At 46.7% G+C, this 71,747-nt stretch overlaps 2 long non-coding RNA genes across 2 annotated transcripts; one reads left to right on the top strand and one right to left on the bottom strand.

Moving 5' to 3' along the window:
- The first annotated feature begins 19,357 nt into the window (after positions 1-19,357).
- Positions 19,358-55,893, top strand: LOC123942705. Its single transcript, XR_006818461.1, has 4 exons — positions 19,358-19,464; positions 25,108-25,322; positions 54,705-54,769; positions 54,988-55,893. It is a non-coding gene; the product is annotated as an uncharacterized LOC123942705 (long non-coding RNA).
- On the bottom strand, positions 53,788-70,797 carry LOC123942704. The gene is made up of 3 exons (XR_006818460.1): positions 70,553-70,797; positions 61,754-61,870; positions 53,788-54,229 (listed from the first exon to the last, which is right to left on the bottom strand). It is a non-coding gene; the product is annotated as an uncharacterized LOC123942704 (long non-coding RNA).
- Between the last annotated feature and the right edge of the window lie 950 nt (positions 70,798-71,747).

Raw genomic sequence — 71,747 nt, 5'->3', positions numbered from 1 at the left:
GGCCTCCCTTGACCTTTTTGGGCCCCTCTTTGATCTATTGTTTCATGGATCCTGGAAGTCCCTTGAAGAATCCTCCCTTGTTTACCCAACAGCAATGAACCCTTCACAACCAACCACTTCTTACCAGAGTTCTCCAGCATAGCGGAGAGGTGGTGGAGTGGTGTTCTGACTTAGAGTGGGGTGTCACCCCTTTGAGGAGATGGAGGTTGCAGGCAGAGACCTCTTGTTTGTGGGATTGACTAATACAGAGAGTGGGGTGGAGTGGTAGTTAGAAGGAGGACGAGATCAAGGGGAGACTTTGCCAGATAGAGGGCTTTGTCCTTGTGTCAGGGTTAAAAATCCATGTCAGTAAATATTTTAAACTCTGGTCAAGTGAATGCCACAGGGCACAGTGATAGGAGCCAACACAAAAAGCAAGCTTGGGGCTGGGCATGGCACGGGGAGCTCCGTGGATGAGGTGGGGCATGGGGAGAGGTAGAGAGGCAGGGAGGTACAATTCTGAAGAGAAGCAATTAGGTGAATAGTGTGGCGACAGAGTTCCCCAAGAGCCCAAGAGATGATAGAGTGGAGGATACGGAACAGTAGTTGTGGAGAGGGGGTGGTATTTCCGGTGGAGATAGAGAGGAAGCGAGGGCTGATGGAGAAATTGAAGATAGTAATACATGCATAATATCATGCATTTTCCTGGTTCTTTTCTTCACAATCCTCAGAGTCTAAAGTGCAGATGGATCCCCTGGGGATCTGAGTAAAATACGAATTCGATTCAGGAGGACTGGCTGGGGCTTGAGAGTTTGCCTTTCTAACATGCTCCCGGAGGATGCAACTGCTGCTCGACCACACTTTGGTTGGCGAGGCATAAAGTTTACAAAGTGTGGACCTTCTTATTCTGCATACAAATTATGATATGGGGCTCATATCTGGTACGTCTTAGCATCCTCATTATGCAGACAAGGACACAGACATCAAGAGAAGGGAAGAGGGGCAGAGAGAGGCCCTGAACAGTGATTTTGGTGATCATTTTGGGCCCAGGGCTACATACTTCCACCTGCCCCTTCCTTGACCAATTTCCTCAGACCACACACCTGTAAGTGGTGAGCCCAGGTCTTCTGACTCCAAGCACAGAGCCCGATCTTTTGCATTCCAGCAGCCTTCTCCAGGACACGAAAGGACATTGTTATTATTGGAAGAGAAAGTGAGTAGGAATAGGAGCTTAGGGACAAAAAAGGGCATCTGGAGACACTGTTATAGGAAATCAGCCAAGGGATGGGGAAAGAGGCTGAGCAGGCATTAGGGCCAACTTACTGTTGGCCCTTCGTTAAGTCGGCAGTGGTTAAGTGGTTAAGTCGGCAGTTCCATTAAGGGGTTCTCTCCAACTGTGCCCTAAATGCAAGCCGAGAAGGTACATGGGAGGATTTCATGCAGTCAGGGAGACGAGAAAGTTTATAATCTAGGACAGGCGTTCTCAAACTTCAGTGAACATCAGAATCACTTCAAGGACTTGTTAGACACAGAGTCTTCTCACCTCCCAAATTTTAGGGGCCTGAGAATATGCATCTCCAGCAAGTTCCCAGATGATGCAGCTGCTGCTGGTCCCAGGACCCCGCTTTGAGAAACACTGGAGCAGTACCTGGCTGTAAGTTCCCCTGAAGGTCAACGAGGTCAGTTAGAGCCAGAGTGAGCTGTTGATCCCAGTGCCTTTTGTGATGCAGTCCAGGGAGTGAAAGTTTAAAAGAGGGGAAAGGTGGCATTTGACGGGTTCAGTGTGGTGTAAATTGGCAAAGTCTGAGTCCTTGTCCTCTTGTTCACTTTTGAATCCATTGGGAGTAGGAGAAGTTGCTAGCTCTTGGAGTGATGGTGATGATCCCAGGCAAGTTAGACTTTTCTGGGGGAAAGGTCAGCTTCTATGAAAGGGATGCAGTGAGAAACAAGGTTTGGGATCTTGCCCTGGTGAAGTGGAGCAGGGGTTACTGTCCAAAAAGACAGCTGTAGAAGGGCCTGCACACATCAGGGCAGGGTGGGCTGGCCTTGTGGAGCCCCAGAGAAGGCAGTGGAAAGGACAAGGTGGGAATGAGATACACAGAGTGCAATGCCAGCCTGGGTAGACCAGTACTCCCTACTGGCAGGTGGCTAGGAAGTGATTACAAATGTAACACTTCCTTCCACTTGGCCTGCAGTTGCTGGTCTTTGAAATAACTCCTCCTCCTGTTACCTCATTTGGCCCTTCCAATATCCCTGTGAGTATGCGGGGAAGGTACTCTCACTTTAGGCTTATAGATAAGCAAATAACCACAGAGAAAATTACATAATTTGCTTAAGAAGGCTGGGGCAGCTGTAGAACTATGGTCTTCCTATTCTGGGGTTCCTGCTGTTTCTGGAAGCTGGTGAGGACCTCAGGTTGTTTTGCTTTGAGGACAGGCTTGGGCATGACTCAGTGGACACAGTGGGATGGGGAGGCACCATCGTGCCTCCCGGATGGACCCGGCTCCCTGGAAGGGCTCATTGCTGAGTTAGTTCTGAGAAGAGAGGAGACCAAGGTGCATTGCCTCAGGTGATGGGGGTTTGGTGGAAGGAGGACCCAGAGAAGGAAGAGAGGTGGGAAACATTTCCATAAGGCCTCAAGGAGAACAGGGAAGCTCTGCAAGGTCTTATTCTACCGTTGAAAATACTTCCCACCATTTTGGCCCTCTACCTCTCTCTGCCTCTGGTCTTTTGCTGCTCAAGACTGGCCCCTCTTTCAGTTGCCCTGTGACTCATGCTTCCTGCCATGACTTGTACTGCTCCACTCCTCGTGACTCTCCTCATGAGTATTGTACTGAGGCATTCTTAAGAATAAAGATTTAATTTGAGGCTGGACACAAGGATTGGGGTCACAGTCTACCTCTCAGGCTAGTCTAGCCCAGGTGACCAGGTGATCTGGTGCAGAGCCGTTGACAGAGCTGCCTGTGGGCGTGGCCAGCACTCAGAATAGCAGGCCCCATCCCTTGCAAAAGCAAAGCAGACCCCCCTGTCCAAGAGGTATTGGAGAAGAACTGGCATATTAAGCAGATTTCCAGAAATTTCCAGGATTTCCAGACAAAGGGAGTGAGATGAGATTTCATTTTCCAGAACTGAAAGGCAGGGGCAGGGTGTGGTATCTGCAGTGGCCCACAAGACCATAACTGGGTCACAGGTTAAGCGGAGTCAGATAAGGTCGAGGGGCATGGCGGAGCGTGTCGGAAGGCTGGCCTAACTCTCCCTATCCCCCTCCGGCTTGGGTTTGGTCCTGCTCCTGGATACCAAGGCGGCTGGGCTGGGCTTGCAGGCTTCAGTTGTGACAAGAGGCAGACCAGGGACAGTGATGGACAGACCAAGACCATAGGGCATAAGTTCAGACAGACCCACAAGCAGCAAACTGCAAAAACCACCGCGTCTGCCTGGAGAAGGGGCCTTCACACAGAACACGTGCTGTCAGGACCTGGTTTCAAGTGAAGAGAATTCCATTCTCACTGGTAAACTCCCAAGAGCTGGCAAAAGCACCTGATCTACGAGCGTGTTCCTAAAGCCACTTCAAAGGAGACTCTTGCCCGAGAGGTTTAACTGGGGCTCCTCGTCAGAAGCCACAGGATAGCGATACAAGGAGGGGGTGCCTGTGGGTGGTGAATCCCCTGCACATATTCCAGCAGAGCCTGCAGGGCCTCCTCCGAGCAGCCATCCTGCTCAGGGGTGGGAAGCACTGGCTGCAGGCAGGAGGAGGGGGCGGACCCTGGGGTCTGGGAGGCCCCTCCTCAGTCTGACACCCTATGGCCTCTGCCTTTCCCAGACTACCATTCCCAGGTCGTCCAGGAGCAGGAGGGGCCGTCACAAGACGGTCCTGGTGAGTTCCCTGCTGTCTTGCAGGTAAATGGCCGCTCATTCGGGATGGACAGTTGTCTGAATGCAACATGATTATGTGTATGTGTTCTAGCTATTTTCCATATAGCCTCTTGTACCGAAGCGAACAGAGGCAGAGCAAATGTCTTCTTTTAAAGTCCCTTTGTCTTGCAGTGGTACCGTTCTCGTGGAGGATCACTGCCTACCCTGCGTTGTAATGGGTTGTGTACTCCTCCGTCCTCCCTGTGGGACGGAGCATCTCCAAGCAGGATCCATGCTTTTTCATGAGGACTTTGACTTGTCCTTGGCCCTCTTCTTAGACAGACGTCACACTGGGGGGCGGACCCTCACGCTTTGGGCGGGAGACGGAGAGGCCATTGCTCTTATGCACTGGTTTAGTAGGTGTGGATTAAACTCCTTGCCCGGTGTCATGCTGTAGCCGCTTCGGGTCTCGGCACTGCTCACTACTCCCTCTGCGTCCTTTTGGCTCGCCACGCCTGCCGTTTTCATCTGTGAAAACATGCAGTTACCGTGACGCTTGAGAGAATATGTATGATTGATATATATGTAAAACCTTTTGCTCAGTACCTTTCATCTAGCAAACGCTCAATAAATGGTAGGTATTACCACTGTGAGCAGAAGGCATGAGCCTTACTCCCGAGTGATATTACTCATTATTATACATTGAGCAATTACTACGTGATAAGCCTGGCGTTACCGGCTTTGCCTCAGTTAATCTTCACAAACCTCTGCAAGCTTTTTTTTTTTTCCTCTTAGAGACAAAGAAATGGAGACCGAGAGAAGTTAGCTTCCTGATGGAGGTCGCCCCACGGGTAAGTGACACAGCCCATATTTACATCCACATCTTGCTAAGGTTTATGTTTGTACTTGTCATTGTGAGGCCGAGCTACACCCCGGGTTCTTTGTGCTTCTACTCTCTAAAGGGCTCGGCTCAGCGCTGGCCCGAAAGCCAGGCAGGAATGACTTCTCAGACTCTGCTGGAGTTACTTTGGGTAACTTTCCAACAGTTTGGCTTACTTTCAAGGCACGCAAGAATTGAAAGGAAATATGCATTATGGCTACAAAAAAGGTCAGTGGGCAAGCTCCCAGGGCCTTCTTCCCCCAGATCTGGGGTCATGTCAGCCCTCAGCAAGGAAGCAGTCTTCCATCTGCTTGGCTGGGGGCTGGGACACAACTGTACTCAGGTCCACCTGCCCATCCTGGGAAGGAAGTCCTTTTGCTCCCGGTCTAGTTTCCACAGTCTCAGAAGCCAAAAGCAGGCTTCCAGGCCCAGTTCCCTTGCACACAGAAGATGCTCAAGAATCAAGAAGTAGCACCTGAGAGTGAATACATACAAGATAAAGGCAAAGCTCTGTCTTCTACGTGTATTATATGTAGGAGTTTTGAAGGGGAAGATTTCAAGGGATGCAAAAAAATTATGGACCCTGATCTGAAGGGACTTAATTCAAAAGCTCTTTGTTTAGAGACCTGAGGGAAGCTAATATTAATAATATTGACCACATCCTAGTTACCCTGCCAGATGTGTTCAACATTTTTCCTTATTAAATTCTCCCAAAGCTACAGTAATAATGACCTTCTGTTAGAAGCAGAGTGTATTCTAATTACTAGATGCAATGAAAAAGAACACTTGTGTCAAGTGTGACCTGTCCCCCACCCCCAGAAGGACTCTGCAGAGGGCAGGGAGCGTAGAAGGTAGCCTCCCTCCCCTAGGCTCCTCCACCGAGAACTCTGCCCTATGAAGTTACAATGATTTCCCCCACTTGAAGTCCAAGAGTTCGATTCACTCTGCCTCAAGATCACATATTTAACTCTGTAGCAGAGTCAGGATTAAACCTCACCTCTGTCTGGCTTGTCCCACTACCCCATACCACCAGACACCGTTTCATGCACTAAAAGTTCAAGAGAACTGGGTTGATTTTTAACTTCACTGTTGACTAGGGCATCACCCTCCGTAGAGTCTTACCTTCTATCTCTTGCTGGTTTTTTTCCTCTCTCCTGGGGGCAGCCTGTCCTCACCTGTGCATACCCTGGGGCGGAACAGTAGGAGGGTTCAAAGAAGCTACAGCTTGGTGTCTTCTGAAGGTGCTGGGGGTCAAGGTTCTATTTAACAGAGTATGAGCTTGCTATCCCAAAAACCTTTGAAGTGATTATTTACAAACTTGTTTTTAGCCACAGGCAAATGTGATGAGAGTGGGGACATTGAGTTAGTGCAGAAGCAAGTCAGATTTTTGGAATATATAATCTGTCTTCGGGACTCTGGACCGTGAAAGTGAAGATATTTAAATCATCGAGTGTAGTTACTCTCTTCTGTTTTCACTGGGGTGTTTGGCAGCAGGGAGGAAAACCTGAATTGGATCATTAAGCCTGTTTTCTCAATGTAGAGCTTTATTCACACACATGTGCTTAGCATGGAATAGATAGATGCTCAAGCTGGGCTTGTTGAACTCAAGAAGAATGTAGCTTTGTCTGTTTTTTTTTTATGGTGCTAAAATTTACATAAATCTATCATTTTAGCTGGTTTTAAGTGTACAGTTCAGTGTCATGAAGTACATTCATGTTGTTGTGTGACCATCACCGTCATCCATCTCCAGAACTTTCTCGTCACCCCAGACTGGGTACCAATGAAACACAAATTCCCTATTTCTCTTCCTTTCCCAGACCCTCCTTACTACCATACTACTTTCTGGTCTATGCTACTTTCTGCCTCTATGCATTGGACTACCATGGGGACCTCATAGAAATGGAACCATCCAGTATTTGTCCTTTATTTCACTGAACATGATGCCCTCAAGATTCATTGGTGTTGGAGTTTGTGCCAGAAGTCCCTTCCTCTTCTGGGCTGAATTGTATTCTGTTGTGTGTACCCATCACGTTCTGTTCATCCACTCATCGGTTGATGGACGCCCAGGTGGGTCCCACCTTTCGGCTGTTGTGAACAACGCTGCCACAGACAGGGCTGCCCAGACATCTGCTCAAGCCCCTGCTTTCCATCTTGGCTGCTTATCTTCATATCCTGTGTCATTGTTTGCCCTGTATTTCTACTCTTTCCAGTCTCCTAGAATAGCATTTAGGGGTCTTTGTTCAATGCTCTCTTGTAAAGCCCAACAACAACAACAAAAAAAACAAACAAGATTGGAGAAACATTTCTGACAATAAACTCGTGGGAAAGGCTACTTCGTGTCCTGCTTTGAATCTTACTTACGATTTAATTGCCCACTTTTAAGTCCACTTCAGGGCATACTGAGCCATTGATCTTCTGGCTTACTTGCCACCACGTGGTTGGTAGAGGGTGGAGTGGCCCATTCCTGCGTGGTGTGGGGCTCCTGGCTCTTCTGCTTCTTTAATAACATTCTGAACATGTTCACTGGAGCCAGCTGTCCTGCTCTAGCACACTCTGTCACTTCCTTCCCTGTATTTCAGATGGAGCTTCCACAGCCCTGAGCAGCCGCCTGGTTGAGAAGTCATTAAACCAAAAAGAAAGAGAGAGAGAGAAAGAGAGAGAGATCAGTACTTAAAGAATAGCTCAGTTTTCTATTGAACTTGCTGTAAAAAGTTCGGCTTTATTCAGGTCTTGACCACGGGGTCTCATGAACCCTTCCATCTGGGTATCTTTCCGCGTTGCTGTTTGTTGGGATGGAGGAGGAGGGGCCGTTCTGCCTTGTGCTTCATCACAGTAAAGTTATTCTGGGTCTCAAAAGGCCTCATAAATCTGCTCCCCAGATGGAAGTCTCCATAAAAGGCTCCTCTCTTTGTGTGAGTCTCGGATTTCCCTTCCGTCAAAATTCAACAAATGAATAATCAAATGGATGAGATAAATTGTAATATATACATGTGTGTATGTATGTATGTATATGTGTGTGTGTGTGTATTTTTTTTTAACTGAGTGCTGTTGTGAATTCCGACCTCCTTCCTCAGTTTAAGAGTAGCCATATCTTGAGTAGGTTAACAGGCGAGTCCTCAAACACGTTAAGGATAAGCCAAAGGTCATTAACTGACACAGAGTTTTGAGTAAATGAAATGTCTCCAAGTCTCAACTTATTAATTACATATTTCTCCAAAGGAATTTTATAGCATGGGTTTGAGTTTCTTAGGGTAGTTTATAAGAGCCTAAAGTTTAATTTTTCTTTCTTTTAAAAATTTTTTTAAATTAATTAATTAATTAATTAATTTTTTGATTTAAATGGAATTAGCCAAGGTATAGCACATCATTAATTTTCGATATAATGTTCAATGATTCATTAGTTGAGTTTAACACACAGCCCTCATCATATCACGTGCCTTCTTTAATGCCCATCACCCAGTTACCCCATCCCCTCACCCACCTGCCTTTCTGTAACCCTCAGTTTTCTGGAGTCAAGAGTCTCATATGGTTTGTCTCCCTCTCTTATTTCTTCCCCTTCAGTTTTCCCTCCCTTCCCCTATTCTTTAGGGGAATTCTACTCCTTATGTTCCACATATGAGTGAAACCATATGATAATTATGTTTCTCTGCTTAATTTATTTCACTTAGCATAATCCCCTCCAGTTCCATCCGTGTCGATGTAAATGGTAGATATTCATCATTTCTGATGGCTGAGTAATATTCCATTGTATATGAACCACCTCTTCTTTATCCATTCAACCATTGAAGGACATCTCAGCTCCTTCCACAGTTTAGTTATTGTGGACATTGCTGCTATGAACATTGGGGTGCAGGTGACCCTTCTTTTAACACCATCTGTATCTTTGGGGTTAATACCCAGTAGTGCAATTGCTAGGTCATAGGGTAGTTCTATTTTGAACTTTTTGAGGAGCTTCCATACTGTTTTCCAGAGTGGCTGCACCAACTTGCATTCCCACCAACAATGCACAAGGGTTCCCTTTCTCTGCATCCTCACAACATTTTTTCCTTGTTTTGTTGCTTTTAGCCTTTCTGGTATAACCCAATGCGGGGCTTGAACCCATTACCCCAAGATCAAGAGTTGCATGCTCTGGGGCACCTGGGTGGCTCAGTGGGTTAAGCCTCTGACTTCGGCTCAGGTCATGATCCCAGGGTCCTGGAATTGAGCCCCACATCCGGCTCCCTGCTCAGTGGAGAGCCTGCTTCTCCTTCTCCCTCTGCCTGCCAGCTCTACTTGTGCTCTCTGTCAAAAAAAAAAAAAAAAAAAAAAAAAGAGTTGCATGTGCTACCAACTGAGCCAACTGGGTGCCCCAGGTTAACCTTTCTTAACCTTTCTTTAAAGAAATTATGGGAAAGGTAGACTAGGAGGCCAAAGGCATAGTCCTCCCAATGTGACCTTGGGACTGGAGAAGTGACCTTGGAGTAAAGAACAGGGTCTCAAGTGCTGGTCTGGGATTTCCCTCCCTGTCCCGCCGACCTGGGAGCTATTAGTGCATTTGGGACTGGTGGCTTAGAGGCTGGGGTCTTGGTGCTGCGTGTCACCATAGGGGACTGACTCATGACACCATGCAGGGACTCACACTTTGGATCTCTAAGTCAGAAACCTCACAGTAACCCCGTGGCTTTTAGTCCCTTCCTGTCCGCACACCAAGAGCTGAACTAGCCTCTGTTCCGTGGGGCTGCTTTGTGCCATTGGTACAAAACTGTGTTGTCCTCTTTTATCTGCCACACAATCTATGCCTTTTAGAATTTGTTTTTATTATCATGAAAGTACCACATGTTGATTGAGACAATTTTAAACCATACAGAGCAGCCTAAAAAATGGAATCCTCTCCCTTTCTTCCGGTTTCTCTCCCATCATCACAGAATTGGATGTGAATCCTTCTGATTCCTGATTATATAGAAATGCAAATCATCTGTCGATTGTTGTATCTTAAAGAAGTGGAGTTGTATTTTACCTATTATTTTTGCCATTTGTTTTTCACTTAGCAATATATCATGGATATCTTCCCAGAGTTACATAATATTATATGCAAAAATTTGAGTTACATAATATTATATGCAAAAATTTGCCATGATTTATCTATTCCCGTGGATAGACTTTCCAATTATTTCTCTTTTTTTACTGTTATCGACAATACTGTAACCAAAATCCTGTGTATATAAACAGTGAAGCTTTCATTTCTGCAGAATAAATATCTTGAAGTGGGATTGCTAGGTATGCCCAATTCTAACTTTAACATGTGCTGAAACAGTTAAATTTTCCAAAAGTAGGGAAATTCATGCCACCACTAGCGATGTACAAGAGTGCCCGTTTCTTCATATTCTAGTGAAGACCGATGCTATTCCAGCTTGTCAGAAGTTATCTTATTATCGTCTCCGTTTCGAATTCTCTGATTACTAGTGAGATTGAGTATTTTCTTTTTTCTGTCAACTCTGAGTTGTTTGCATTTCCTCTCATGTGAATTGTGTGTCTATATATTGTTTTTTGTATTTTTTTGATTGCTTCTATTTTTATTGTTCATTTATATTAGTGAAATTAACCCTGAGGCTGTGATAATGATACAGATATTTTCTTCCAGTCTTTGTTCGTCTTTTGACTTTGTGATGTCTTCTGTCATGCAGACGCCACCGCAACATTTTCTCTTAGTCAGATCTCCCATCTTTCTTTTTTGGCTTCTGAGATTTTTGGTTTGCTTAACACCTTCTCTCTTTCATGCAAATTTTCTCTGTAGGTATTTGATTCTTAAAGTTTTATGGCTTATTTTCTTTTTTTTTTAAATATTTTATTTATTTGACAGAGAGAAATCACAACTAGGCAGAGAGGCAGGCAGAGAGAGGAGGAAGCAGGCTCCCTGCGGAGCAGAGAACCGGATGCGGGGCTCGATCCCAGGACCCTGAGATCATGACCTGAGCTGAAGGCAGAGGCTTTAACCCACTGAGCCACCCAGGCGCCCCTATGGCTTATTTTCGATAAGCAATTAAAATTCTTATTCTCTCTCGGAATTTATTTTTCAAGATGGTGTGCAGAAAGAGACATCTAATTAAATTGTTTTCTAGATGCATTACAGTTAGGCCAACATCATTTATGAAATAATCCATCCCCCCCCCCCCCCCGTTTGAACTGATGTAATTTCTTTATCATATAGTAAATTCCCATACACCCCTTGACTCTGCTTCTGGGCTTTCTGTTCTCTTTCATTTAAAAAAAAAATTTATTTATTAGATTTTTATTTATTTATTTGACAGAGATCACAAGTAGGCAGAGAGAAAGGCAGAGAGAGAGGAAGGGAAGCAGGCTCCCCGCTGAGCAGAGAGCCTGACATAGGGCTCTATTCCAGGACCCTGCGATCATGACCTGAGCCAAAGGCAGAGGCTTTAACCTACTGAGCCACCCAGGCGCCCCTATTTATTTATTTTTGCATGCATGCAAGAGAGAGAGAGTGCATGAATGCACTAGTGGGGGGTGGGAGGAGGGGCAGAGGGTGAGAGAGAAGTAGACTTCCCATTGAGCGGGGTCCTATGAAGAACTCTATCCCAGGACCCTGGGATCATGACCTGAGCTGAAGGCAGATGCTTAACTGACTGAGCCACCCAGGCGCCCTCTGTTCTCTTTCATTGATCTATTTGTCTGTTCCTGTGCAAATTCTACAGTGTCTGTAATGGCTTTAATCATCAGTTTTAATGGAAGGATAAGCTCCCTTTACCATTTATTTCAAACCAGTTTTGGCAATTTTTGTACATGTATTCTCCCACGGAAATGTTAACATGATCTTATCTAGCATGTAAACATTTACTTGGTGTTCTGATGGGTATTCTTAATAAATCATTATACTAATTGTGGAAGATACATATTATTTCATTGTTTTCCCATCTAGGATCATTTTGTTTTATGTCTTTCAATAAAATTCTGTAGCTAACTTAGTTTGAGTTGCATGTGTTTCTTGTTACTTTTATTCAAAGATGTCTTATGTTTTCTTCTCTGTTATGAATAAGGTGGTTTTGCATTTCCTTAAGACTTTATATATTTATTTATTTTAGAGCCATTTTAGGTTCATAACAAGATTGAAAGGAAGGCACGGAGATTACCCATATACTCTGCCCCCACACCTGCCCAGCCTCCTCCGTGATCAATATCCCCCATCAGAGTGGGACTTCTGTTACAAATGATGGACCTGCATTGACCCATCATTGCCACCCCAAATCCATAGCTAACATTAGGGTTCAATCCTGGTGTTGTATATTCTGTGGGTTTGGGCAAAAGTACAATGACGTGGATTCATCATTATAGTGCCATACAGAGTATTTTCACTGCCCTAAAAATCTTCTGTGCTCTGCCTATTCATCCCTCCCCTACCTGGCAACTACTGATCTTTTTACCATTTCTAGTACTACTGTTTCCAGTGATGGAAATATACTATTCCAGAATATACTGGAATATACTATTCCAGAATACCATAGAGTTGGCATCCTAGAAGATGTAGCCTTTTCAGATAAGCTTCTTTCATTTAGTAACATGCATCCAAGGTTTCTCCATCTTTTCATGGCTTGATATCTCTTTTTACTTTAGTGCTGAACAATATTGCATTGTCGGGAAGGACCAGAGTTAATTTACCCACTCACCTACCAAAGGACATTTTGTTGCTTCCAAGTTTTGACAATTATGAATAAACATAAATGTTTATTTATATATGTTATTTATATACATTTATTTTTATATATATTTATATATTATATTTATTTATATAAATGTTATGCTGTAAACATCCATGGGCAGGTTTTTGTGTAGACATATGTTCTCAACTCATTTGAATAAATATCAAGGAGTGTAATTGCTGGATCATATGGTGAGAGTATGTTTACTTCTGTAAGAAACTGCTGAGATGTCTTCCAAAGTGGCTGTATTATTTTGCATTCCTACCAGCAATGAATGAGAATTCTTGCTCCACATCCTCACCAGCACTGGGTATTGTCAATGTTCTGAATTTCGACCAGTCTAGTAGGTCATTGTTTTGATTTGCATTTCCCTACTGACATATGATGTGAAGCACGTCTTCATATGCTTATTAGCCATCGAGCTATCTTTCTTGGTAAAGTGTCTTTTAAGGTCTTTGACCCATTTTTAAACCAGGTTGTTTGTTTTCTTATTGTTGAGTTTTAAGAGCTCTTTGTATATTTTGGATAACAGTCCTTTTTTAGATACGTCTTTAGAAAGTATTTGTTCCCAGTCTGTGTCTTCTTTTCTCATTCTCCTGAAACTCTTTTGAAGAGCCAGAAAAATTTGAATTTAATAAAGTCTAGTGTATCAATTCTTTCTTTCATGGATCATACCTTTGGTGTTGTATCTAAAAAGTCATCCAACCATGTTCAAGGGCATCTAGTTTTACGTGATCTTTTAGGAGTTTTATGGTTTTGCGTTTTATATTTGTCTGGGATCTATTTTTTTTAATCTTTTTTTTTTCTTTAAAGATTTTATTTATTTGACAGACAGAGATCACAAGTAGGCAGAGAGGCAGGCAGAGAGAGAGAGGAGGAAGCAGGCTCCCTGCTGAGCAGAGAGCCCGATGCGGGGCTCGATCCCAGGACCCTGAGATCATGACCTGAGCCGAAGGCAGAGGCTTTAACCCACTGAGCCACCCAGGCGCCCCTGTCTGGGATCTATTTTGAGTTTGTTTTTGTGAGGGGTTTAAGGTCTGTGTTTAGACTCTATTTCTTTCTTTTTTTTTCTTTGCCTGTGGATGTCTAATTGGTCCAGGACCATTTGTTGAAAAGACTATCATTGTTCCATTGTATTGGCTTTGCTCCTTTGTCAAAAGTCAGCTGACAGTATTTATGTGGATCTATTTCTGGGCTCTCTATTTTGTTGATCTACTTGTCTATTCTTTTGCCAGTCCTACACTGTCTTGATTCCTAGAGTTTTATAGGAAATCTTGAGGTTGGGAAGTGTCAGTCCTCCATTTTTGTTCTCTTCCGTTAATATTCTGGATCTTTTGCTTCTTCATACATATTTTAGAACCTGTTTGGTTATGCACAAAATAAATTTACTAGGATTTTAATTGGAATTGTATTGAATCTATAGAGAAAATTGGGAAGAACTAAACTTTTAATAATACTGAGTCTTCCTATTTATGAGCATGGGATATGGTTCCATTTACTCAGTTCTTCTTTGATTTTGTTCATCAGAGTTTTGCAGTTTTCCTCATATAGATCTTACATATATTTTGTTAGATTCACACCTAAATATTTCATTTTTGGGGTACTAATATAAATGGTGCTGTGCTTTTAATTATAAATTCCACTTACTCATTGCTGATATATAGGCAAGTGATTGATTTTTGTATATTAATCTTACATCCTGCAACTCCGTTTCCATTTTAAACTGGTTATTGCTAGCAAAATTAAGAACTTTTGTATTTTGTGTATGTATTATATGTAGTTACATTGTCAAATTCTAGTACTTGTAGTAGGTTTTAAAAATCGACTCTTTGTCTTCTAGGTGTACAGTCATTATATATATTCTTATTTCTTCTAAAAGTTATACTCTTTTTTTTTTAAGATTTTATTTATTTATTTGACAGAGAGAGATCAGAAGTAGGCAGAGAGGCAGGCAGAGAGAGAGGAGGAAGCAGGCTCCCTGCAGAGCAGAGAGCCCGATGTGGGGCTTGATCCCAGGACCCCGAGATTGTGACCTGAGCCGAAGGCAGCGGCGTAATCCACTGAGCCACCCAGGCGCCCCTAAAAGTTATACTCTTAAGTTAATTTTCTTGTTTTGTTATATTAGTGAGAACTTGTAAAAGTAAATTGAATAATTTTGAGGAGGGAAGAATGTGTATGTCTTAGTCCAGATTTGAATGGAATAGCTTGGATATTTCATTGTTTTCAGTGTTTGTTGTTGGATCTTGTTAAGTAGGTTTTTATCCTACTTTAAAAAATCAGGATTAGCTCCTGAATTTTAGCAACTGTCTGTTTTTCTCCAATATTAATAATATTTGCCCCTCTCTAGATAAATCTCTCTTTAAGAGCCCCACTCTATTTTATTTGCCTTAATTTTTTTAATTTAAAAAATTTTTATTTTGATTCCAGTTAGTTAACACACAGTGTTAGATTAGTTTCAGGTGTACAGTAGAGTGATTCAGCACCTCCATACATCACCCTGTGGTCATTATGACAAGTGCACTCCTTAATCCCCATCACCTATTTCACCCACCCCCCCCCCCACCCATCAGGTTGTTCTTTTAAGAGCCCCACTTTAAAAATTGCTGCTATCAGCTGGCAATGAAAATACCACAGTTCACAATGGATGTCAAACTTGGGTAACCTGTTATACCCTCTGGAGGCCCTGGAGGGTGTCAGCTTGAAGATGTCATTTATACACCATGGGGCAGGGCACCGCATGACAGAAACCGGGGCCTTACAATGAGGGGTGGAGGTGAGCATGTCATTTCTGAAGGAGATGCGGGAGCACTCAGGTAGAGTGCAGGAAGTAAAAGCAGGGTGAGGAGAGCACATTACTAGCTGTCATCAATCCAAATGTCAATGTGAGCCTGAAAGACAAGGGTGGGGTTGAGAGTGGAAGCCCATGATATCCCTCACCAGGCTTTGGGTAGAAACCTGTGGAGCAGACAGCAGCATCCGGATGTAAACGCAGCTGAAGTCACAGGCCAGCCCAGGTGAATGAGGTAGTAGGAAATGGAGCTTGAGAAGCAGATGTGGGTGGTCCCGTGTAATCCCCTTGGCTTACCACTCCTTGTTAAAGACCCAAGAACTTGTTTCCTTAAAGACAGAATTTGATAGGCACCTGTGAATTATAAGCTGGGTGAAAACTACTGAATAAGACACACAACGTATTTCCCAATTGTTATTAGTTGCTTTCATCTTTTACAAAGAAAGAATCATCTTAAGACAAAATTTTAAAAATAATTCATTTTAAAATTTTATTTTTTTAAATCATTATTTTAAAAATAATTTTTATCTTAGAAAGAAAAACATAATGTTGATAAAAAAAAATCTGACCTGGAGGAAATAAAGCTGACCTGGAAGAAAAAGAAAAATATAAAGAAAAAAATAAGAACAACTAGTAATTCCATCCCTTCAAGATAACTCCAATCGACACTTTCCTGTATTTTCTCCTGTTTTTATAGCATCTATATAGATAAACAATTATTTTGCCTTCTTTGTTGTCGGCATTTTCTTGTGTGATTAAGGTATGTGATCAGGAACTCTAGTACCTAACACAGTGCCTGGCAGATACACAAGGAGCTTATTTGTTGAATGAATGTGAACTAGGTCATTAAAAAGTCTTTGAGCATAACTTTGAGGAGCTACATGAAGCTCTTACAGATGTAGCCTAATTTACAGAAGCTTCTGAGATCACCTTCCTCCCCCACTGCCTGTCTTCCCATGCCTTAACCATCCTGAATCTCTAGGAGGGTCTGGAGGGTCGGGGTCACCTTACTCTCTCTGTTTTGTACGTTCTATGTCCTCCACCCCCTCCTCCTCGCCCCCCTGCCTCAGTAACTTGTCCTTGCCTTTTAGGTTCCAGCTTAGCAGACATTTCTGGCAAGCCTGCCTTACCCCCACTTCCCATTGGTTCGAGTCCCTTGTCAGTGGTCCTGCAGCACTCTGGAAATACTGCTTAGGCTCCTGGCAGCAAACAGAAGGTGCAACCTAAATACAACATTGAGGAGAACGCAGTGACAGACCATTTACAAAGGGGTAGGCAGGGTGACAGCAAGCCAATAGGGAAAGGCACAGCCCTCAGGGCTAGCATAAGGGAAACCACAGCTGGCTCTCAGCCTGAAGGGAAAAGGAAAAGAAGGGGTTCCTGGGGTATAAAGAAGGCTCCTGACAGAAGCTTTTGTAGGGAGCAAAAAAGCTGACACCCCATGGCCTGGCGGTGAGGGTGTCCTTCCTCTCCTCATTCTCCTGTCTCCTGCTGGAGCCTCCCACTCATCAGCACCATGGAAGCCAGGACGCCAGGGCAGGGTCCCAAAAGGCCAGCAGCCTGAAGCTCAGGGCAGGGAGGAGAGGAGAGGTTCGTGCACCTTGAGGGCAGAGTGTCCAGCATTTTGCCCTCCCCTGTCCAGCCCCTGCCCAACTGTATGACCCGGCACGTGTGGGTCCCACGCTCTCATGAAAGATCCTTGAAATCAGGAACCATGCCTTATCCATTTGGGAATGTATCCCCAGGGAAATCACATGAAAGGGGGAAAGTCAGTAATGTGCATGGCAATTCACAGCACCATTTGTAATAGTGGGGGGTTAGAAATGCCCCCAAGTCGGGCAGGAGTCCAGCGTGCTGGCCAGGATGTGCCATTACACAGCCACGATAGGATTCTCAGGTGGGCTCTGTTTGCACATGTAAATGGGGTCACAGGATAACAAGTGACAAAAGCCAATCCTGCTGATTATAAATTTGTCACAGAGTGTAGATGGGTCCTATATAGGGAGAGATAAAGACGTGTACCTTCACAACTGCTAAGAAACCCTGGCCAAGTGTCACATTCCAGAATTTAAAAGAAAATAGCAAAGTTCTGATTGAATTTGTCACACATGGTAATGCAAAATACCTAAAATAGTTAGGATAGTATACAATATTAAAAAAAAAGGAGGATGGCAGCTTATGTTAGGAGGCTCTGCTGGGAAAAGCCCCTTGGCATTTGTTAGCTGCCCCTCCTCCTCCCCAACCCTCCCATATCCTCGTTGGTAATGAAACTCCTTTTCCAGTACCCTGTAGTGGGCTTCGGGAGGAATTTGTTGGCTGACACACAGTAAAGGGTCTTCAAAGTTTCTCAAATTTCTACGTGTATATGAATCACCTGGGGGTTCTGGATAAAACGCAGCTTCTGCTGCTCTGGGTCTGGGAGGGACCTGAGATTTCCCATCAGAAGATGGGAACTCTGCTGGGCTTGACCGCCCTCCGAATAGTCAGTTAATCAGTGGGATTATTTGTTTGCCTTTTTTTTTTTAACACCTTTTAAAATATACCTGCTGTTAATAAAGCAAAAAACAAAAACAAAAAAACCATACCTGCTGTTGACAAATGTGCCAGTTATGTGTTTTTTAAAAATTTTACTTACATATTTGACAGAGAGAGAGATCACAAGCAGGCAGAGAGGCAGGCAGAGAGAAAGGAGGAAAAAGGCTCCTTGCTGAGCAGAGAGCCCGATAGATCCCAGGACCCTGAGATCATGATCTGAGCCAAAGACAGGGGCTTAACCCACTGAGCCACCCAGGTGCCCCATGCCAATTACATGTTCTTTGTCACCCATCCTGTCTGCAAATTCTGTCACACCTCTGACAGAGTCCTGGCCCTCAGGTTGAGAATCTCAGTATCTTCTGTACGTCTCTACAGACGTCCTATTCTAGGACAAAAGAGCTGGCTGAATTTTCTTTTTTTAGAATAGGCATTCCCAAAAGATAATTTTCGTGTTCCTGATGTAAATATCATTGGGTAGAAAAGAATTTCAAACCGCATACGATTCCTGCCCCTTTTCTTCCCAGCCACAATTATTTTTCTGATTATCATCGTGTAGTTCTCATACTGTCTTCATGTGAGAAACTTAAAATTCTCCTTGAATTCTTCCGACGTCATGAATTCCTTACAACGACCAAGGGAGGTGATGCAGGGCCTTGATAATGTAGAATTTCAAATAATGTCTGGCGACCTGGTGTGATTCCACGACACCACAGAGGAAATAGGTCCTCACCAAAGATTGGCATCTGCTGTTTCCATGATTCTCAGAGCTTGAGTTAGGCACCCCTTCGGCTGGGTCTCGCTGTACAACGAGCCTCCGGTGGAAGGAAATATCACCTATTCTCGCCGATGCCATTAGCCTCCTTTTTCAGACATCCTTTCCTTGCCGCAGACATGCCCGTATTTTGCACATGTCCGCCCCAGATCCCTTCTACTATGGTTAATAAGTCGAGGTGTTTTGGTTTTATTTTCCCTTCCCTCACTTCCCGGCAAAAAAAGTATCAAGAATGTACATTCAGTTCCTATTTGCATAAATCTCCTTGGTTACTGATTATCTTTTCTAATTTAAAAATGAGCCTCTAGATCCAACAATCTGAGAATCACCTCTGGATCTCTGCCTCATTTTGTTCTTGTCCTGGCCTTCTCTCTTTTTGCCTGGTTTTGTTTTCCCAGCTTGATGTTGCTGTGGAACCCTTCTGAGGGACCTTTGGAAGCTGAGATCCTCCACCAGGATCCCAGGCTCGTGCCAGTGGGTAATTAGCACGTGCCATGAATGCGTGAACACGTGACTAGCTGTGCTGGGGAGAGCGGTCGGCGCGAGGAGATCCTCTGCATGGCTTACCTCCCTGACTCATTGTGTGACCTTGGGTGTGCCACGTAGCCTCTCTGGCTAAATCTCTTTGCTCTGGGTACCCATCTGTGAATCTAGAAAGCCTTTCCCAAAGAATGATTACATCTTTGTCCCCATAGATGTTTAGGGAGGATGTAGGAAGAACTCCGTTAACAGATCTGGTCTCTGGCCCCTGTCCCGTAGGTCCATCGTTTCTTCAAACACACAGCCCTCCTATGAAAGAGGAACTACTTTCAGTTCCCAGATCTGTGTCTGTGTGCAGGCACAAGTATACACCCAGAGAGATGCACAAAAACAATGCATCAAGAGTCAACAGGCTTGGGATTCCTGGGTAACTCGTCCGTTAAGTGTCTGCCTTCAGCTCAGGTGGTGATCCCAGGATGCTGTGGTGAGTCCCGTGTCAGGCTCCCTGCTGAGCAAGGAGCCTGATTCTCCCTCTGCCTGCCACTCCCTCTGCTTGTGCTTGCGCACTCTCCCTCTCTTTGAAAAATAAATAAATAAAATCTTAAAAAAGGAAAAAAAAAAAAAAGAAAAAAGAGTAGCCTGGAGCTACTTCTTTGTTGTCCTTTCCGTCTCTGCAAAAGTATTGCCTCTAGCCAGTCCCAAGAAATTAAAGTAATTCATTAATATACTCCATATCTGCTCAATTTTCTTATTCCTCAAGCACCTACTTATTCTTTTGCCATCCCAAGCAATTAAATATGTCTATATCAACATTTGCCTTTCTTGTGCTCTTTTAAAAATTTAATACCCCCCTTTTAAGCCCTGTGAACCTCTCAGTCTTGCAACACAGACCAGGAAATAGCCTGGTTCATAGACTGTAGAAGGCTGGGAACAAAGCTGTCTGCTGAACCATCTGCTGTTTCTTAGTGGTAGAAAAAGAGGATTTACAGGTTTGGGGGCAGATTATTTTTAGGGTCTTCCAGGCTACTAATATTCTATCCTTGTTTGCATAATTCCTCACTGGGGTTGAGACTCCCGGAAGTCACTGTGACCTCCACAGAGAGTCAATGTCCCTGAGATGCACTCTCATTGGGAAATATTCTAAAAATGTGGAGTCTGGAGCTTTCAGATCTGCTCCAACCATACTCAGTCCTGTCTCTACGCTGCTCTCTGCAGTGGTGGGTCTCCCCGTTTCTGGCAGAGGGAAGCACCTCACCTAGCCCTGTCTGCAAGAAAGGCAGTCCACATGAGAGAGGGATGTGGAGGAAAAGGAATAAAACAAAAGTGGAGTCAATTTGCATTCAGATGTTTGCATTAAATATTAATAGGGCTCGAGGGTGAGGGTAGTTTCTCTTTTATTCACACTCAGGTTGCCATGGCTGTCTGAGGTTTGCAGGGCTGGCTCTGGGAGGAGGGGGGAAGGCAGCTGGAAGGGAGGAAAAGGGCAGCCACACCCCTGTATGCTGATCAGGGTTCAGGCCCCCATTCTGTGCCCTCACGCTGTGGCCCATACCGCCAAGAGCAAGTCCAAGGAACTGTAAGACATGGAAGTTTCCAGCAACAACCAGAGAACATCTGGAGCAGTCTTTAGCCAGTGAAAACCCCTCATGCTTTAAAAGCAATGATCCGGGTTTAGGGTCAGCAGAGAGTACCTGGGGAGGGACAGGAAAGCCGAGAGCAGAGGGCCAGGAGAGCTCCAGTGCAGAGTGTCCCGTGAACACCCAGGAGGCAGGGCCCCGAGGCTGCCGTGTCCGCAGCCCCAGCGCTTTCTCTAACAAATTCATGAAGTCAGTGCAAGAGGGTAGGGGGCAGGAAGGATGGGTGGCCCCTCTCTAGCCTCCAGCTCTTGAAGGGAGGTCGGGGTTGGGCTGTTGGGAACCGTGGGAAGAAGCTGTCGCTTTGAGAAAATGATGGCTCTGTGCCCAAGGTGGGCTTTGTCAGCGGTCAAAGTCCTTCCCAGAAGAAGCCCCTGTAGCCAAGTGTCCTGTCAGGAGAGGTCTTTGTGCCTTCTTTCGCTTGTCTTTTTTTTTTTTTGAGAATGAGGGCCTCGCAGTTCCTCCAAACTCACACCAGCTGAGTGACTGTTTACTTAGCCTTCCTGCAAGGCTGGCTCTTGTCACCCACGTCTGGGCCTGTCCCTGTGTTATCCTTCATGAGGGGAGCTTGGAAATTTCCATCGTTCCCCTCTCATCTGAGTCTACCCTGCGGCGGCCAGGCTGCCCCGGGGTGCCGTGGTGTCAGCGCGGACAGTCGTCAAGCCCGGCTGTTCGCTGGCATCACTGGGCACCTTTGAAAAGGTCAGATGCCCAGACAACCCCTGGCCCAGTAACAGCAGAATCTTTAGGGCTGGATCCCAGGGTTCAGGAGCCTTTAGAACTTCCCAGGGAGATTCCAATGGGAGCCAAGTTTGAGAGTTGCTGGCGTGGGGTTATGAGCACATCCAATGGCCCGGACTTGACTGTTGGCTCTGCTGCTGCCGGAACCAGCCTGGGGCAAGTTAAGGACTGCTCTTGGCCTCAGTCTCCTCATCTGTATAGTGGGAATAATAACAGTAGCAACAACAGCACGCAGTACTGGTGTGAGGATTCAGTGAGGTTGTATGCACAGAGGGTTTAGACAGCGGCTGCACAGAGCTGGCATTTTGTGAGTTTGCCGTTGCTGCTGCTGGGGACCACATTTCGTGCAGAGTGGGCAGGACGGTGCGGGAACCTGAGAAGAGATATAAAGAATTGGAGCTATTTCTCCTGAAAGGGAGGAGGCTTTGTTGGAATATGATGGCTGTCTTCAGATTCCTATCAGATGGAAAAGGAATGTGGTTTGTTTTGCCTGACTGTGAAGGAGAGAACATGGATCCAGGAAGGGAAAGTTTCCAACAGAGCCATTTAGCAGCAAGATGGATTGTATCATGGGGAGTGAGTTCCCGGACTCTGGAGGTATTTAAGCAGCAGTGGGACAGTTTGTGGTGGAAATGTTAGAAAAGGAATCAGTGCCAGGCATGTCCTGAGCACTTACCAAATGTTAGCCATTATGGGACATTCTCTCGCAGCCGGTGGGGACGCGCAGGGTTGGTGTGGACGTTCTAGGGGAGTCTAAAGCTGTGTTGAAGAGAGGACCAAGTGGAAGCCAGGTGGGGTCAAACCTGTTTTCAAGTCAAGGAGGTGAAGCTGGCGTTCAAGTTGATGAAGAAGCCAGCCACAGGGGTGGGAGGGTCTGGGTCTGGGATGTCGGCTGTCAATACGGCTGTTCTGCCTCTGGGCCCTTTGGGTCGAGCTCCGGACTCCAGAGAGATGGCGAGGTTGGCTTTGTTTCAGGCAGAGTGTCAGACGAGTGGGTGCCTTCTCATTCTGAAACTCAGCTTTGCATCCGCCGCCCCCCCCCCCCCCCGCAGTGGCCCCCACGGTACTGTTCCTTAGCACTGCACACCCTTTCCCTGCCCTCACCTCCTTCCGCACTGTGTGGTTTCCTACTGTGCCTCATCTGTTTTGTGAGATGCCTGCGAAGCCTCTTTTACGAGCCGTACCTTTTCTGAGGTGATGTGGGGAACAGCCGTACCTTTTTTGGGGTGATGTGGGGAACAGCCGTACCTTTTCCGGGGTGATGTGGGGAACAGCACTTGTTGTGACATGATTTCACTAGAAACCGAGCTGAGCTTCCCTTTTCCTAAGGTGACTCCACTTTCGCCCTTTTGAACGTGTCCAGCAGGCGTTCAGCCATTCCCTTGCTGGGCACTTGGCAGATGGTGTCAGCACCTGGCTCCCTCCCTGCCCTCCTCCTGCTCCCTCCCTGCTGAGCTTGCGGGGCATCCCTTGGTCATCCTTTTCCCTCACCTCCTGGGGGCCTGCATCTCTCTCCGCAGTGCTCAACCGCACCCTGGACCTCCTCACCCCTCAGGAGCCTCGACCTTTGGATTCTGCCTCTCTGGAATGCCCTCTGTCTCCATGACCCGTGTCCTCCCATGGTCCCATGCCCTCCCTCCTGCTGAACCTCTTCTTGGCCGGCCCCAGGGTCCCCGGAGCCCTCCCCCTTTTGGGGCATCTTGGACCCACGCTGGTGGCATCTCTTCCCTTCTTCCCCATTGGCTTTGGAGTCCTCGGTGGCCCAGGAGCCATTTTGGCCAAGTCCTCAAACGTACCCCGTTCCCTTCCCCACCTGTCCTTCTGGCATGTCTTCTCATCTCCTCCTGATCCCAGACTCCCGCGCTCTATGGAGGAGACTCCAAGCTCTCGAAGTAATCGGACCCACGGCCCGTGGCCGCCGTCGGACTCTGTGCCCTCGGCCATCTTCCTTGAGCTCCATTTTTAGCTCCCTATCGGATTGCCACAACAGCTGCTCCGAATCTTTTCCACTCGGCTCCAGCCCTGCCTGACCCTGCCCGCCTCGCCTCCCCAGGACCGACCTCGTCCCCAGGACTGGCTGAGAAATCCAACTCTGCATGCTGCCAGGACCTCATTCTTCCCTTCTGCCTTTTAGCAGAGATCCTGTCTCCCTCTCTTCCCCTCCCCCCAGGCTCTGGGGAAGGACCGGTTTTTTTATTCTTTCCAAGGCTGAGCCTTCCGCCTGTGCCTCTCACTGTCATGTCTTTTCTTTGCCGTCTTGCTGCACAATCACATCTGCTAACTGGAACCCCCATTTCTGCTCGGCCCTGAGTCTTGAAACGCATCCTAATTTCTTCTGCCTTAAGGAAGGAGCAGTCATGAAGCCCTGAGCCTGTCCTCCGCCTGCCTGCCTCCCTCCTTTATCATTTCCTTCACTCCCTCAAGTGGGATTCCTCCCCTGGTCTCCAGAAACCAGCCATGCTGAGCTCATGTCCCCGGAATATGCCCGCTGTCTCCCTCCTCCCTGGGAGGTGGCCTCTTGAGGTACAAAAATCACTGACAGAGGAGTCAGCCACTCGGGGGTTTAAATCCTGGCTCTGCCCCATATTGTTATATAATCTTGCTCCTCACTTGGCTCCTTATTAATCTTCCCAAGTAAAAGAAAATGGAAGAATCTAATTCCCTGGCTAGCTATGAGTAATAAATGCTTCTACTTTAAAGTGTCCAACACGGTGGGAGCAAAATAAAAAATACTCCCCTCTGGGGCACCTGGGTGGCTCGGTCGCTAAGCGTCTGTCTTCAGCTCAGGTCATGATCCCCGGAATCCCGGGATCGAGCCCTGCACTGGGCTCCCTGCTTGGCGGGAAACCTGGTCCCCTTCTCCCACTCCCCCTGCTTGTGTTCCCTCTCTCACTGTGTCTCTCTCTCTGTGTCAAATAAATAAGTAAAATCTTAAAAGATTAAAAGGTCATGATTCCAGGGTCCTGGGATTGAGCCCTACATCGGGCTCTCTGCTCAGCAGGGAGCCTGCTTCCCCCTCTCTCGCTCTGCCTGCCTCTCTGCCTACTTGTGATCTCTGCCTGTCAAATAAATAAAAAAAATCTTAAAAAAAAACTTCTCTCCATCCATTGCTTTAGCTAATTCCTTCATGTGCAGTTCCTTTGGTTTCTTCCATCGGCCTGTTCAATTTCCATCCACACTTCAAGCCCAGTGGCATCTTTCCTCTCTACCTGTTGGGCCCATATCCCTCTGCTTTGTTTGCTCTTGGAGCCTTGTTCCTCTGTTATAGTGGGTGCCCCAGTCTACCCTGTGTCAGGGTGTATTGGGATCATTTGTACCTTTTTGTCTGTCCTCTCATGAAATCAAGAGCCTCTGGGGGCAAGGATATTGAATTCACCCTTGGATCCCTCTGGAGTCCCTAACAGAGCACGTTACACATAAGAGCTACTCAGTGAATATTAAGCTTATAGGAAATTTATGGGCATCTGGGTGGCTCAGTTGGTGAAGTGACCGACTTCATTTCAGCTCAGGTCATGAGATTGAGCCCCACGTAGGGCTCTCACACTCAGTGAGGAGACTGCTTCTCTCTCTCTCCCTCTCCTCCATCCCTCCTCAATCTCTCTCTCTCTCTCTCAAATACATAAATCTTTAAAAAAAAAAGTGAAAGGAATTTAAAAGAATTGCTTGATGCTAGGTGTATCTTTATAACCTCTCCCCCCCAAAATCCAAACTGATCTCTTTCTCCCCTATGAATATACTCTCTAACCTTACAGAATTTACCACAAGACAAGGATTTACAGCCCAAAGACCTGCACACCGAAGACCAACAATAGGCCCGGCCAGATTTTCTGTGGTCCTTACGCTGGCTTGTGGACATCGTTTGCCTTCAGGTTACTAAGGTCCTCTTCTGGCAAACAATGAAGACGTTCCCTGCTTGGTGAAATCCATCAGGTTCCTTCCGTGGAAGAGGAAATGGACAGACTAGCAGGTATCTAAGTTTCTTTCCGCTTGACCAGCGACAACTCAGTGATCACGCGTGATGAGTGTGCCGTAATAAGACACTCATTTATAAAGGTGACCAAGGATGCATCTCATGTTGGTCCTGTATGGAAAGTTCTCTCAGGAGGGCTGTTTTCTGCAGGTGCATTCATTAATTTATTTCCTCATGCAACACAGATTCACTGAGCACAGACTCTGTGTGCCCAGGTTGGTGTCGGTGCTGTGAACATGATCTTAACTCAAGCCTGGTCTCAATAAAACTCCTGTCTGGCATGCTCTTCTTAGAAAGAGAAGATACGTGGTGGGCTGTGGGTCGGATGGGCCAGGTGCTGCCCAGGCTGAGTGGCTCTCAGAGAGGACAGTCCAAGGAGACATCCTTCACAGCAGCAGCGCCTGCCCGTCCTGGCAGGACCCTCCACGCAGTTACTCGGAGCATGAGTCTCTGGGCTTGTCACATTATGCACAGGCGGCCTGAAATACCTCCTGGTATACACACCAACTCCCCTCAATTCATCTTTCAATCTGGAGGATTTACGAAGATTTATACCATTAAGCGCAAGATCTCAGCAACATGCCGTATGGGAAAAACATGTTTCGCTCCTGCCCGTATATGTGTTGGTGTGTAAGCTCTTCTGGGCAGGGACCCATTTTATGTGTCACGTTCTTTCTGTAAAGTTTCGTTCCCTCTTTGGGCTGATGTTTCAGGAATGGGGGTCTAGAAGTTCATCGGGGATCAGCATTTAGGCTTAAACACCCATTCTTGGCTCTTAGTGAGTCACCTACATTTTACTGTAGGATGCATGGGTCTGAGTCCTATCTTACACACCCAAAGAGAACAAAATACAGCAGGGAAGAGAATGTCAGTATTACTTAGAGTCAAGCCCTCTTCTTGGGTAAGGAATGGTAGGATGGGAATGTGCTCATCTTCCCCATGGCCCAGAGGCCATGGCTTCAGACTCTTCCGGGGTGCTGGGGGTTAAAGCATAGGACAGAAGAGGAAGGTGGGTTGTCCATGCCATATGGTCCCTGTACCTGGCCTCATACCAGATGCATTTGCCTTTTTGGTTCCTGAAGTTCCTGAAGAATCCAGACTGGCCCCCAAGGACTGGAACATCACAGTAGGACCTTGTGGGGATGGTGGATGGAGGGCAATATGGAGAATCACTCCCAATTCTTCTTTGATGATTTGCAGGGAGTGTTCTTTTCTCCTTTCTGTTCTTCTGCCGACTGTCCCGCTCACCCGTGGACCACCCGTCATATGCCTATGTGCCGAGACGCAGATTCACGGCTCGGGTCTCTTACAAAGCAGAAAGGAGGGGAAAGCCGAGAACAGGAAGGTCTGTAGTTGGGATGGTTTCTCTGTGTTGTTGGGAGAGGGGAGGGTGGGGGGGGGGACAGAGAGAGAGAGGAAGTGGTAGGTTCCTTGGTTGTTCTTGGCCCTGTACGCCTTCAAAGGCAGAGTTTTCCAGCTCCTGGAGAGGCAGATGCCAAAGGAAAGGATCTTGAGGCCCCGCCATCTTGTAATTCTGTTACTTTGCCCTCCCCCCCCCCCCCACGTAGATCTTCTCTATATTCGCAGCACATTTGGCTTGAAAAGTCAGCTGAAGCGTATTGTATGTTTCAAGTCTCCCTAATACTGGCTGTCCTTTGGGCAGGGTTGACAGCTTCTCATTCATTGGATCCTTAGAACACTGGTTCGTAGAAGGCAGGGTCGGCAGTCCTCATTCCGGTTTACAGCTGAGGAGTGGAGCTCAGATCTGTTTTCATGACAGACTCCTACAGAGTGCCCCAAGTGTCAACAATATTTTACTTCTTTCATTAAATGAGATCTGTCATTTAGTGGGGATGTCATTTAATGGGGGGAGAGTCGGTGGGCATCCTGTACGCCAGCAGGGAGTTTCCAACATCCAGCTTTACAGAACAGTGATGAGCTCAGTGTTGCATGGATGCAGTCCAGGGGTAGAGAAGGTGGGGGGTACTGAAGAGATGGTGAACCTCACCCATGCATGGGTCACCTCACACCACGGCCAGCCCATGGCATTTCTCTTTTCTCTCTCTTTAAAGATTTTATTTATTTATTTGACACAGAGAGAAAGAGAGAGAACTGGAAGAGGCAAAGTGGCAGCAGAGGGAGAGGGGGAAGCAGGCTCCCCGCCAGCAGGGACCTGGATGCAGGGCTTGATCCCACGACCCTGGAATCATGACCAGAGCTGAAGGCAGACTCTTAACCACTGAGCCACGCAGGCACCACTGCCTAAGGCATTTGTTTTGTTCTTTAAAGAGCAGCTGACCCAAGAAACATACTCACATCTCTGCCAAGCCCACAGATTTAATCTGGTGAGGAGACACAGGGGTGCTAGTCAGCAAATGAGTGCAAACGCACTTTATCTTGGGGATCTTCCTTAGCTCTACCCAGAAGACCAACAAGAATGCAGAGGGAACAGGACCCCGTATCACACCTGCAAGATTTCCAACCAGCCAAAGAAAACCAACTAACGACCAATGGACCACATGGGCAGCAGTTATCAAAAATTATCAAACGAACAGAATGGCTTGATTTGGCCAGTTGGGAACAGTCAGGGACTGGTAAAAAAAAAGAAAAGGCACAAGAGGCAAGAAAAATAAATCATCTTATATTACCTTTCTGTCTTTGGCCATCTTATTAGGTGTAATTTGGATGTTGCCAATGTACACTCACTGAATATTTCCACGTGCTCACATGAAGTTTGAACTCATTAATGTTATGGTCATTGTCATTTTCAGTTTTGTTTCAATGATTAGGTTACATTTCCTTTTTTTTTTAATTTGAAAGATTTTTATTTATTTATTTGACAGAGAGATAGAGAGAGAGCACAAGTAGACAGAGAGGCAGGCAAGGGAGAGGGAGAAGCAGGCTCCCCGCCGAGCAGGGAACGTGATGCAGGGCTCCATCCCAGGACCCGGGAATCATGACACGAGCCAAAGGCAGTCACCCAACCAACTGAGCCACCCAGGCACCCCCTACATTTCCATCGTTAAGTAATAAGAATTTTTGGATAGACATGAAGATAATCGTAGTCATAAATGTACTACTTAAAGACAGAAAAGAGACGTCTCCTGTTATCTCTCTCATAAACTAGAAATGCAATTCTCAGTTGTTCTGCCTGTCCACAAACACATCAGAGACCGCTTACTGAGGAAATCCGGGATGGCCCATAGCGGGCAGGTGGATAGTCTGGGCCTACTATCCTTGGCCCCAGTTTGATGCCCACACATCTTGACTGAGATAGACGCTCATTCTAGACTTAGATTTGCGTTTTCAGGAACTGAAGCGAACACCATAAGGGACGTAGAGCAGGAGGTTTTACAATTTGGATCTGCTTCTTATTTATGATTTTGAGAATCAAGGAATCCATATTCCTCTAAGTGCATTATGGTGATGTGCTCTGTGGCGAGTGATATGCAATGGACTTAGGCATTTACCTAAGCCATGGACTGATTGAACTGGAATCAGCAATCGAAACACACTGCTTACCAAATTGTGGAGGAGAGGGGGGGATAAGGAACTGAGGGGTCAGCTTGGATGAGAGAATGAAGGGGGGGTTAACACTTTAAGCAAGTACTAATTGAAATTGAATGAAAGTATTAGTGGCTCGTACCAAGGGATGCAGAATCTTTTAACGTCTTAGACAATTTCGAGTAGAAAATTGATACACTGCTGACTGATCTTAAGATCTGACTCAACACTCCGTGTCCTAGTCAAATGCTTTAGGGTAGTGTATAAATAGCTCTTGAAGTTGAAATTTGTTCACAATTCCAAAGTTCAGCCAGTGAGAGGAGAACGGCTATCCTCCACATTTCAATAAAACTGATTACTGTGGCAGAGTGTAGCCAGAGTTGCCCCAGTAGGAGGAAATCAGAGAAGGTATTCTTGGATGCTAGCATACATACATTTTAAACAAAATGTTTATTAATCAGCATCCTTTTAATCAGAAATGTGGATTAGTTGGAATGTTTACATACGCCATGTTTTAGAAGACAAGGCAAAGCATCCCAAAACATTTTTTTTTTTTTTTTGCAAACAAGAGGAACTAAATAGCATCTACCATTTGCTGACTATCCATTATGCTTCTAGGTGTTTTGCAATAGCCACATGGTAGATATTCTTATCCATTTTGCACACGAGGATGCTAAGGTTAAGAAGCTGAGTAACTTTTCTTGGGGAGTCATAGAGCTAGTAACAGCCAAGACTGATTCCAAAGTCCCTGTTTCTTTTTGCTCAACTCTGCCTCGGAAAGCTCTTTTATAGAGTCCATCCAGAGTCCAAAAACATTTTAATTGAATCTTCTATGGTTTTTACAAGTGTACCTATGTGTCTACACACACACACACACACTTACACGCGTGCGCGCCCGTGCGCATCTACTACGTCTATGCATTATATGTCTATATGTGTGACATAATAACATGGAGTACTAAGGGTTCCTTGACACTGTCTACTGCAGGCAGAACCTTGCTGGGGTCATTCCCTTGATGGAGTCATCAAATTCCTAGGTCCTGAAAATGAATTCTATCTGAAATATTATCTAGGGAACTGACTCACGCTGACCAAACTGATTGATAAAACAGGTATTGCTTTGGCAATTAAATGTGAACAAAAGGGATACAATTCACAAATTTCCTTCCTAGCATGGTGGCGTTCATGGAAGCATGGGTTGAGGGAGAGCCTCCGTCAGTCCGCTGGCTTCCTGGGTGACTCTCGTGGAGCTGACCTGGGCTGGACAGTGCGGGGAGAGGGAAATACGCTCGCTCTTGAATCAACAGAGGCGATGAGGTTGGTTGTTAGGTATATGACCTTGCCTATCCTGACTGATACAATAAATTGGCCACTCCTTAAACAGCAGAGGGTAGAATCTAGTCCATGCATGTGAATGAGAGGGTTGCTTGAGGCCAAACAGGGTTTTAATAAAACCTTCATTAAAATCTCAATGACTTGTAAGCCAGCCAATCAAAATCCAATTAATTTGCGTACTTCCCACCCTCTTGCAGTGTGCCGGTTCCAGCCACCTTCATGTCTGGGTAATTGCCACTGTCAATTGTACTTTCTCCTTTTGTCGCCCAGCCTCCTTCCCTGATCCAATCCTGGGGTGTACCTGTTACAATTTTTTTTTTTTACTGTTTTCCAAACTGATATTTTAGTTGACAATGTATTGGAACTATCTCTCCATGAAATTAATTATTTCCCACTGAAGGAACATGGCTTGAAAATCAGGGCCAGTCATTTGCCCAAGGCCTTTCCTCCCAGTGGGCTGATCTTGGTGTGCTAAAGAGAAGGGCAGGTGGGGACTTGACATACAGAGAATTAGAACAAAAGGAACAAAGTCTCTGCAAGGAATATTTCCACCAGCAGCGGTGCCCTAATTGTCAGGTGTCCTGACCCCTAGCCCAGTCCTCTGTACATATAGTACATCGAATGCTTGCTTAACCAGGAAAGGACATCTGGTTAACTGAGATTTCGTGGTATACTCTGTTTTGCAACGAAGCTATAGCTGCATTCCTAAGAAGCCTCAGGTCATCAAAAATGAAATTAAAAGAGAACTGTTTAGATGGTTAAAAAAAAAAAAAAAAGCAAGGAGCTGTCTTACTCACCATAACTAAATTATTTTTCCTGCAGGATTTTCAATAATAAAGGTATTTCAAAGATATCTCTTGTTACTGAAAATTAAAACTCCAAACTATTTAACCAAAACTGACAAAGCAATCCTAAATATCACAGAAGAAAGCCTAGATGGTATATAAGGTTGAAAAGAAAATCTACAGATTTAAAACCGAGACAAGGAATCTTTTTTTTAAAGATTTTATTTATTTATTTGAACAGACAGAGATCACAAATAGGCAGAGAAGCAGGCAGAGAGAGAGGAGGAAGCAGGCTCCCCGCTGAGCAGAGAGCCTGATGTGGGGCTGGATCCCAGGACCCTGGGATCATGACCTGAGCCGAAGGCAGAGGCTTTAACCCACTGAACCACCCAGGTGCCCCCCGAGACAAGGAATCTTAACACAGCTCATGGCTACCAACATGTGGGCGATGGGCCACTCAAACCAAGTTTGCCTGGGACCTACCCACCCCCTGCTTCTTCTCCTCCTCGAGTCGTGCCAATGCCCGGTGGTGATCATGTGAAGCCAAGCACAATAGGCATAATACAAACCATGTTCCCAGAATGATTGCTCTATTTCTTACTCACATTGATGAGAAAATGTGCTATAACAGCTCTCCTGTACATTTGGTCACCACCGTTTCTGTGAATCAACCGAGAAACAAAACAAGAAAACTAACAAAGAGGGCATGTTTTTACCCCTTCTCATGTGGCCTGCTAGCCTTTATTTCACATAGTGGTCCCTCAGAGGACGGGCCACAGGGAAGTGGCTGCTGTGGGTGTCATCGGGTAACATGAGTTGTGGCTCTCAGAGCTGGGCATATTGTCCAAAGGGGAAAAGTACCTGCCATTTGTTAGGACTGAATGCCTGCCAGAGTGTGTCCTTTTCACTGGGAAGTATTCCTAAAAGGATGCATTCAAGTCCACAAACTGCGTGATATCTGATGTTTTATCTGAAAGTAGATGAGGGCTGGGGGAGGGGCAAGGGTAGAGAAGGCAGAGAGAGAGAGAGAGACAGAAGGAACAGAAACAAATGAAATCGATTGGAACAGCCTTTGTTTATATCCCCAAGCTGCAACTCTCGACATAAAATTCCAGAAAAGCTGTAGGAACACCTTTAGGAACAACAGAATAAGGTAGAATCAGAAAACCTGATTCTAGGGTATCTCTTCCTCAGGAGAGACTGTTGTACAAAAAGTCATGAAATGGGCAGGAGAGAGTTTATTTTTTGACCCAAGCTGAAAGGAGAAATTTGGCCGCCCCACCCCCGGCAGGTCTCAGCATTTTCGAGGGTCCTCTTGTCCTGAGGAGTTCTGAGAAAACTCCAGTCTTCTGGAGGCTCTGGGGCTTATCAGTTGCCATGGAAACCATTAATCTCACTGCTGAAGTTCTAAGTGATTTGAGAGGAAGAATGTTCACTCAAACCCGTTTTATCCCCCACCCCTCTACCTCCGTAGGACTAGCTGAGCGCCCCCCCGCCCTGGGGCCAGGGGTGCTGGGAACATCTAGATCGTCCACAAATTAACTCAAGCAGCCCGGTCTGCAGTCAGGGAACTCTCGCCGGCCAAGGACCCAAGCAGGTCTGAGACAAGTTGTTGTAAACGCTGGCACGGACCCGCTCACCTGTTGTGTGATTAAGTCATGAGGTTGCTACTTGTTCTCTTTGGGACCGGGCCAGGCAGCATTTGTTCAAGGGAAAAATAAGGCTCTGTGTGTGCGGTGTGACTGTGGCAACAGAGACAAATGGGCAAACAGATTCCGGTGGAGGAAAAGAATGAAAAAGTGGGCGGCGGGGACAATCCAGCAGCTGTGTTGAAAGGTGTCTTAGTCAGGATGGCTCGGTGGCAAGAAACAAAAACCTACTCAGCTTGAGTACAGAGGGACTTGTTTGATGGGACGGGAACCCAACTGAAGGAAGTGGGAGCTGACGTCACGGCAGCTGGGGAATGGCCCCCAGCTGCTCGCATTTCCCGCTCTCCCATCACAGGGGTCTGGTGGCGTGTTGGGTTGCCGTGGCGCCTAGGGGGGCTCCGGCTCTACACAGTCTTATGCCTCAGGGACCGAGGGTTCTCTAACAGATGTGTCTCTTTTGGGAATCTCTGAGGCAGGTATCTGATGGATCCGAAGGCTGGTGGGTGGGGTCAGAAGGCGGGCTTCCTCTGACCAGGTGGGGGGTAAGTTCTCTGAGAGAGAGGGAAGACTGTGGGGTAGAAGGGGTAGGTGGAGGAAATGATACACGTTGGCAGAAGGAAAGCTTGGGACGGGCACTGACAGATCGTAATGCCTCAGAATGGAGCCCGGCCATAAACAACAGAAGAGCTAGAGCGTCCGTTCAGGCTGAACACTGCACCAGTGTGGGAGAGATACAGGAAGGGGGACGTGGAGGACAGGTGGTGGATTCTGGGGACAACGGGGAGGCAGTGCAGCTGGAGGGGTTAAAGTGATGCTAAATGTCTGAAGAAAATGAGTGACTGAAAGTCCTGGTGAGAACAAAGACCAGGAGTTCGGAGGCTCGCAAGAACAAAGATGGCCTCCAGGGAGAGCTGGGGAGGGAGTGGGAGTCCACACAGAATCAGGCCAGGTCTGGACTATGGCCTCACTGGGTACCATGTACAAACACCTTGATAAGTGTCATAGCCACGGATAATGTTACGGGCTGAATTGTGTCCCCCCGGATTCATATGCTGAAGTCCTAAGACCTCAGCGCCTCGACATGTGAGTGCATTTGGAGATAGGGTCTTTAAAGAGTTAATTATGGTTAAGTGAGGTCGTAAGGATGGGCCTGAATCTGGTGTCCTTATAAGAAGAGGGGATTAGGACACAGACAGACACAGGGGGATGACCACATGAGGACCCAGGGAGAAGGTGGCATTTGCAAGCTGGGGAGAGATGCCTCAGAAGAAACCAGCCCTGCTGACGCCTTCATCTTGGACTTCCGGCCTCCAGAGCTATGAGCATATAAATGTCTGTCCACGAAGCTCTGGAGCCTGCCATGCTTAGTTACTGCTGCCCTCGCCGACGAACACAGATGGGATGGGGAGAGGGATCATTTTTCTAGAGGCAGCCCTGGGATTCACAGAGAGAAGGCCAAACACACCCACCTGAGCCAATGGAACTTAGGGAGTGAGAAAAGCCCAGCAAGTGGGTGTCTTTCCCAGGGAGAGCAAAGAGTTCAAGGAAAGAGGTGAGAGAGGAGAGGTCCGCATTATAGAGAGATGGTCCACAGTGCAGGGGATTTAGGTGATGGAGGCAGCTGGGAGGAGGCAAAGGGAGCCGGTGAGGTGGGCAGGAACGGGATGGTTGGTTGGGTTGGGCTCAGGCAGCAGGAGCCGGAGAGTGCACACTCTATCTCACGCACACGATGCAGATATGAGATGTCAAAGGAGCATGGGGTGAAGGTGGCATGGAGCCATGTCAGAGGCAGAAAGAATTGATAGGGGCTCAGCAGGATCTTGTAATTGATGGAGGAGGTGGAGTTAGAACACGGCACGCACGTGCGTGTGCCCGGCCACACACACATACACATATACACACGTACACATACACACATACACATACACATACAATTACACGTACACATACATACAAATACACATACACATACATATACACACACCCCTTGTTTCTTTAGAGGAGAACTCAGGGATTCAGGGATTCTGGAAAAAGAGGATTCCTAGACTTAGTGGCAGAGTGACCCCTTACGGGGGAGCCCAGAGCATGTCCGGTCTGAATGAGGAGCTCTGGAATTCTTTGGGGGTGCTTGGATGGGACTGGACCCTTATGGCCTATTATGATCAGACTCTGCGCCCCCAGCTGCCTTGGAATAAAACCAGTTTCTGACTTGTTTTTCTGTTTCTGCCAAATTAGTAACGCACAGACTCTCTCCTGCTTTGACTGATACTGAGGCTTCGCTTTTGGAGGACTGGGCTTGCGCAGTGGTTTGCTTCGGCAGAGGAAGGGTTGTGGGAGCTTTGTGTAAAATCTTCCAGAAGTGCCGTTGGAGGTCTGTGTAACTGATTTGTGTAAGATTTGGGAAGGGGGTGGGCAGTCTTGAGTGGTGGCTGGTTAAAAAATAAAATGAGGGTGAGGAGCGCCTGGGTGGCTCAGTGGGTTAAGCCTCTGCCTTCAGCTCAGGTCATGGTCTTAGGGTCCAGGGATGGAGCCCTGCATCGGGCTCTCTGCTCAGCAGGAAGCCTGCTTCCCCCTCTCTCTCTGCCTGCCTCTCTGCCTACTTGTGATCTCTGCCTGTCAAATTAATAAATAAAATCTTTAAAAAAAGTGAGGTTGGGTGTTTAGGTATCTTGGGGATGTGTCCAGCATGAACCAGGCCTATGCCCTGAGCTTGGGGTACTTTGAGTGATGTCATCACGTAAGTAATGCCAATTCAAAACAGATAGTAGCGTATTGATAACTTAACATAAATAGATATGGCCAGTAGCACTTGAATGCAGGCTCTATAGGAGGAAGGGCCATTTTCTGCTGTATTTTCCAGCACCGGGATAACAGCACCTAACGCGTATTGGCATTCAGTAAATGTCTGCAGGATGAATGAGTCAATCACAGAGTTGAAATGCATGGAGTTCAAAACCTTAGGTGCTCCGACCCTGTCCCGTCCCTCCCACTGTCTAGTTTCTTTTGTGCAACAACAAGAACTGGAACAACAGCAAACACAACCAAAACAGGACAAAGAACAGCTGCAGAAAAATCACATAAGAGGGACAGAAAGGCTAGAGTCTGTTCAGCATTACTCAAAATCGAAGAAATACGATTAACATGATAATCATATGCCGCTTTCAAATGAGCATGCGTGTTATTTTGAAATTAGCAAAGATTAACAAGGGATACTACTGAATGCCGGTGTGAGTGCAGTGAGCCCTTCTTTTTCAGGTGGGCGCGTGAAGGGTGTAACTTTTATAAAAAGTCGATGTATATCAACAATTGTAAATGGTAAAATATTTGAGAATTGTAAAAATAATCATAGGTGAGTTGATGCGCTTCTGATTATAATTGTATGGGTAACTCCTGGATCAAGTTTCATTCATTTATACTGGATTCCCTCATTCCAGGAGGGCATTTGCTAGGAAATGACAATGTGCTTTTTTGGAGGAGAAGATACTGGTATGAGAAAGAGGGAGATAGTAAGATAGAAGTAGAAATGAGCAATCTAGAAAACGCTCCTGACCGCATGGCAAGAATTGTGAGGTTTTGTTTTATTTTGTTGTAGAACAAAACAGCCAAAGGGCCCCAGGAGACCAATCATCAATTAAGTGCTGGTATGCACAGAACTAAGACCAAATTATTCCCTACCATGTTTTATAATATTTTACCAACTTGTTTTTATATGACTGAGGCTTATGCCATGAGCTTGTTCAACTTTAAAAGCACTCTAATAAGAATTTAGCTAACCCTTAAAATCAATACATTAATAATTTATATTCAGTATATCCTAGGGCTTCAGTTACATTGTAATCTTTTGACTAAGGTCCTTGAATAGTCCTTGGCTTTTGGATGAGTGCCTAGGGACATGGCACTGGCATGATTGCATTTGTTATTTTAACACTCCAACCTATATTTTATCGTACAGCAGTTTCCAAAAAAAATAGAGTACATCGTGAATACAACAGTGATAGGGGGAATCTTTCTCAATTCAGAAATAGGGCTCAATGTAAAATGCAACTCCCGATGATCTTGATAGCTATGACTGGTGTGTGCATGTGTGTGTATCTAAGACTTGTGGAATTCATTTGTTTTCAGATTTTATTTGACGGGCAAGTAGGAATGCTTTGGAGTTGAGTCGTTGTTAAGAAACCCCCGAGTTGCAAATGTGGCACACCTGTCAGCCATGAAAGACCCTTTCTTTCTGGAGCTGCAGCGATCTTAACTTTGCCTTATTTCCCTCCTAGCCTGGCTTCTCTTTCCAGCGTGCTCTCTAGTGATTAGTCATTTCAGCAGGACTTCCCCATCAACATCTGTTCCGAAAGCCAGTCCTGCGCAAGCGAATGTGGGGTAGTGCTTTGAAATGCACAGAGGGTTATGATGCAGATGGCAGTGGGGAGGTCTTGGCTCCCCCGCGTAGGAGACAAATGCAGTGGGTGATACCTACACCCACGCCCTCTGCACATGTTCCTCCCCAAGCCTGTGTTGGCTCGGTTTTCAGAAGCTTCCAGTGTGAGCCTTCCCAGGGAGCTCACCTCCCTCTTCTGCAAGACACTGTGACACATGGGGCAATACGGCATAGTCCCTGTTCTCAAGGAGGTCGCCATCTGGGACACATGTCACTTACTGCCTTGCTCTGTTCCTTTACCCCATGCAAACTGGCTTCTCTGGCCTCGGGATGCCCTAGCAGTTGAAGCGTGGTGGCCTTCTTTTGGGCTTGGTCCTGTTGGACTCGTGGGAATGGGAGTCAAAATATTCATCCCATCCTTATTCTCCTTCTTTCAGTGACCAGGCGTCCTTCTTAAACCCAAGTGTGGACCTTACATTCCTTGGGTCCAGGGCTTTCCATGGTTCTTTGGGGCTTATGGGGTCGATTATCAATTTTATTTTTAGCATGGCATCCCTTCTTGCTGCTGGCTTTACTCTAACTCCACTCATGCTTGCTGTTCTTGAAATGTTAACATTTCAGGCTCAGGTCCTTACCCAACTTGTATACTTGCTTTATAATGTCCTACCTCCCCAATTCCCACCCCTCCTTCCCCCCTCCCCCCACCACTGCCATGGACTTCACTCATTCTTCAAGGTCCAGTTAAGAACTCATACTGTGTCCGATTCTCTGGCCCCTGTGCAAGGCCAAGTGTTTGTGCCTGACTGTCGTTTATTGCAACCGTGGCTTTACCACTGATAATGCTGATGGTTACTGGCATGGTTGCTCATCTTTTCCACTGAACTGTGGGCCTGAATAATTCATTCACTCTACTCTCTTTGTGCCTGGCATTTAATAGATGTCTAATAAAACTATATTTAACTTTTTGTTAAATATAAATGGATCCCTTAACTCTTCCACTTTCTCCAAGCTTCCTGGGGTAGGCTTTCTGTTTTTCCTCTTTGTTTACTCCATTGAATTCAGTTTGGTACCTGCCACATAGTAAATGCTCAATAAACGTTGAAAATGGTAAAATCAATCAATCAATCAATCAGTCTATCTATCTATCTATGAAAGCTTGAATAAAGCAACAGACAAAATCTGCCTGGCAACATTCCAAGTTGGAGGGGGATAAGGGAGAAAGACGGTAATGTTGCCCATTTTTTGGATGAACAGCCTGGACGACAGACGACGTATTGTCGGTACATCTCTGACTTTCTAATCGTACTACTTATTTTGCTTCTGTGGACACTTCTGAAAGTCTCACCTGAGGTAACTTCAAAGAATCGGGTAGACTTCACAGCCCTGAGGAAGTCTCAGGGTCTCAGAGCCAAGTCCCTTGGCTCTTGCAGGCTGAGCACATCTGTTATTCAAATGAACTCTGGTACCTCTCAAGGAGCCTCCCCCAGGAGCTCAGGGCCCTCTCTGGCCATACTGCTCTTCATTCCTGTTTTCCTGGAGATCCAACTGGACTCCCATCGGGGCACTAGGCCCTTATGTGACCGACATTTAATCCCCATTAAAAAGCATTGGCTCATACTTTTGAGTTTTCTTCTTTTCTGGAACCAGGTTCACTCACTCTGCAGCATTTAGCCGTCTCTGCTGCTGTGTGTCAGGGATTCGGCTAGGTGCTGGCGTACTGTGATGGAGAAAGTAAACACAGTCCCCGGTCTCGGGGGCTCCTGGACCAGCAGGGCAGCCTGACAGACACTCAGGCATTTGCTCACACCTCACCACCACGCACGTGTGGCAGTGTGCACAGATCGCAAAGGAGGGGCTGGGCTGGGGTTGGAGCTGGGGCTGTGACGTGGCCCCTAGGCCCTTTGTCCAGACTGGATGACTCAGGGCAGCCAGGCCGGAGAGGCTGAAGGAAGCAAGGAGGAGCCTGATGGAGGAAATGTTTCAGAGAAGAGGAAATGTGCACGATATCCTTTTTGCGTCCCATGTGGCAAGATGAAACGTAGGGCTCAGGTAGCTTTCTCTTCCAATATTCTCAGCTCTGCTGGGCTCCTTCTGTCCCCCTTCCCTGAAGAATTTAACCCTGTCTCTATTTTCTATACATGCACACAAGCACAGAAATGTGCACGTGATTACACACACAAACACGCACGCACGCACACACACCCAGCACTATGGTCTCTATCTGGTTCAGCTTTCAGAATGTCTGATTCGGGGAGGATGTGGGCTCACTTGCCTTTCTGATCTCCATAGCTGCTTTCGGGGCAACTGCCCCACCGCCTCTAGCTAGTGAAATTTTGTTCCTACTGAGACAGTAGAAACCAGATCAATAGAGGCAAGCAAAACGCGGGAGTTCGGGAGACAGGAGGAAGGGAGAAAACGACACTGTTCTGCTGTGGTTGGTGTGCCACCAAGGGCTTTGCTAGGGATTACTCAAAACAAAACAAAACAAAACAAAACAAAACAAAACAAAACAAAACCTGCCCTGCCTGGTGGTTGCAGTATATTTTTAAACTGGTCCTGTTGGTTCAAAAAAAGTGAAAAGCCATCATAAGAGTTAAAATGGCAAATGTCGATTTCCTTCTTCTCCCGATTTCACAACTCAGGCAGGAGAGGAGTTAAACTGTAGTAGTGCGAGCAAGTAGCAGAGCAAAAGTCACTGTGCTGCTTCTTGGAACTATTTCGGCCGAAGCAGTTATCATTTCTCAAGCCCTCTGAAAGCGTGCCAGCAGCTGTCTGCATGAGCAGCGACAGGCTGAGCGGCCAGCACTGGGTGTTCTAGGCTTTGGGCGCAATGCTAAGCAGCGTTTACAGTTCTTTCTTTAATTGGCTTCTTATTTGCTTTTATTTTAAGCAGCGTCTTTTGGTGGAAAGGGCACTGAACAAGGAGTCAGAATATCTGGGGTCTAGTCTGGACCAGGACCTTGTCGATGACTGCTTTCTTCAGGAGGCACTGGATTCTTTGCCCATGAGAGGAGAAACAATTCAAGCAGAGCCTTTTAAAAAAAATTAATATATAATGTATTATTTGTTTCAGGGGGTACAGGTCCATGATTCATCAGTCTTAACACAATTCATAGCGCTCACCACAGCAACACCCTCCCCCATGTCCATCACTCAACCACCCCATCCCTCCCATCCTCCTCCCCTCCAGCAACCCTCGGTTTTTTTCTTGAGATTAAGAGTCTCTTATGGTTTGTCTCCCTCCCGATCCCATCTTGTTTCATTTTTGCCTCCCTTCCCCTATGATCCTCTGTCTTGTTTCTCAAATTTCTCATATCAGAGAGATCATTTAATTGTCTTTCTCTGATTGACTTATTTTGCTTAGCATACTACCCTCTAGTTCCATTCTTGTCGTAGCAAATGGCAAAATTTCATTTTTGATGGCTGCATAATATTCCACCCCCCATATACACACACTACACCCTTATCCATTCATCTGTCAATGGACATCTGGGCTATTTCCACAGTTTGGCTATCATGGACATTGCTGCTATAAACATTGGGGTGCACGTACCCCTTCAGATCACTACATTTGTATCTTTGGGGTAAATACCCACTAGTGCCATTGCTGGGTCACAGGGTAGTTCTATTTTGAACTGCTTGGGGAAACTTCATGCTGTTTTCCAGAGTGGTTGCACCAGCTTGCATTCCCACCAACAGTGCAGGAGAGTTCCCCTTTCTCAGCATCCTCAACAGCATCTGTCGTTTCCTGACTTGTTGATTTTAGCCATTCCAAGCAGAGTCTTTTAAAGGTTCTTCCTACTCCCAGGTGCTTTTGTTCTAGGTAGGGGTTGGCAAACAACAGCCCCCTGCCTGTGTGTGTTCTGCATAAACCAAGGGATTTTTACATTTTTTTAAATTAAAGATTATTTATTTATTTGACAGATAGAGATCACAAGTAGGCAGAGAGGCAGGCAGAGAGAGAGAGGAAGGGAAGCAGGTTCCCTGCCCAGCAGAGAGCCCGATGCAGGGCTCGATCCCAGGACCCTGGGATCATGACCTGAACTGAAGACAGAGGCTTTAATCCACTGAGCCACCCAGGTGTCTCTTTACATTTTTAATGGTTGAACGAAATCAAAAGAAAAATAATATTTTGTGATCTCTGAAAGTAGTCTGACTTCTAATTCGGCATCCACGAGTGAAATCTTAATGGAACGTGGACATATTCATTTGCGTGTTGTCTGAGACTGCTTTTGTATTTAATGGTAGAGTTGAGTGGTTGCCATAGAGACCACGTGGCCCGCAATGCCTAATATGTTTATGGTCTGGTTGCTTATGGAAAAAGTTCGCTGATACCTGTTGACCACAGGACAACATATATGCTTACTTTTGTGTTTGTGAAAACAATAAGACCTTGGTGAGTTATTGTAAGAAGTAAATAAGGATGTATATTGAGAAAAGATGTTATGTACGTAAATACCCAGCTCCTAGGGGATGCCGGAAGGAGAAGGAAGAAACACTTGCTAATAGTTTGTACAAAAACAAGTTGTATTTTTTATTCAGCAGCATTGAAAATGTATAGGATTGGAGATGTGTGAAATTATGTGTACGTCTGGAAGGGAAAAATAATATGAACTTACTTGCTGGATTGGTATGGTTCTATTTTTTTAAAATTTTATTTATTTATTTGACAGAGAGAGAGAGAGAGAGCGCGCACACAAGCAGGTTGCGTGGGGGAGGGAGAAGCAGGCTCCCCGCTGAGCAGGGAGCCTGATGAAGGGGTCCATCCCAGGACCCTGGGATCATGACCTGAGCTGAAGGCAGATGCTTAACTGACTGAGCCACCTTGGTGCCCTGGGTTGGTAGGATTCTGGATGAGATTATGTGTATGTGTGCTGTAATTATTTAAACTACTGCTATAACTCCATTTTAAAAAAAATAAGGGGGAACCTGGGTGGCTCAGTCTGTTGAGCATTGGGCTCTTGACTATGACTCAGGACATGATCTCAGGGTCCTGAGATCGAGCCCCATTTTGAGCTCTGCACTCAGTGCAGATTCTGTTTGAGATTCTCTCTTCCCCTCCCCATTGTACTTTCTCTTTCTTTCTCAAATAAATTTTAAAAATCTTAAAAAAAAAAATAAGAAAAAGGGGAAAGGACCCACTCCCCTTTATTTAAATACTAATGTAATCCCCCCCTACCACCAAAACTGAACATTGAATTTTAATAGGTGAGATCTGGTTGTCTGTATATTCCATACCAAGCTGTCTGCAGGCAACACTGTCCCAAACCATTGAATGATATAAAGCGTCAAGTAATGGAAACAATATTAATTTAAGAAAAATTACAGCACCATGATTTATGGGTCTTGTTACATAATATTAGAACATTCCTTCACCTGTTAAATAGTTCATCTTTAGTTAAGTGTTTAGCAAGAAAAACAATATTCTGTTTAACTTATTCAGAAAGCTGGGAGGAAAAAAAAATGAGTGTTTTAAATGGGGTTGGGTCAATTTCAGGCTTGGTAAAAGACACGAAGATCAAAGTCTATTCTGAGAGGTTCAGAGCTTCAGTGTGCCAAAGAATGACCTATACAGATAGCAGAACTTGGATTTCACATCCTACTTTCTAAACTCACTGTCGAGGGAGCTTCCAGATCCATTCAGTTTGTGTCTTTGGTATGTAAGTAGCAATGTCCTTTCTCCACGAAATTGACCAGTGGTATGGTTGAATGGGCAGCTCTCCATGGACCCAGGTTTACCATGAGCTGTGCACAAGCTTCACACAGAATGTGGGGTTGCCCCTCTCTCTTCCCTGGGGTGCAGAATGATTGGACAATGAAATTTCAGGAGGAGAGGGCACCAATTCCTGGGTTGGTGATGTGGTTTCTCTTCATATTAGTAGTGGGACCTTGGACAAGCCACTCAATCCCACTGAACCTTGACGACTTCATCTCAAAGGGGGAATGACGGTAGAACTCACTTCATGGAGTTGTGAACACTGACTAAGACAATCCATGGAGAAGGGCTAACATACGGTGCCCGGTGTGTGTCGTCCTCTTTCAATGAGTGTTAGCCACCCTTGTTAGTTAGCATGGATGGTCAGGTAGCTAAAAAAACAACAACAGTGAAACAAATACTTCTTGGTGATGGAGGTCCGAGTAAACGCTTTCCATTTCCTGCAAGCTCTGGGTCACGCGATAAACGTAGACTGTCCAGCTCACTGGTTTGTAAAGGATGAAAACGTCTGGCAGAATTTATTAGCAACTTTACGTCTTTGTAGAATGCCTTAGGCAGAAGTTATTTAGTACTCGATGAGTGATTTTTTTTTTTTTACATTAATATCCATCCAACAAAATGATGAAGTACACGCCGGTCATTGGATGTGTCAAGAATGGCCAATAAACAATGACAAAGGATCTTTTACATTCTCACAATAAACACTGCTGCTCCGTCTCACCATCTTCCTTGATAAACACCATCTGGAGGGAGATTTCACCCGAAAGGCAGCTCACTGCCACGATGAAGGATAAAGTCAGTGGCTGCTGAAATTGCTCATTGCCCCCTCTTTTTTTTTTAAAGCACGGTAACTGACGGGGTTCCCTGGTTCGGGACCCTGGATTCTAGTGGCTCCCTTCCTGACGTGGGAGACAATGTTGGGTAATGACTTATTTATCTTTTCCCTTAACTTTCTCATTTCTGCCTCTTGCTTTTGCATTAAAGGAGGGGCTGAGCTGGCCATGAGGGAGTTGGGGGGACTGCGGTGAGGAGGAAAGAGACTGGGGCAGTTGAGTGTGAGAGTGGCCAATCGGGGATTTAAAGAGTGTGTAGTATGTAAAGAATGGGCACCTCCTCTTTGGTGTTTTTATGAGAAATAGCAGTGAAGAACTCAATATATTTTTGGATGTTGAACTAGTGTTTAATTGAATGCTACACTGGACCAAGATGGGGCCACTGTTCTCAGCTCCTAGCTTACTGCCTGCAACAGTGCCTGACATGTTGTAAGTGCTTAATAAGTATCTGTTGAATGAATTGCCACCATCCTGGTTCCAGGTCTATATCTCATGAATCTAAAGCCATAGATCTGCAAATGTATACATTTAATTATAACATCCTCTAAATCTCCTTTTTATGAAATGAGTCTGTTAATATAACTCTTCTGTTGATCTTTTCTTGCACTTCCCCCTTCCTTACACATCCATGTTCCAGAAGCAGTTCCAGTGTCTTTAGAAGTCATCTCTCAGAATTTCCCAAGTCTGTCCTTATTTCCTCATTACTTGACAGGGATGGTCATAATATTGTAAGGCTCAAAGATGATATTTGGTCAGGGACCAATGAATATACACATTGTTAGTGGCCCTGTCAATGTTTCCCTCCAAAATGTCCCAGAGGAAGAGAGATGTGTGTTAATCGTCCAAGATCAAGCTGTGCTATAGAAGGGAAAGTGATCTAATATAGGGGAGTGATGGCCCCAGGTCACCATTATGCAAGGAAAAAAGAGCCAGAGACACATAAAAGTTGATCATCTGATTCCTGATGCAAGCTTGGTCATAGGATTGTAGGGACATCCTGTTATACTTTGTGTGTGTAGGGGAGGTAGAGGGGCCTACTCTCTTACCCTGGACTTTTACTCCTGATCCTGACTCATTTGATAGAATAGAGGGGCAGGTGTGTGTGTGTGTGTGTGTTTGTGTGTGTGTGTTTATCCTTGAGCCCTCTTTAGAAATTGAACTTACTATACATGAGTCGCACCTGTGCCATAGTGGACCCTTTGTTGTGGAGTGGGGTTTGGGAGGACTTTAAATGAGCCAGTGGCTTGGGTAATAGTCGTTCATGTAACAACACAAATCCCACTAGATGGTCATCATGGATTCAAATATATTCAACAGAGGAAACACATATTGTGCTTGTACTTGTTCCCAGTGCTAAATCTAAAAGAATGAACAAGAAACAAAATCTATTCCCAAGTGTCCCATAGCTCAGTGGGAGAATATAAAAGTGTAATTACTACCATAATGAGGTACGCAGAAGGTGCTGTGGGATGCAAGATGGGAGAGCAATCAATCTTTGGCTGTAAGCTAGAGAGGCAGGCCATCTGAGTTGAGCCATAAAGGGTGGTTAGAAGGTTGTCACATGGATGATGTGGGGGAAGAGAGGCGAAGGAGATTTTAGGCAGAAATAATAGCAATGAGCCAGGCAGAAATGCATGATCTTTTGTAGACAAAAGCAGAAGTTTTGTGAGGTTGGGGATTCTAAAGTGTAGAGTTCTAAGGAGAAAGAAGGTAGAGGAGAAAATGGAAGGACACATCCTATTCCAAGGACAGTCTATTGCAGGTTGGGTTTTCTAGATGCTGACATGGAGTTTGCGAGCAAGTGTTTCTTAACCATTAGGACTAATGAAGGGGGAAGAGGCAGGACTGGACAGAGGGAGAAGTTGAATCCCAACACATACCCCACAAAACTTTAGCCACCCCGGTGGGAAGGCTTGTCCACCTCTGAGCTCTGAGCATTGCTGGAAGACTTGACCATTGAATAGCATACTCAGGAAGCCAACCCCCCACCACTCTGCTTATCTGCTCCAAGTTCTCAGAGGACCTTAGTTGGGGCAGTGGCATCCAATGATGGGTTGGCTATTACAAACTCCTCAGTGATAGTGAACACAAGTGCTACACCTAGACCAAGACCTACTGTGTCAAGAGATCCACCTTATGAAATCTAAAAGCCAATGCATGGCTAAAGGGGCTGTAATGGTTGACCAGAAGTTGTGGGTTGCTGTTAATACCTTGAGGGCAAGCTTTTCTGTGAAGATAGAAGTCAGCACCTACACAACTCTCAACTTGGTTGTGAACATACCCTTGAATTCCACATGTCTTTCTCTCTGTTGAATGAGGAGATAGGCTGTCCTGCTTGACATCGCCAATGACCCTTTAGGAGATCTGTGAACACCACATAAGGAGATACCAGGGCTTATTATTGCAGCTCAGTAGAAGTCCACTATCAAGACAAAACTTGACTGAGGGCTCTTTGTTTTGGAAGCTGAGTAAGGCTGAAGAGTGGTAGGGAGAGCAGGACAGAGTTATGGTCCATTTGTCTTATTACCGGCTTCTCCAGAAACTCATCCTCATTTTTAACCCTATTCTGCCTTGGTTTAAATCCTGAAAGCAAGCACATCAAACTGTGTGACTTTGATCAAGCCACTCAACGTCTCTGTCCTGCAATTTCCTCATATTTTAAATGGGAACAATAAAGATGATAACCACGTAGGGTCATGGAAATCATTATGAAGATGGAATGCCTTCAGGAAACAGAAGAGCTTAGAATTATGTCTAATGTATAGTAAACATTCTCTAAAAGCTAGCTCTTACTTAAAAAAACCACTTCAAGGACGCCTGGGTGGCTCAGTCGGTTAAGCCGCTGCCTTTGGCTCAGGTCATGATCCCAGGGTCCTGGGACCGAGTACCGCATTGGGCTCCTTGCTCTGCAGGGAGCCGCTTTTCTCTCTACCTCTGCCTGCCTCTCTGCCTGCTTGTGTGCTCTCTCTCTCTCTCTGACAACTAAATAAATAAATACATAAAATCTTAAACACATACACACACACTTCAAATATAAATTCCCAAACTTTAAGACCCTAGAGACCTTTGACAAAAGAGAAGAGAAGAGGAAAATGTTCGGAATGGGCATGACACATTCTTCCTTCACTTATTTGGCAAATAAATACCCATTGCCAGGGAACTGTGTGAAGATGTGGGGTAACCTGAATAAAGAAGGTGAAGTTTCTGTCCCTGAGGACTTCCAGTTTAGTGCAAACTTGAGTAAAATATAATGTGACATCCTTTGTACTTTATTAGAGGTATATGAACGTGGCCATGGGACGTGGCCAAGGCTTTGGAGAAGGAAGTGTCAAAGGGTGGGGAGGAAGTCATTGAGTGCAGGTGTCCCAGGAGGAGGATTTTGCCAGTGGAGGTGGGAGCAGAATAAAAGCAAGAGGATGTGGAGGGATGTGGAGGGGCTCGATGCTGTGTTTGGGGAGAGCTGAGTACAGCCGGAGCAGGGAGAGATACAGGCTGATGACTGGACAGGCGAGCTGGTGCCAGGCTGCCCAGAGTCTTGAACGGCTAAGCAAGGGGTTTGAACTTCACTCTGATGGCAAAGTGCAGGGGCGTGGTGTGATCAGAATCTGTCTGGGAAGCCTTGTCTGGCTTTGCAGTGGTCTGGAGTCCTTTTTACTTCCTCCTTAGATCCCTGGTGCTCGGGATGAGCTCTGAGGACCAGCAGGCAGGCTTTGCTTGCGGGCCCAACAGCAATCAGAATCTCAGGTCCTGCCTCAGACCCCACCCCAAACCCTCAAATCGCCAGACCACTACCGTCTGGACTACACTGCATTCTGAGGTTCAGAGTGTTTGCCTTTCAGATGTTCCCTCTTCCCCATTCTGTTGTTGCCAAGCTGAGCTCCACGAGGAAGAAGGGCACAGAGCGCTGGGGCTTTGGGGCTGAGGACTGCTCAGGTGAAGCGTTTCCTGAAGGGCTGTGGTTCCTGTAATGCTGTCGGGGCTGCTCACCTGTGTCTGTCTCCCATGGCTTTTCTCAGTCAGGGTACTTGTACTTCATGGCTGGGACACAGACAAGTTTCAAGACATTTCTGCTCATCAAGTGCTTAAAAATGGTTATTATCACATTTTGATGGTGACCTCTATTTTCCAAGTTTCTCTACCCTTCTGGAAGTTTCCAAAGTTGCCTCTGGGTCTCATTTTTTGCAGATGTCTTTTCAAACGTTATTTAATCTTCCGGCATCCCTTCAGTTCATAAATAGCATGAGAAGGTGGCCTTCCCCCTTTGGCAGGATGTATTAACCTCAAAGAAACAAGAGTGCGGATCTGGGGAGAAGGAACAGCCACATCCTGATAGCAAGGTGCTGGCTTTCAGTGGCTCAAACCCAAGGCAAATGCACATGAGCTGAACATTGTATCACCCCAAATAGATGAGCCTCTAGGCATCAAAGACTTTCCATAAAAGCTGAAAGTCTCTCTTCTCAGCTCTGTTTCTGTATTTTTTTTCAAGCCACTTACTGTAGAATTGGTATGCTATTTCAAAGTATAGGAAAAGCCAGGGAAATTGTGAAAGAATTCTTTTTTTCCTTTCCACTTCCTATGGTAACTGGAAAAAAAAAAAAGCTATCTGCAAAGCTGCCTGGGTGGAACTTGCCGAATCAACCCCAGAACCAGACAACTCATCACAGAACATTGGAGTTCGACATTCTGTTCTCACAGAATGAATGCTCCGCTAAGCAGTTAACCAGCCCCTCGTTCCAACTCAGGGGAGAGAAGAGAGATGAAGGAGGCTGGGGGTGGGTGGGTGGGGAAGGGCTTCCTTACCTCGGACATCAAGGGTAGATCTGAAGGAGACACTGTTAGAACCTATTCCAGCAAAGACATCCTACCAAGTGCAAAGACATGAAAACAAACCAACAGAAAAGGATTCGAATCCTATTGTACAGAGCGGTGGTCAGACCAAGTTCGCTCAGCCTTGGCCCTCTTGACATTCTGGACTGGATAGTTCTTTGTGCAGAGCCGTTCTGTGCATGGTAGGGTTTTTAAGGGCAGCCTTATGTTCTACCCTTGGTCGTGACCACCCAAAGTATCTCCAGATATTGCCACGTGTCCCCTGGGGTGGATAACTTAAACTTGGTCAAGAACAATTAGGTTAAAGAGCGGGCTAAGTGGCTTCGTGGCCCAGCTTGGCCACCTCCTAGCTCCATGATCTTGGGTAAGTCTCTTAGTCTCTTGAGCTCAATTTCTTCAGTTGTGAAAATGGGGCGAACTCATGGATTACTATAGGATCAAATACTTAAATATGCATCATCTAGCACATAGTACATGTTCAATAAACATCAACTATTTTTGTGATGACAATCACATCCCTCTCACTGTAACCAATAAACTGGAACACTCACTGATAAGAAGATTAAGGACACAGACCACATCTTAGATGATCACATGGGGAAAAGTTCTGCTGTAGTGAACAAAAGCATTGATTTGCTCTACATTCATGCTCAGCTAAAAGAAAAGCACTACACACATCGGATTAGCAGAGAAGATCTGGAAATTCTGCAGGACTCAGACAGTGTTAATAGGGGTGCCGGATTTAACCTTGGAAATCTGAAAAACAACAGGGCACAGTGTAAACAGAGTAAAAAAAGAACAGAGGGCCTTTTAGAAGAGCTGTAAGGCTTAAACAAAATCCTCCCTCCCCGTACAACACCCACCGTCTCACTTAAGTGCCTCACTTAGGAAAGTCCCTTTGAGGTCTGAAGTAACTGGCCGTCCTTGCTGAGGAACATGGTGCTCCTCCTTCCACTCTAACTGGCCCTTGGTTCCTGACAATGGAAGGCAAAGCATCTGGTGTTCCCGGAGATGCTGAACCGAGAGCTTTAGGCAGAGCCTGGGGCTTGGGGGTGGGGGACGGGGAGTGACAAAGAAGAGAGTTAAAACTCACCCAAGAGCCACCAACTTTTGATGGATTTTATGATGGATGCATAAATCAAGCAAGATGTGAACTTTAAATTGATTGCAACATGTTACCTTATCGCTGCGTTCTCTGATTAATTTCTGGTCTGATCTTATCTTGTGTTTCCCAAGATGCTTCTGAGGGCTTTCATGTCCACAGCCTAAATCACACTTTCTTTTCTCCTGCCAGTATTCCATGTTCCCAGAGCGCGTAGAGCTGGGGAAGTGTTTTATACAGTGCACAACTTACTGCTCTGGGAGCCTCTCCCTTGCCGAGAGCAAATTCCTCAGGGTGCGAAAGAAAAATCTGATTCCACTGAGGTCTTCTTGCTTTTTTTCATATAGCTTTAATCTCAGCAATCAATTCAAGGCCTTGGTTTATCTTGATGTATTCATTCACCCACTTTTTCACTTTATATCTAATTTTATCCCGTAGTTAAGTCTTAAAATTTCAATATCACCTTGAGTGTTATCAGGTTTTTCTTCATACCAAAGACTCAGAAATACTCATCTGCTTATGTAGCTTTATCTCGCTCTATTTTTTTTTTTTCCCTTGAGGTACTGTGATTAGTCAGGATCCTGACAGAGAGAAGATGACTGAATTGAAAAGAATATGAATAAGGCACTTTGGGCAGAGGTAAAAGAAGCAACACAGGAGCCTTGAGCTCCCGAGGGCTGAGGGGCCATGAGGGGCGGGGATAGGGTTGTCAGAGCCCGAGGAGAAATGTACCAGGGGAGGCTCCCATAGGATGGTAGCCGCATGACAATGGAGCCACCAACAGCCCTTTGGAGAGACAGGGAGGGAGCAGAGAGAATGAACACCCCAACTGCGTCCCCTCCCACTTTTTGGATTCCTCGTGGTGACTCTGATGGGAGTGTGGATGATCCAGTCCCTAGCACAGAGAAGCGTGGAGAATTGATCTGGACAGAGGTGGGAATGAAGCATGAACAATAAGTAACAGCAACCTCGTCTTTACTCTTGGCTATCGAAATTCTCATTAGATTATCAATGGTGATGAACACACAGGAATGTATGCCAATATTCTATTCTTGTTATGATGAAATCAATTAATGCTCTTCCTGGAGATACGTATGCATTTTTTTTGTTTGTTTTGTTCCTGTTGTTGTTTAGTTTTTGGAAACTTCCCTTTCTCCTTCTTGATCAGTCTTGTATCCCTGTATAGAGTGGACGACTGTCTTTAAAAGCCCTAATGCCCATATAAGGAATGTACTAGAAATGTTAATTCTCAGCCCCTGCCCTACGTCTACTGAACCAGAAACGCTGGGGTGGGGCCCATGGGTCTGTGTTAACAAGCCCTCCAGGGACTCTGACGCATGCTCAAGTTTGAGAAGCACAGGGCAAGAAGTTGTACAGAACATCTCTGCAGCTGCTCTCACACCACACCTTTTTGTTCCGCGTGTTGCTGTGGCAACTGGCTGTGCCCAGGTGTAGCCTGACCACACCTCACTTCAGCTGCACGGCAGATACCTTCTCTGCCTCTGGGCTTCTCTTCCACTGCAGGGCGGCGTAACTGGGGGAGCCTGCTCAGCTCTTCCTGGGCATGTGCAAACCTGGAAATGCTAAGGACTTCATGAATAGTCCTGGGGCAGCCTTGGACGGTGGAGGTGGGGAACCTGCTGTTCCATGGTCTTGGGGTGAAGGTGCCTTCTGTATGGCTCCTCAGTAGTTTGCAGTGGGACTGAGCTCCATTTTCCTGAAGTACTACCAAGCTCAGTAATACACCTTTGGTTTGGCTTTCCCTCTTCCGGATCACTTTCTAAGATAACTACCCGCATGCAAACCCTTGTCTCAGGCTCTGCTTCTTGGAGGAATCCAAGCTAAGACAAATGTTCTTTCCTTACCCTCCATCAATATTTTACTCATCTTTAAGGACCATTTTCAAAGTTATCTATCGCTCATAAACCACTGTCTTCCCAATTAGAGTCTGATACTCCCTCCGTTTGCTTCACACTGCTTATTTTTACCATCACAGCGGTGGCTGTAATCTGTCTGGCAATATGGTTTTTATGTAGCTCTCTGTCTCCCTAGTGAGACTAGTGTTCTTGAGGTCAGGGACAGTGTCTATTCATTCAAGGAATACTCCCCCCACCTTCTCCTGGCAGATTTTTGGATTGCGCCGAGCACAATAAATGTTGGTTGAATTTAATAGACTGCCAGAGTCCTGTCTGATGGCTTTTAAAGTCACATTGTAATATTCTCAGTGTGTCTGACTTTGGATAGTGTTCTCTTTTACTGTTACAATCTTCAAGTTATGAGCTTTCTCTTTTAGCTGTTTTCAGTGCAGCTGTTGCTCAAAGAGGAGGTCTGATGGATCGTGACTGTTCAGCCAAGGCCTGCTTCCTATGAGGATACACAGGGTCCCATGTTCAGAAGGGTTCCACACTCTGACAATGCTTGGCTATTGCTATCTCGAACTTCTTAACAATTTTATCTTTGTAGTTGCGTTCTCTGAGTGAAGTCCAAAGGACATTGGAATGTACGTGTGAGTGGAGGAGATACATGTAATATACATATCTACCCTTCCCTGGGGCCCCACCATGTGTAGCTCATGACACGCCATGAGCACAGAATCCCAGATGACCCATGACACAGGCGAATCAAGCAACACTTAAAATGAGCCTAAGGCAAGTGTGTGATGTCTATGACCAAGTAAACTGGGAAGAGGAAGGTAAGTAAGGACAGGATGTGGGGAGGGAGGGAAAGAGGACACACTTTCCAGGTAGAATTGGAATGTGCTTCCAGTGCAGAAAGAAGGCCATGGTGTTCCAAGAAACACCAGCAACCAGGAACCCCATCATACTCTGTCTCACTCATGTCATTCCCTGTATTAGCTCACCACTCTGGCTGAAAATGATGATGGAGAAGAATAGGGACAGGTAGGGTAACCCAAGAGCTCCTTTCTTGTTTGGTCTTTCCTTCCTTTCAATATGCTGAAGATAGAAAGTGCTGGTAGAAGGTGCACATAACAAGAGGTGCAATAAACTTGGTTTGGTTCATTTTATTCAGTGTTTCCATTGTTCCAATAAGAATAAAAATATGTGAACTATATGATATTGTAAAATACCAGTTGTACGATTTTAATGATTCTGCGTACCCATGGAATGTTGTTATGTTTGCATGGAAAATGATCACAGTGCACGATAAAGATGACTGGGAATGTTTAAATATATTCATACATGGGGATGCCTCGGTGGCTCAGTCATGGAGATCTGACTTTTGATTTTGGCTCAGGTCATGGTCTCAGGGTCGTGACATCGAGCCCTGTGTCGGGAACCATGCTGGGCATGGAGGCTGCTTGGGATTCTCTCACTCCCTCTCCCTCTGCCCCTCTTCCCCCACAGCACACGCACTCTCTCTCTCTCAAAATAAATAAATATATACCTCTATGTATACATAAATATATTCATACATGAAGCATTCAAAAAGAAATGAAAAATAAAAGAAAATGAAAAGTTTTTGTGTAATGAGCCACCCTTTATGTGTGTGTTTCAAGCATGTAAAATAAAATTCTTTAATAAGTAAGAAGAAATATGAGGAAGGTGAACTGCTTCTATTCTCAGAACATGCCAGGCTTTGGGAATACAAAGATAAAAGCCATGGTCCTTACCCAAGGACTTCACAGATTAGCAGGGGATTCAGACAATCAACTCAACAATCAGAGAAGAGGGTGGTGAGAGCTGTGGGCATCCAGATGCTTGGGGGTCAGGAACAAAGAGCACAGGCATCTCAGTGGGAGTCAGGATGCTGACACACGGAGCCCTGGACACTGGCTACCCTCCACCATGGCGCTTGGCACACAGTAGGTATGCAGTCATCAGAGGAATGAATCTGATTCAGCGTAGTTTTCTGGAAGAGGTGACTTCTTAACCGGAAGTTGAGTAGCTGGGCTTGTCGACACCTCTGTTGCTCCATTAACCTCCAAATATCGTGATGAGGTTGTGGTTGAAGTTACCTAAGAGTCCAAGGTGGAATGCAATTTCCCCTCTAGGGAAATTGTTATATCCAACATCAGTAGGAAAAGGAAACTTTGGGGCCCATTCCCGCCTTAGGCGTTCCTCTTCTCCTTCCCCTTCTTCTCCTCCTCCTCCTCCCCTCTCCTCCACCTTCTCTTCTTCTTTCTTCTTCTTCTTCTAAAGATTTTATTTATTTATTTGTCAGAGAGTGTGAGAGCGAGCGAGCATGAGAGCACAAGCAGGAGGAGTGGCAGGCAGAGGGAGGAGCAGGCTCCCCGCTGAGCAGAGAGCCGGACATGGGACTCAATCCCAGGACCCGGGGATCATGACCTGAGCTGAAGGCAGATTCTTAACCAACTGAGCCACCCAGGTGTCCCTAGGCATTATTCTTAATCACATGGGCAAGGTTTAATTTTATATTATACATTTAATGGCTAAGAATTAGAAGAGTCTTTGTGTATTTCATCCCCCAGACAAAATATTTTCCCTTTCCTTACATTTCATAAATCCATCCACATACCCTGTTCTTTTTGCCTATGTACCTCATATTTCTTTGCAGAACACACAATAGCCTTCATCCCTGAAAGCTTTGTTCAACAAGGCCCCCCTCAGGTGTCTCCAGAAGTCCTGGAAGATGATAAATGGTGATGACCGCCATTCACAGAACTTCCAGAGCAAATGCTCCGCCTGACCTACCACATGGCTCTTCTGCTTGGTGTCACCATGGTTCCTGTGGTCATTAGGCTGGGAGTTTCTTGAGAGCTGGTTTGGTGGTTCCAGCCACCCTGGGACCCAGCCCAGTGCCTGGAACATAGAAGGAACCCAATGAATGAGGTTGGTTGAATGAATGACCTCATACCATCCGACTGTTCCCAACCTTCTTTAATTATGGTCTTTGGTACCTCAATTCTTTATCTTATTTATTACTATTTTTTTGGATACTTTTTAATACAGAACATACACACACGTGCCCAGGCTCACCCTTCCTCTCCCCTCCCCTCAAATATACACACTGGCTTTATATACCCACAACAGAACTCGACAGCAGGATTTAGCTGGGACACTCACACTTGTTGGGACAGTTCACAAAAACAGAAAAAGGATGATGGATGACTTCGTCCCGGCTCTTGCGCATTTCAGCAGGATGGAATCTCTTGGTGGTGTCTGATTTCAGAGCACACCTGTGGACCTAGTGACAGCCTGTGCTCCTGAGTAGGTTTGGGAAAGCACTTATTTATTATAAAGCTAAAATTAAACTACACGTTTTTACATGTTGCAGAGCGGCCGCCGCTGATGCAAAACTTTGTCAACACGGAACTTTTCACACCTCGGGTTCCAGCTTCAGTAAGTGGATTACCTGGTTAAAACTGGTGCTGGTTTTTGGCATTGAAAATCAACGAACTAACTCGGGGAAGCTCAAAGTCATGGCCCTTTAGCTTTCTTTGAGTTAAAAATCCTTTCATTTTAAGAGAATTGGGGTCATGTCTCCTCTTTCCTTCTTTCTTTCTTTTTTTTTTTTCTACTTCTCTTTTTTGATACACTTCTGAGTTTCCTTGTTCCAGATAGGACTCCCAGATCAAAGGAGAAACTGACAAGTTCTATGGCAGCGAGGTGACCATCTTGCCCGGAGCAGCTGGGAAGCGCCCTGTTCTGGGATGTGCAAGGCGAATCACATCACCCTCCTCTCTGTGATGCTAAATATAACAGTCTTGGTTTCCTAGCCACCAGCTCTGCTGCCCATGGGGCTGGGCAGCCTATGCCTCCCTTTGTCTGCCAGCGATCTCATCGCTTTCTTCACCAACTGAACGTCCTGCTCACAGCGAAACGCCCTGGATGAGCCCCTGTGAAACTGCTCCCTGGCCCAGACCCTTCCCACTGCAACACTCCTGTTGAGAACAGCCCTCTGTGCACAGCTTTTCATAGGATCCACATTTGCAGGGCTGGACAAAGACATCTCTCAGTCCTTACCATTACAGAGACAGCTCTGGTCTCCAAAGTGAGGTGAAAACTAGAATGTAGGCACCAGATTTAAAAAAGAAAAAGTGCTAATTGAAATGGAAAGCTTAAAGTTAATAAGACCCTCACACCATGGAGAAGATGAGCTTGATGCGGGAAAGCCATCAATTGTAATGAGGCCTACCTGCTGTCATGATTATTGGTATTATTATTACTTTATAACCATTTAGGCATTTAGTTATTATAAGATATGTTTATATACATGATTGTTGATCTTTAATCAAAAGTAGGTACTGTAGTCTTTTACAGATGAGGAAACAGAAGCTTCTAGAAGTTACGTGATCCTGTACAAGGGTAGCCAGCTAGCAGACAGAGAGCTGGGACGGAGAAAATAAATCTAGGGATGCATCACACACTTTTATTACTGATGAAATGAAGGTATTTGCTGAGATATCTTTACAAAGCACCTGATTGAAGAGGAGACTCATAACAGATATTGCAGGGCACCTGGTTGGCTCAGTCAGTTAAATGTCTGCCTTCAGCTCAGGTCATGATCCCAGGGTCCTGAGATCCAGCCCCATGTTGGGCTCCCTGTTCAGCAGGAAGCCCGCTTCTCTCTCTTCACTCCTCCTGCTCATGTTCCCTCTCTCACTCTCTCTCTGTCAAATAAATAAATAAAATCTTAAAAAAAAAACAAATATTGCATACACATGTTACAATGCACAAAACTGTTATAAATACAAGTAGTAAGGCAGTGAGCCTCTTGGGATCTAGCAAGGGAGAATGATGCTAAGAATTGGTAACTATTTCCACGCCAGTCAAAGGAGAAAGGCATTGCGTTTAGTGAACAAGACCATCCAGGTCATTAAAAAAATCTATTCTTCACTGGGGAAGAGATTTTTCATCACCCCCTAATGCAACTACCTAATGTATTCTACCAGATGAAGCAAGGTCTGGGGTCATTCAATCCCTTTTGCTTGGTCTGGTGAACTCGACAAACATGGTGATTAATTCTGTTTCCTTAGTACCTAGCAGCTGGAGAGGGGTGGGGTGCTATGGATGTTGGACTAGAAAATTGTCTTCATTGGAAAAGTGTGTCTTTTGCTTTACATTTAAATTGCTCGCTGTTAGGTTAGTAAATCAGGCTCTCGTCTTGGTGAACTTGGTTAGCTTGAATCCGTTCTCCAGCCCCAACTTGCTTCGGGTGAGCTCGATCTGAGTTTCTACAAGACCGATCCCTTAAACCCATGATGGTCACGCCAAATGCAGCTTTCTGAGGGTCCCAGCTGGATCTACCGGCTCCCTTCCATTACTGGGCATGAAAATAAATCTGATTAGATGGTCCACTGAAACAGCCTTCCTCACCAGTAGCAACTTAGATGTGAACGGACACGGAGGTCCTGTACGTGGCCACCTAAGCCAGCAGTGAGCTTATGCCCTCAAAACGCATTCACTTTGGATGGCTCTAATTGGTAAGGATTTTTTCCTTCTCTATTGAGCTGAACTTTTTCTGCCCACCTGTTCATTTCTCTGTAGTTGCACAGACCACATCTACTTCATCTACACGGAAACACGCTTTGAATGTTAGACTTGCGGCAATGATACACAAAATGGAACTTTTTTTAACAAAAAAGTTTCTCTTCTCCTTGACCATTGAAGGACTGCTCAGTTTAAGAGAAAAACTTGGTTGGGTGAGTTTTGTACTGTAGGCAGTTAAGTCCAACCGAAACAAGCGCCGAGTTTATAAAGTGTTTTAATCTCCCACTGCCTGGCGTCTGTCAAGAAAGGTGAAGGTTCTGAGATTTTTGCCTACTTGGATGCTGGCGGCAACTTTTGAGACCTCTGGGTTAGAGACAACGGACAACGTAATACTCACGGCAACAGCAGGAACCAAAGTACTATCTTTTTCTCGTGTGGATTCTCCAAGCCACAGTTCCCCCGGGTGGGCAAACTGACCCAGAAAACACCTCTACCCTTTCAAGGTCGGGAAACCCCAATCTTTTACAACAGGCCATGAGCAACACTGCAATCTTTTCCTGGAGAAGGCTTTATCCTTATCATGCTGGACAGTCAACAAACCAGCCCTGCGACCCAGAGAGAGACGCCACCTCTCTCTTTCAGGTCTGTTCTCTATGCAGACATCCTGGGAAAGGGGTGTCTTTCCCAGACATCATTGGGAGAAGAGGGGGTCACTGCCTCTGCCTGCAAGATGGGCAGAAACCCAAGAGGCTGGTGGAGAATCGTGGCCCAATGGCAGCCCCCTCCGACTCCTGTTTTGCCTCTTCCTTTATTGATTCCTTTAGTTCTCTGCTAGGTCTTACTTACAACTGCCTCTCCCAGGTCCTTTCCATTCATGGCTGAAACGACTATTTTGCCTCTGAAGAATGCTGATCGGAAGAATTGGATTTCTGTCAATGCATGGATTTCTGTCAATGCATGTCAATACACGGAAAGTGTATTACAGACTATAGAAAAACTAGAAGTTCTAGAGGAGAAAAGATGACATAACGTGAGGAAAAGTCAGGTGAGAGGCTTGGATGAGACTTTGCAACATTTTTCGTAGACCAAAGACTGAGGTCCAGGCTATTGTTCTTACTGTCCCCCAACCAAAAACAAAACAAACAAACAAAACAAACAAACAAACAAACAAACCCCCCCCAACCACCCATGAGAAAAAGGAGAGACAATTTGAATAAGGAATATGGTAATCGGGTAAATGCACATTCAGGCAATGAGAAATCTTTCATATATTGGTAAAAATGTGAAAGACTGTTCATAGTCAGCCGTGGGAAATAGAAATAAACAGTTTCATAGTGGCTGGGGGTCCTTTAAATTGACACCATCTTTTGGCAGGCTACTTCTCCACTGAATTCATGACAACGCTAACTTAATATTGTTCATAATAGTGAAATTCTGGGGTAAACATAAAAAGCCATCGATAGAATGGTTAAACACGATATATCCATGTTATGGAATATAGGCATGCCATTTTTAAGTGGCTGCAGACGAGTTTATTTATTGATTTTAAAGGATCCCTAAGAAATACTGTTAGTTAATAAAGTTGCGGAGCAACACTTAGGCTATGATCACACAAATATATACAGATACATGTCTGCATGCCTGTCTATTATGTTTACATCGATTTGAATATATTAAGAGGATCAAAGGATAAACACGTAAACTGCCAATCATCATTAGCTCTGGGAGGAGAATAAAATAGGGGTTGGGAGGATGGGGACATCAGAGTCGACTTTTGCTTTGAATTCACTATTCTCCAGTGTTACATTGTTTTAAATAAATATGTCACCATGTTGCTTGTGTGATGAAAATGGAGCAGGACAAATGGTCCTGTAGTAAAGAAAACTTGGTTGTCCTGGGCTAGTCATGTCATTAAGAGCTCCTTAACCAGCAGCATAACTCTAGTGGAAAAAACAAGCGGAATGTTAGAGCCGCCAGGGTGGAGGAAGAAGGAAGATTTTCATGAACTCCTCCCATTTTGGGATAACACCTGCTCTTTGGTGCTCTGTCCGTTCTAGTAAAAGGGAGAGAGAGAAACATGGACTGAATTCAAGAGATCAAAGACGATTTAAGAGCTAGACGTTGAGACATGGTGAGAGCAGGATGCACTAATTCCACGGGCCCGGGGAAGACAAAGAAGAGATACAATGCTCTCATGGACCCTCAGTGGCCTGGGGAGAAAGGCACCCCCTAAAGGATCTGCCACAGGGAATACCTAGCACTGGTTCTCAAGTGAGGTTCCCGGACAAGCAGCATTATCATCACCAGGGAACCCAGAGGCATGCACGTTATCCAACCCCATCCCAAACCGACTGAATCTGAAATTCTGTAGGCAGGACCCAGCGATGTTTTGACAGGCTTTCCAGGGAATTTGAATGTGTGCTAAAGTTTGACAAGCACCACCTGAGACCAGGGGTTCTCAAAATTTAAAACACCTCTATCTCACTGGGGGAGCTGGTTAGGCAGCACATTCAGACTCCACAGGGATGGACGGGCGCCCGAGACTCTGCATTTCTCCCAGGCTCCCTGGTGAGGCCATGCTCCCGTGGCTCCAACCAGTGGAGTAACTTGAGAAGGCAGAGGGAGCGTGTGTTCAACAATGGGAGGGCTTCCCGAGGAAATAGTCGGGGAGGATACAGACCTCGTCAGCATTTTATTTCATTTCTCTTTCAGGGCCATGGGCAAGACTAACGCTGCTTTCTTGGAGGGCTTGTTGTCTGGGCTGGTGTGGATGCTTTCAGCAACAGTACCGTGTTTGTATCTCTGTGGCATGCCTCCTGAAAGTTCCAAACATTCGCTGCCACTCCTGACTTTGTGTGAACAGTTCCTCTTTCCAGATGGAGAAGCTGAGGCTGATACCCAGAGCTGTTTGTGTTCCAACCAAGGTCATAGAGACCTGGGACAGCCCTGGCTGTTGAGGCCTCTGGACCTGGCTAGAGCTCTACCCACAGGCTCCTTATCCCTCTCCCTGTGGCCAGTGGGAAGTGGTGAGTGAGCTAGGAGATTAACACGCCGTGGCTCCCTAGTAAAACCCAGAGCCGCTGACTCTCCGGGCTCGCTGGTGAATCACAGGGAGCTTTAACCTCCTTTCCGTCAGAAAGTATTTATTTAAAACCCCTTGGCTAACTCACCCAGTAAGCTGGCCTGTCATACACCGTCACATGGGATGGAAACTGGCAATTAAATTTAGCAACCCACCTCGGCAAATCCAGACCGAGATGTTTACAGGCTAGCCCATGAGGAGCCAGGAGCTTGTGCTCCTAAATCAAGAGGTTTCCAGAGAAAGTGAAGTCAGGCTCGGTGGGTTATGCTGAATTATGGGCACCTGTTCCCATCTATAACTTGATAGCAAGACTCAGACCGCCAAGAATGCCTGCTCTGCATGCAGCCTGATGGAGGGCTGGCCGCCTCACTGCCGGGCGTGGCGGGGAGATGCAAAAGGGAGGCTTTTGCTCCAAGGATGGCTTGTTTGATTACCTACTCTGGGGGCTGAGACAGACAACAGTAACCAAAGAATAAATGTCATTTTTCCCAAGGCCCCCCCCCCACCAAATAAAATGAAATAAAAGGAAAAGCACAGCGATTGCAATATTGAGCAACTCAAGTAGATTTTTGTGATGGTCAATGGCAAGGTGAGCCTATTAAGTGGGGAGTTTTCTGGTTCATAGGATGCTATCGTGATTAGAGCCTAGATTCATTGCTACAGACCTACCTGAGGTCCAGGAAGATTTTCTCTTAAAAGGCTCTACCTTCTGGAAAACGCCTGGGGTGAAAACGAGCAAAAGTGGAATTTGTGTGTCTTTCTGGATCTGGTGGCAGGTGTTGGGATGTCACATGAGAAGAGACGCCTCTTATTTTAACAGAAGCCTTGCTTTCGGGGTGGCTGGGAGGGTGACTGTCAGAGCGAGGTGAGCAGAAGGCCCATGCGCGAGCCAGACTTTAGTCCCCTCTTTTCCAATGGCTGACGTGCCTGGTGAAGGACACCGGCCCAGCTTCTGTAAGAGCTTGTCTTTGACAGGAGCCCAGGTCTGTTGGAGGGATGGAGAGGACCCAGGCAACCGGAGGGAAAGGTGGCGGGTGCCACTCTCCATCTGCGTGAAAGCATTCCGCCGGCCAGGTGCAGAGAAACATGTTGGAGCTTCAGTACACCCACATCTGTTCTCCCACGTTACACAACAGCACCTTACAGAGGAGGGCACGGGACTTCAGGTGTCGTCAGCTGGGCCCAGAGGGGAGCAAAAGGCCCGCTGATAATGGGAGCTACCCCAGATGAGAGCGAGGGGGCGTGGCTTCTTATTCAAACCATCCTGGTGAATTTCCAGTCCCAGCGAATGATGCTGGAAAGCATCAAAGCCTTCAAGACTGATAAAACCTAGGTTTGTAGAGCCCGAGCCCCTCACAGAACGATTCCCTAAGCTGTGTGTTCCTATCCACCTTTTCCATTGTAGCTCCTTTCCTTATCTCTGCTTTCTCTCTTTTTCTTTACCTCCCTCTCTCCTTTTGTTTGTTCTTCCAGTCCTTTCTAGGCCTAATGCCAAAGAGCCATGTTCTTGAGCTATACCGGGGCCCTTGGGCTTAGGAGGTTAAGTGGTCCCCTATGGCTCAGTTCAAGCGGCTGGGGCCTGACGCTACTGGCCTTGAAACTGATTCCAGGTTGACTTGCTGTGCTGGTCACTGTGTATTTTCAGTGCCTTGGTGTCTCTCTCTGTCCAGCATGGCTGGAAGTCCCTCCCCTTCCTTCACCAGGATGGTCTGAAGGACTAGCGAGGTCGGGTATGAGATCAGGACTCAGGAAGGGCACGGTGTGAATGCTGGGCTTTGCCATCACTGGGCATTTCTGTGCACAATGGTTACCTTTCATGGTGCTCCAGCTGGCCTTCCTAGTCACGTCTTCCTCGTCTTGTAGAGCAGGTTGCATCCCAAGAATGGTGCTTGGCTCAAGGTCACACAAGGTTGGGCACCTCAGCTCAGCTGAAACAAAGAGCAATTGAGTTCCTACCCTATGCTCAGCCCATTGGACCACAGTGACCTCTGTTCTCTGTACCTGGAAGCCCAGCCCTGGTGGAGGAAATAGTGTTCCTGCTTCTCCAGGTGGTGTGGAAACTAGTAAGCCGCCTCCTCCTCCCCCTGGCTGGGTTGAATCCAGCTCCGTCTGTGTCTGGTCCACATCTTACGCCTGCTTAGTACGGGCCGCTCCTTGCAGAGAGACAGCATGGAGCAGAGGTGTCTATGGTGGGGGGTTCCTGGTCTGGCAAGGGGAGAGCCAGAGGACACAAAATCCACTTTGGGGGTTCAGAGTGATGGGCTGGATCGGGAAGGGAGATTTAGCACCTAATTAAAATTGTTTCTTTTCTCTTTAACTCACATCCTTTGCATACGGGGCATCTAAAGCAGAAATGCCAGAACAGAACCAAAAAAGTGGGGGAAAAAAATCCCCTCGGAGTCTGGGATGATTGCAACAGCCGTGGCTGGATTAGTTGGTCTTTTGCCTGGATTCTGCTGCCCTGCTTTGGATTGCAACATTCTGTTTTACAAACTACATCTCCCAGGCTCCCTCGCTGCCTGGCTTCCAGCTGGGTTCAGCCCAAGGGGGTTCAGTGAAGGAGGATAAGTCAGAGCCCTGGAGGAAGGGACAGGCTGGGGTGTTTCCTCCATCTCACTCTGAGCCGGCCAGGATCTCTAACAGCCGTGCTCTGTGCGGGCACCCTTGTTGGACGGACCCTTTCCAGGGTTCCCCCCCTGCCAGACTGCCCAGAGTTCAGGTGCAGGTAATGGTCCCTTTCCAAACGTAAGGTACATGGAATCTTCTGTTACTTCAGTCTGGGATTGGGTTTTCAGTTCTTCCAGCATCTCTGTAACCACTGCCCCCACATTACATTTCCTCTGTTAGACTTCCTGACTGGACGCCATTTCCCTAACTCATCAGATGAGGAGTCTGGGGCCCAGGGGAGCCACGGGCCTGCCTCTGGAACCTGGATCAGTGGAAGCACTGGAACCCAGTCCCCAAGCTCCTCCCCGGATACCTGTGGGTGAGCCTCCTCGTGAAGGGGGCCCTTGGGGTCCGAGCCCAAACTGGGCCACATTTTACTGGTAAGGAGAAACCCAGAAATAAAGCTGAAATTGCTAATCGGTGCACAGAAACGAGCCAAATACTCTAATTAGCCAGAAAGGACCTTCCTTTTTTTATTTTGATTTATTATTATTTTTTAAAAGATTTCATTTATTTGAGAGAAAGAGTTAGTGAGAGAGAGCGCAAGCTGGGGAAGACATAAGGGGAGAGGAAGGAACAGACTCCCTGCAGAGCAGGGAGCCTGTGGTAGGATTCGATCCTAGGACCCCGGGATCATGACCTGAGCTGAAGGCAGACTGTTAAGCAATTGAGCCACCCCGGCACCCAAAGGACCTTCCTTTAAAGTCAGCTTAAAAAAAAAAAAAAAGGAAAGAAAAGAAAAGGAAAGATGGGGTGCCTGGGTGGCTCAGTGGGTTGAGCCTCTGCCTTCAGCTCAGGTCATGATCTCAGGGTCCTAGGATCAAGCCCCGCATTGGGCTCTCTGCTCAGCGGGGATCCTGCTTCCCCCTCTCTCTCTGCCTGCCTCTCTGCCTCCTTGTGATCTTTCTCTCTCTGTCAAATAAATAAATAAATAAAATTAAAAAAAAAAAAGAAAAGATAAAAAGAGAAACTTGGTGTCAAGGTATTAAAGAAAGAGGGGGATCTTATTTCTGCTTTCTATTTGCCTCTTTGGCCTTTGACGGGGAGCTACGGGCTGGGGATCTTCTTTTGAAGAGAAACAGATACCCCTCAACCCTTTTCTGGGAGGGCTGGACGCTGGTGGGGGGCACCCATATCTCGGCCAGAGCACCTTCTTCGTTGCGCATAGTTGACACACAATGTTACATAGGTTTCAGGTACAACGAGGTGATCTGAGAAGTTTCTGTGTTCCTCTGTGCTCACCGCCAATGTGACTATCTGTCCCCACACAATGCTGTAACAGCATCTTTGACTCTGTTCCCCGTGCTGTGCCTTTTATTCCCATGACTTATTCCTTCCACAACTGGAACTCTCTATCTCCCGCTGCCTTCACGCACTTCGCCCATCCCCCACCCCTCCATGTCCAGAGCATCTTGCAATGACTTCTTTGGGGCCTGGGAGCCTGACCCTGGTCACAGCCAGGCCCCAGCTCCCCACAGCCTGCGTTGGAGTTGGGCTGCCACCAGCCCGGTCCGCATCAGACTCCAGCCCAGCACCTGCTTCGACCCCCTTCCCCCCTCAACGCTGGCCCCACACCCGCCCTTCCCGAGGGCGCTCTGTGGTCAGCAGTGCCAGCAGAGCCCTGGAGGGGGCCCCCTCCCTGACAACCGCCCTGTGACTCACGCACTATTCAGAGGTCCCTGACCCGGAGCTGCCTGCTGCCTGCAGCTACCGGAAAGGTTTGGCTCTGGCCACACAGGCGTATCTGAAGGGATTTGTGACCCAAGAGATTTTTTCTTTTTTTTTTTTTAACTTTCTTTTTAATTGTGGTAAAATACACATAACATAAAATTTGCCATCTTAACTGTTTCTTGGGAGTCAAGTTCAGTGGCATGAAGTACGGCCACATATGTGGAGCCCAGCCATCCCCTCTACCCATCCCCAGAACGTCTTCATCTTCCCAGACTGCAGCGTGGCACCCACTGTCGGCCAACTCCTCATTCTCCCTGCCCCCCACCCAGCCCCTGGCAGCCTCCCTTCTACTTTCTGTCTTCGTGAACTTGACTTCCCTGGGGACCTCATGTAGGGGGACTGTCCTTTGTGACTGGCTTAGGTCACTGAACACGATGGCCTCCAGCTTCATCCCTGGGTCAGAACTTCCTTTCTGAGGCTGAAGAATATTCCACTGTGCGTCTAGGCCATGTTTTGTGTATCCATTCATCCACTTGGGTGGCTCTGACCTTTCAGCTACTGGGAATAACGCTGCTGTGAACGTGGGTGGGAGCAGGGGGCAACGATCTGTGGGAGACCCTGCTTTCAATTCTCCTGTGTTCATACTCAGAAGTGAAGTTGCTGGATCCTACGGTACTTCTGGTTTTAATTTTTTGAGGAACCTCCATTTGGTTTCCCACAGCTGAGTTATTCTGCTTTTCCACCAACAGTACACAAGGGATCCCTTCACTCCATATCCTTGCCATCGCTTGTTGTCTTTTTTTCCCCCCACACCTCTATCCAGCCTAATGGGTATGAAGTGTCTTTTACCTTTATCATTCATATTTTATTTTATTTATTTTTTTAAGATTATTTATTTATTTATTTGACAGAGAGAGACCACAAGTAGGCAGAGAGGCAGGCAGAGAGAGAGATAGAGGGAAGCAGGCTCCCTGCTGAGCAGAGAGCCCGATGCAGGACTCGATCCCAGGACCCTGAGATCATGACCTGAGCCGAAGGCAGCAGCTTAACCCACGGAGCCACCCAGGTGCCCCGCTTTTATCATTCATATTTTAAAAAGTGGGTTCTATATGTGGAATAAAAATTTCAACATCAATTTTCCTCTTCCCAATCTCAGTGTCTCTGTTTGTAGAGATGATCACTGTTTCCGCCCCAAAGAATGCTTCTGGAGTTGGTCTATGCACAGATAAGCAGATGCATACATACTTTTTAAAACAAACAACAAGTGGAGCACCTGGGTGGCTCAGTGGGTTGAACCTCTGCCTTCAGCTCGGGTCATGATCTCAGGATCCTGGGATTGAGCCCTGCATTGGGCTCCCTGCTCAGGGGGGAGCCTGCCTCCCCGCCAACCTCTCTCTGTCTGCCTCTCTGCCTCCTTGTGATCTCTGTCTGTCGAATAATAAAAATAAATAAATAAATAAATAAAACAAGCAAAAGCATAGATTACATATTATTTTACATTACTTTTTTTTTAAGTGAACGCGGCATTTTTCACATAACATAACATTCCATAACTGTATCTACAAGTGACAAGAGATTTAAATCTGTATAGGACACTGAAACTGTAATGAAAGTCCTCGTCCTTCCAACCTAATACAGAAAGTTTGGACTTTTGGAAGATAACACACACACACACACAAATCTTAAAAAAAAAAAAAGTCCTTCTTTGTTAAGCTGTTCCCTCTGCTTAACTTTTATGCTAATGCTCTGAGGACAAGGGCGTTTCTATGTTTTGGACATAACACACACACACACACACTGGGGCAGCAAGCACCCTGTCATCAGACACATTAATATTTCTGCAGCAATAGATAAAGATAAATTACACCAAGTGGGATAAAGATTCTAAATAGCCAGGCATTGGTCATGATCAGGTTTTGCCACCAAATGCATTTGAAAAGCTTTCAGTTTTCAGAGATTGTTGAATTCCAGAATTGCAGATAAGAGATTGCAGGCTTGTAGTATTTAAGGAGTGCCAAATCCTGGATTGGAAGCTTCCCCCCGGCCCCCACCCCCGAAAGATTTTATTTATTTGACACAGAGGAGAGAGAGAGCAGGATCACGGTAGGCAGAGCGACAGGCAGAAGAAGAGGGAGGGCGGTTCCCCATTGAGCAAGGGACCTGATGTGGGACTCCATTCCAGGACCCTGAGATCATGACCTGGGCTGAAGGCAGATGCTTAACCCACTGAGCCACCCAGGCACCCCTGGATTGGAAGCTTTTTTCATCTTACGTTTGCTACTCACAATAACCTCACAAGATAGAAACTTTACTGGTGGGGAAACTGAGGCATGGGGACAGAAAGTAATTTGCCCAAGTAGGTGCCCACGCTGGGACTGGAACCCAGGTCTGTCTGATCCCCATGCCCGGGCTCATCCCGCTGTGTCCCAGGGGATGACATACCCTTGTCTGGTGTAATTATCAATAGTGCTGCTTCCCTCTCAAAAGAGCTGGGTCTTGGGATATATGTTATATGGTCACCTCCATGGTACTCTGCTATGCCTTGGTGACCGGAGCTTTCTGGAGCTTAAAACAGCCTTTACACTTCACTGGACTGGACTGTCTGTTTTGTTAGCACTTTATAGCTTATCAAGAAGGGGAGTTCTTCCTTTTCCTTGAAGACTTCCCTGATTTCTAAAACCTTGGAGGAGCTCATGGTCCACGTCACACTACTTACCTCTTCATTCGGTGGGATGATGTGTTCTCTCTAATTTAAATTAAAAAAAAAAAAGTTGTGGTAAAATACACCAAGCCAAATTTACCATTTGCACTGTTTTCTCAGTGTGCAGGTCAGGGGCATTAAACACATTCACATATTGTGCAACCGTCACCAATGTCCTTCTCTAGAACTTTCTCATCTTGCAAAATTGAAACTGTGCCTGTTAAACGCTGAACCCTCCCTCTCCCTCAGCCCCTGGCAACCAGCCTTCTACTTTCTTCCTCTGTGAATCTGACGACTCTAGGGACCTAGCATAGTTGGAATCATCCAGAATTTGTCCTGATTGGACTGTTTAAATTCACTTAGCACCATGTGCTTAAGGCTCCTCTATGTTGTAGCATGTGTTAGAAAGCCCTTCCTTGGGGCGCCTGGGTGGCTTCATGAGTTGAGCATCTGACTCTTGATTTTGGCTCAGGCCATGATCTCAGGGTCCTGGGATCAGGTGCTGAGTCGGGCTCTGTGCTCATCATTGAGTCTGCTTGAGACTCCCTCCCTCTCTCTCTCTCCCTCTACCCCTCCTCACCTTGCATGCACACATTTTTTTCCCCCTCTCTCTCTCAAAATAAATAAAATCCTTAAAAAAAAGATTTTATTTACTTATTTGTCAGAGAGAGAGAGCAAGAGAGAGTGAGCACAAGCAGGGGGAGTGGCAGGCAGAGGGAGAAACAGGCTCCCTGTTGAGCAAGGAGCCCGATTCCGGACTCGATCCCAGGACCCTGGGATCATGACCTGAGCCCAAGGCAGATGCTTAACTGACTGAGCCACCCGGTGTCCTAAAAATAAATAAATAAAATCTAAAAAAAAAAAAAGAACGTTCTTCCTTGTTAAGCTGTTCCCTCTGCTTAAGTTTTTGGTTAATGCTCTGTGGACTAGGGCATCCTGGGGGCTGTGGGTTGTTTGATGGCTCAGTCAGTATCAGCGGGTGCATGATGTGCAGACGAGAAGCGTTTCGGACTGCAGCTGCCCTGGGAGAGAGGCCGGAGGCTGGCAGACCAGGAGGGCCCCACACGTTCCGTGGCCTGGTGGCATTTGTGTCTGTTAACCACGCCTGGGCTTTAGTTTCGGCCGTAGGTTAATGGTTGACTTATTACGTGGAATCAAGGGGCAGATGTTGCTGTTTTCTCATCAGTCCAGCAGCGGCGTCGCCCTTCGATCAGGGTGTGTGTGTGTGTGTGTGTGTGTGTGTGTGTGTGAGAGAGAGAGAGAGTGGGAGCTGAGAGCGTGCAACAGTGAGTGTATGTGTGAGTGTGTGGAAATGTGTGAGCAGGTAAGAGTATGTGCGAGTGTGAATATGGGTGAGTGTGCAAGAACGTGTATGAGTGTGACTGTGTGTGCATGAGAACACGTGTGAGTGTGTGCATGAGTGCGTGAGGAAGTGCCAGGGGGTCACTCCGCAGCCACAGGCTAGAATGGGGACGAGGCCTAGTCTCTCTTTCCACTCACCCTGCTTCAAGAGAAGCGCTGGTTTCGAGAAATTATGGATAAGCTCCGTTCTAGATTTGAGACCCTAACTGGGCTTCTTTGGTTCTACATGGAAAGAGGAAAGTCTTGAGCTTCTTTCTTTCACTTTTTATGTGTGTTCTCATCAAAGGACAGGGGGAGGAAGATGCTGGCACTGCGTCTGTGAGGTCTTTGGTCTTTTAGGGCCAAGACAGTCCTTCCTCAGACCCAGGTCCCACTCTCCTGCAGGGCAACCCCCGTCCCACGTGCCCTGTGGCACGTGTTCAGGTTAGGGCTGTTGTCATCCTGCTTTACTGCTCTGGAAAGGGAGGCACAGACAGCGTGTGATCGCAGCGTCAAATAGCAGCGGTCTCGCTTTATGGAGGAGGCTTGCTCGGGACCCCATGTGGGGTTGAGTGTAGACTTTCCCGCCTGGGAGGGATCCTGGTCTGTCTGGCTCAGGAAGAGGCTATGAGGTGTCTGCTCCATCAGAAGCCTGGGTCTGGCGTCCTCCCCCTTCAGACAGAGCCCAGTTTTGGCCGTGCGGCCTGCTTTCCTCTCCTACCGCATTTGGCTCACTCAGCAAGAAGGTACGGAGAGAAGGAGCCCCACAGGGTGGTCTGGCCAGGCCTGCCAGCGCACGGCCCCAGCCTCACTTGGCCTCATTTGGGAATTTGGGTGAGGGGAGGGCTGGTTTGCTGCGAGAGTGGCCTGGAGTCTAGCTGGGGCTGGTGACCCCGAAACTGTTCCAGCTGTCAGGCCGTGTCAGTGCAGGCCCAGACATCCCCCTAATGCTGCTACAGCTCCTCAGAGCTCTGAAGCTCTGGTCAGCACCAGGAGCACTGCCCATTTGGAAGCTTCCATGGCATGAACGGGAAGCAGAGACTCTGGGGTGGAGGCGGTGGCTGTCTGCGTTCATCATCCAGGGACAATTCTCTGCTTGTCACTGAGCTCCTGTGAGTGACTGAAAACCAATGGGAAGCGGGCACAGATTGGACAAGCCACACGAACCAATCCCGACGAGGGTACCGCCACCTCTGAGATGCCACATTCTGACACACCCACCTGCCCGCCCTGGGGGTCGCAGGACACAGGATCTGCAGACAGACTTCTCGGAAATGCATGTGGGGTCTTTGTCAGTCAGTCCTGAACCTGTCACCAATCCGGCACAGATCAGAACTAGGAAGGTTTGTGTGTGCATGTGTGTCTCTGTGTGTCTCAGTTTATGTGTGTATGTATGCCTGTGTGTGCATGTTTGTGTATATGCATGCATATGTGTGTGCCTGTGTTTCTCTGCGTGTACAAATGTATTATGTGTAGATGTCTGTTTACGTATGTGTGTACGTGTGCCTGTGTGTATGTATGTGTGGGTGTATGTATGTCTATGTGTATGTGTCTGCCCATGTATGTATGTGTGTGTTTGTGTGTTCCCATGTGTATTTGTATGTCCCTGTGTGTATGCAGACTGTGTGTGCATGTGTTTGTATGTAGAGAGTGTGTATGTGTGTGTATGTACATAGTGTGTGCGGGTATGTGTGTATGTCTGTAGAGAGAGTGTGTGTACCTGTGTGCATGTAGAGTGTGTCCGTGTGTATAGAGTGTGTGTGACTGTGTGTGTAAAGAGTATGTGTGTGTCCGTGTGTGTGTGTGTGTGCGTGGCACTGTGTAGGTTCCAGCCATCCCTCGGCTATTGGGCAGAAGCCCTGCTCGGCGGATCTGCTCGCGGCCCCGCAGGATCTGGGCTGCAGAACAGGCTGGGGGATGGTGGAAGCCCGGGGCTGTCCGGCTGGGAGCTCCGGGGCAGGTGAAGCAGCCCGGGCCTGCTGTGTGCAGCCTGAGAGAGGAGGTGTGGGAGGAGGGGAGGGCGGGCTGGGTGCATGGGGTTGGCAGGGCAGGGGCAGGAGCCCAGGCTGTGGGCGGGTGGGCCCTGAGGCTGGGGCTGGGGCAGACGGCCCCTTCCGTCCCCACGCAAGCTGCTTTTGAACCCTGCACAGCCCAGAATGGATCCAAGACGAGCAGACAGTCTGGTTTTGCTCCTTCGGTTGCTCTATTTTAAAATCCCTGGTGCACTTACCTCTAACCACCCGCCTCCTTACCTTGCGCGCGCGGGCAGCGGGGGAGAGCTCGTCCGCGGCTAGGCCTGCTCTCGCAATTCTGGAGGCCGATTGTGGGCCACAAGGCACAGAGGGGCCCGCCGCGTTGCTGTCGTACTACCTGCCCCGTGAGGTCTCCCCGGCTGGCTGGTGGGGGCTGGCGCTGGGCCCGGTCCCGCTCGCCGCTGCCCCTTCAGCGCCCCTCTGCCCTCTGCCTCCTGGCCGGGCTCCTACCTATGGGCGGTGGGGCCGGGGAAGACGAGGTAGGCCTGGGTCCAAGGCTGTCATGTGCCCCTGGACCGGTGGGTCTCCAGAGCTCCCTTGCACAATGTTTCCTGTGAGCGTTTTCGCCAGGGGCTTGCCAACTGTCAGGTCTGCACATGACCTTTAAAACTGTTGAAAGGGAGCCACTTCTGGAGAATGTGGCTTCCTCCTGCTGCCTGTCCACGGCTCAAGGACATGCCTGCCTGCCTCCCTGCCAAGGCCGGCCGCCCACCCCTGGGGAAGTAAGCCGGACACGGAGCCCATTGCTTGGTCCCTTGGGATCTGGTTTTACTGTCTTTGTATTATTATTGCTATGTCACCTCGGCTGGCTTCTGCGCGTCTGCTAGTGAATCTAGGATCTCCTCATCTCTGGGAAGACCCAGAAGCCACACGCTGTTCTCTGGCAACTGTCCCCACCACACCCCCCCGACCCCCGCAGCCCGACACCCTCTGATTCTCAGCCCAGCTCCCTGAGCTGCCTTTCCGCAGCCTTATCTGCCTTGGAGAGGCTGCCAGTGGGAGGGAGAACGCGGAGCATCACCGAGGGGACCTGGAAGAGGAGGGGGAAAAAGCAGCCTGTGGGCGACAGGTGAAGGGAGCCGAGGAGAAAGAGTTCAGTCATTGCTGTTGCTGTAAAGGCGTGGGTGTGAGGAATCCCTAAATTCAAGGCCCAGGGAGAGTTTTCTCCCCGCATCATTCCAATTTTGTTGTTCTTCCCTGGACCGCGGCACAACTTTGCACTGAGTTCTTGGGGTCTTTCAGAATGAAAATAGAGAGGTCCTCCTAGGTGGACCCACTGTCCGCCTGTTCCCCTGGGGGTGTCCGCTGAGCGAGGGGCTCCTCCCCCATCCCCCAGTCACAGCCAGTTAACCCCTAGTTCTCCTGGCTCTATCTCTGCCTCACTCCTGCATT

This window comes from Meles meles, chromosome 5, assembly GCF_922984935.1.
Source record: "Meles meles chromosome 5, mMelMel3.1 paternal haplotype, whole genome shotgun sequence".
NCBI lineage: Eukaryota > Metazoa > Chordata > Mammalia > Carnivora > Mustelidae > Meles > Meles meles.
The sequence above is the reverse complement of the archived record's forward strand: the minus strand, read 5'-3'. Positions and strand labels throughout refer to the sequence as shown.